This window comes from Elephas maximus, chromosome 1, assembly GCF_024166365.1.
Source record: "Elephas maximus indicus isolate mEleMax1 chromosome 1, mEleMax1 primary haplotype, whole genome shotgun sequence".
Taxonomy (NCBI): Eukaryota; Metazoa; Chordata; class Mammalia; order Proboscidea; family Elephantidae; genus Elephas; species Elephas maximus.
The window spans coordinates 154,527,350-154,599,438 of NC_064819.1; the positions used below are offsets into that span (position 1 = coordinate 154,527,350).

The following is a 72,089-nucleotide window of genomic DNA, read 5'->3' on the forward strand; positions in this document are numbered from 1 at the left end:
GAGACAAAGTCTCGCCATCCTCGCTTCTAAGGAGCATTCTGGCTGTACTTCTTTCAAGACAGATTTGTTAGTTCTCTGGTAGTCCATGGTATATTCAATATTCTTTGCTAATCCCCTAATTCAAAGGTGTCAGTTCTTCTTCAGTCTTCCTTATTCATTGTCCAGTTTTCATATGCATGTGAGACGATTGAAAATGCCATGGCTTGGGTCAGGTTCACCTTAGTCTTCAAGGTGACATCTTTGCTTTCCGACACTTTAGAGAGGTCTTTTATAGCAGTTTTTCTCAATGCAATGCATCTTTTGATTTCTTGACTGCTGCTTCCATGGGTGTTGATTGTAAAAAAAAAAAAAAAATCCAAGTAAAATGAAATCCTTGACAACTTCAATCTTTTCTGCATTTATCATGATGTTTTTTATTGGTCCAGTTTTGAGGATTTTTGTTTTATGTTGACGTGTAATCTGTACTGAAGGTTGTGGTCTTTGATCTTCGTCAGTACTGCATTGGCAAAAAATAAGGCTCCAGGAAATGTTGGAATACCAACTGAGATGTTTCAAGAAATGAATGCAGTGATGGAAGCACTCACTTATCTACGCTAAGAAATTTGCAAGACAGGTACCTGGCCAACTGACTTGAAGAGATCCATATTAGTGCCCATTCCCAAGATAGGTGATCCAACAGAACATGGAAATTATCAAACAATTATAGTTAATATCACACATAAGTAAAATTCTACTGAAGATAATTCAAGAATAGTTGCAGCAGTACATTGACAGGGAACTGCCAAAAATTCAAGCCAGATTTAGAAGAGCACGTGGAATTAGGGATATCATCGTTGATGTTGTATGGAGCTTAACTGAAAGCAGAAAATACCAGAAGGATGTTTACCTGTGTTTTATTGATTATGCAAAGGCATTTGACTGCGTGGATCATAACAAATTATGGATAACATTATGAAGAATGGAAATTTTAGAACACTTAATTGTGCTTATAGGGAACCTGTACATAGACTGAGAGGCAGTCGTTCTAATAGAACCGGGGGATACTTCATGGTTTAAAATGAGGAAAGGTGTGTGTCAGGGTTGCATCCTTTCATCATGCTTATTCAATCTGTATGCTGAGCAAATAATCTAAGAAGTTGGACTATATGAAGAAGAATGGGCATGAGGATTGGAGGAAAATTCATATCATGTATGTGATATGCAGATGACACAGCCATGCTTGCTGAAAAGAGAAGACTTGAAGTACTTACTGATAAGGAGAAAAAATAGCTTATTAAAAAGAACGACATTGTGACTGTTATGTAATCATTAAGACTAAAAAACAACTTTTACTCTCTATATCACATAATTAATCCCCACTGAAAAAAAAACCCGTTGTTGTTGAGTCAATTCTGACTCATAGCAACCCTATAGGACAGAATAGAACTGCCCCACAGAGTTTCCAAGGAGCACCTGGTGGATTCAAACTGCTGACCCTTTGGTTAGCAGCCGTAGCACTTAACCACTACGCCACCACGGTTTCCACTATGCCACCAGGGTTTCCTAATTAATCTCAAGTAGATTAAAATATGTCTTAGTTATCTAGTGCTGCTATAAGAGAAACACCACAAGTTAAAACAAACAGAAGTTTATTTTTACAGTTTAGGAGGCTAGAAGTGTGAATTCAGGGTTCTGGCTTTAGCGGAAGGCTTTCTCTCCCTTTAGGCTCTGGAAGAAAGTCTTTCTCTTCTGAGCTTCTGTTCCTGGGTGATCTCTGTGTGGTTTGGCATGCATCTTTCCCCATCTTTGCTTGTTAGTTTGTGTTTAATCTCTTTTATATCTCAAAAGAGGTTGCTTAAGATAGACCCTACACTAATTCTGTCTCATTAATATAACAAAGACTACTCATTCCCAAATAGGATTATACTTAGAGGCATCAAAAACAAACAAACAAACAAACAAACAAACAAACAAACAAACAAACAAACAAACAAACAAACCCATTGCAGTCTAGTCAATTTCAACTACAGGCATAGAGGTTAGGATTTATAACATATTTTTTTTGGACACTGTTCAATCCACAACATTTCACCCTTTAGCCCCCCCCCATTCAAGTCCTACCCACATGCAAAACACATTTACCTCATCACATAGTTTCAAAATCTTAAATCAACTCCAACTCTGAAATCTCATCTTTTGAATTATCTAAATCAAATAGCCTGACACTTAAGGCATATTCCATCCTGGAAAAAAATTCCTCTTTACCTGTGAACCTGTGAAATCTAAACTACAACTTATCTATTTCCAAAGTACAATGGTGGAACAGGCACAAGGTAGACATTTCCATTACAAATAGGAGAAATTAGGGGGAAAGAAGGAATAATGGACTCCAAGCTAGTCTAAAGCCCAGCAGAACAATTTACATTAGCCTACAAGGCTTGAAAATAGTCCTCTGTTCTCTGAGACCATCTGGGCAATGGTTCTGCCCTCCAGACTCTGGGTATTGGCTATGCTGTCTGGATTCTGGGTGGAGACCATTCAGCCCTGGGTTTCAGCTCCGCCTTCTATGCCCACTGGGATGGCAACTGTCCTCCCTTGGCATTGAACAGCCCCATTCTTCTAGTCCATTTGAGTGGTGACCCCACTCACTAGGCCCGTGCAGGCCCATTCTTCTGCCCGCTGGGCAGGGCAGCCCCACCCCCTCAGCTTTGGGCAGTGGTCTCAGTCTCTTGGACAATGGCAGCTCCACACTCCAGAACTGAGTTGGTGAAGATCTGACTCTTTGAAACCTAGGAGGCTTTGACACCCAGAAGGCTTTGACCCTACCCTTTGAGACAGAGGCAGCTCTGCTTCCTGTGCTCCTTCTAACAGTTCTGATTTCTGAGCTGCTCCAGGGATGGTCTTTTTCTTTTCTTGGAGGACAACAGATGTAGCTCCTTTGGTCTGTTTCCTGCCTGTAGAAATCCAAGAGGCAGACAGCATTCTCTGCATTTGTTCTTTCTCTGTCTTCTTCAGTCTAAGCTGATGGGTTTTCTGCTGTGGTCATTGGTTAGATCCATCAGTCACAGGCTTAATGTCTTTAACAAAAGATTGTGTGGTCACATCCTTGGTGAAAATTCTAGGACATGTGCCCTTAGCATCTTCCAAATCTTTAGTTTTGTTTTCATTTTGTGCAGTTCATTTTTAAGTCCATCTCTTTCTTTTTGCATTTTACTATAGTGGCAAGGAGAAACCACAAGTCCCCTTTAAGATCTTGCTTAGAAATCTCTTCAGCTAAATATCCAAGCTCATCACTTACAAGTTCTACCTTGCACCAAACATTTCAACATAATTCAGACAATTTCCTTGCCACTGCATAAAAAGCATAGCCTTTCTTCCATTCTCCAATCACATATTTGTCATTTTTTTTTAAAGCCTCACCCAAAGCACATCAACATCCACATTTCTAGCAAAATTCTGTTGCTAGTGCCATATGTATTCTCTAAAATGATAGAAACTTTCTCTGTAGCTCTCCTCACTTCCGTGCCCTCAGCAGAATTGCCTTTGATATCTGTCATGGATTGAATTGTGTCCCCCAAAATGTCTGTCAGCTTGCCTAGGCCATGATTCCCAGTGTTGTGTGGTTGTCTGCCATTTTGTCACCTGATGTGATTTTCCTGTGTGTTGTAAATCCTACCTCTATGATGTTAATGAGGCAGGATTAGAGGCAGCTATGTTAATGAGGCAATCTACGAGATTAGGTTTTATCTTGAGTCAATCGCTTTTGAGATATAAAAGAGAGAAGTGAGCAGACAGACAGAGGAACCCCCTACCATCAAGAATGAATTGGAGCTCTTCCTTTTAACCCAAAGTCCCTGTGCTGAGAAACTCCTAGACCCACCCAAGGGAAAATTGATGATGAGGGCATCCCCCCAGAGCCAACAGAGAGAGAAAGCCTTCCCCTGGAACTAGCACTCTGAATTTGGACTTCTAACCTCCAAAACTGTGAGAGAATAAACTTCCATTTGTTAAAGCCATCCCCTTGTGGTATTTCTGTTATAGCAGCACTAGATAACTAAGATAATGTCCATAATTCTCCAACAGTATCTTCAAGGCAATCTAGGCTTTTTACTATGAGGCACCTTAAAACTCTTCCAGCCTCTACTCGTTACCCATTTCCAAAGCCACTTCCACACTGTATGTATTTGTTAGAACAGCACCCCCACTTCTTGGTACCAAATTCTGTCTTAGTTATTTAGTGCTGGTATAACAGAAATACCACTAATGGGTGGCTTTAACTAACAGAAATTTATTTTCTCACAGTTTAGGAGGGTAGAAGTTAGAATTCAGGGTGCCGGCTCTAGGGGAAGGCTTTTTCTCTCTGTTGGCTCTGGATGAAGGTCCTTTTCTGTTCCAAGCCCCTGTTCCTGGGTGATCTTCATGTGGGTTGGCATGTGTCTTCCCCCATCTCTGGTTGCTAGCTCACATTTAATCTCTTTTATATCTTGAAAGAGATTGATTGAAGATATACCCTACACTAATCCTGTCTCTACTATAACAAATCCCGAACGGGATTATAACCACAGGCATAGAGGTTAAGATTTATAATACATATTTTTTGGGCACAGAGTTCAATCCATAACATATTAGAAAATGTAGTAAAAATGGATACTTACATATTCTTGCAATGGAGAAGGACTTTAAAAGTAACATGTCAAAGCCTTTAATGTAAAGACTGCTAAATGGTGTACATAAAATTTTAAAATTTCTGAATTTCAAATACACTCACCCCAACTCATAAATTAAAAGAGGGATTGTGATGCTTCGTGATTAAAAACACACTCTGGAGTCAGACAGGTCTGGGTTTTTATCCCTACTCTTCTTTCCTTTTATTAGCTCAGTGACTTTAGACAAATTTGTTAAACTCTTTGTGCCAAACTTTTCTCTTTGTAGTGTTGTTTTGGGCTCAGAGAGATAATGCCTGCAAAGTGGTATTTATAGTTTGTGGAAGATAATAACTGCTCAATAAGTGTTGCATACTGTTATGTTAAAGTCAATTGATAAACATATATTGTAGACTTGCTATGTAAAGAACTCACCCCTATATCTGTTTTATCTATGTCATAGCTTTTGCTTAATCCTGGTTTGTGCTTTCCCATATCTTTAATTTTCTAATGATTTTGGTTTGTTCTTCACCCCTCATAACTCATATTCAGAAAATTTTTCAGCTTCAGTTTCTACTGCTAGTTGCCTGATTTTTCTCCATTTATCCAAATAAAATTATTAGAGGAAGAGTCTGAATGGAGTTTTCTTTGTTTTTGGCAAGAATCTTACTGGATCTTTCTTTGTTTTTGATAAAGCTTTTCGTACCAGGTCATCTCAAAGCCCTCTGTTCAGCCTAGTTCTGGCAGTATTTCTGCCATTGACTAGCCCTAGTCCAACTTGGTTGTGGACTGGGTGGCAGGTCTCTGTGTGGAAAAAATAGGATCTTTACGTGCTGCCTCTACAGAAGGGGCTGTTTGCATTTTCTAAATTTTCTTTTTAAAAATCACCTTTAAAATGACCTGATTGTTGGATTTTTTTAGTTGAAGATTTGTTTAACTCCAACTTCATGTCTTACGTCTGCTTTTAATAGTTCGTCCCTGTGTCCATCACCTGTTCACAAGCTGCTAATGTGTTATCCAAACTTCAGACCGTAAATCAAAACAGGACAGAGGTGTAGTGGGAACAAAAGGTAATCAAATTGGTAAGCTTGATTTACAGAAGAGAATAAGTCAATGAGCTCTGCTTTGAGGGCACCTGTTTTCTTTTGGAGTAAAGCCCACGGTCTTGGCTCTGAGGCTTTTTGGATTACTTCAGGTGTGTGCTGGGTTCTGGAAAGATGAGGTAGGTATATAAGTCTAGCCATCAGATTCAGTGCAAATTTCTTGTACATTTGAACAGATGTGACACCTTTATTCACAGTATGTCATTTTCCTTTATATACTTGTGTTACTTTTTTCCCCACAGAGCGTTTCCTACGAAATGTTTCCCTTTCAGTAGAAAAATATGCTGAATTTTTTTGTTATCTTTTGGTTAAGGCAGAGGGTTCTATTTTCAGGAAAAACAATTAAAAGCAATATAAAACACTACAGTGTCAAAGTAAAATGATCTTTTTATGCAAATACTACCTTGCAGATTTTAACCATCTGTTCTTAATTGAGCCTGCAGGAGATGATCTGCATATTCTGAGAGACTCGCTGTGAATGCTTAGGCACATGCTGGAGAGCCCAAGAAAGTAAGGATCGACATCATGTATGTTAAAAGAAATTAGTCAAAGGAAAAACTTCACCTGTTTTCATGCATGAAAGATGGAACTGAATTGAAAAGGAGGAGATAAATTCCCAGTTTTAGTGGTGGAAACAGTCAAAGGAGATTCTGCTTGGGTACCTACATACATGCATGACATGTGGTAAGGCTTCCATAGCAATAAATTATTTCTGTTTCTTCTTGTTTATCATTAATTAGACTTTGCTGTTTTCTAGAACCGCCAGAGGATTTGAATATAAACTATGAAAAGGTGGATAAAGCATATTCTCTATCTCATCTCTACCTGGGGAAGTCAATATGTTTTTAATGTAAAAAGTTTGTTGTAGCTTGACGAGGAAGACACCATGGCTCCCAAAGGAAGAGACTCCCTAAAAAGTCTCAGAATGGGTTCTTGAATTGTGGAGTGCCAGCACAGGTGGGTAAGATGCTGGCACTACAGTTAGCCAATGATATTTCTTGAGCACACATGAAGTGCAGAATACTGTTTTGGTCATGTAACTTATGCTTAGACTGACAGATGTATAGACTGAAAGAAGTAAACATCATTAGGATTTCTGGTCTGACTGTGGGGAAGCAGCATAAATGAACATCTCTCCAAGTGGGATTTTGTCCTGCTGTTTTTTCTCTTTCTAACTCAGTAAAATCACATAGTGTAGAACTGGAAAGGATGTTGGAGATTCAGTGCTGGCATTTCAGAAATTAAAAAAAACTGAAGCTTAGGAAGGTTGAGTAAGTTGCCCTATGTAATACAGCTAGGGAGTGGCTGATCTAGGATGGGAAACCAGATCTTTTCATTTTAGTATACTGCAGAGAGCTTGCATCTTGTCGTGCTTGTTAAAATAGCAATTCATTTCACATTTCATCACTAAAATAACTTTCAAGTCACTGTTTCTTGAGGATCATGATGGTTCTTTGTTTTTTTAATTCCTAAAGTTGTTGTCTAAATTCAACAGTCAAGCAGTAAGATGTGAGTAAATCTATATATGTGTATAAAAGTAGAGGGTCAGTGAAAAAAAGGAAGACCCTCAAGAAGATGGATTGACACAGTGGCTACAACAATGGGCTCAAGCATAATAAGGCTTGTGAGGATGAGGCAGGATCAGGCAATGTCTCGTTCTGTTGTACATAGGGTCACTCAGAGTTGGAACTGACTCAATGGCACCTACAACAACAACAACATATGTATTACAACCACATTGAACTCCCTATTCTATTAATGGTAGCACTGGAACTCCCACACTTATCCGCCTTTGGATGTGTCATTTTTCCTGCCTACCATTTCTTCTATCACATTTTGGTCTGGCAAATTCCTACTGTCATGGATTGAACTGTGTCCTTCAAAAATGTGTCAGCTTGGCTGGGCCATGATTATGAGTGGTTTGGCAGTTATGATGTAGTTTGGCAGCTGTATGATTATGTGATCACTTCCCTGATGAGATTTGATATAATGTGATCACCTCCATGATATGATTTTCCTATATGTTGTAAATCCTACCTCTATGATGTTAATGAGGTGGGATTAGGGGCAGCTATGTTATTGAGGGGAAACCCTGGTGGTATAATGGTTAAGTGCTACAGCTGCTAACCAAAGGGTTGGCAGTTTGAATCCGCCAGGCGCTCCTTGGAAACTCTATGGGGCAGTTCTACTCTGTCCTATAGGGTCACCATGAGTTGGAATCGACTCGACGACAGTGGGTTTTTGGTTTGATGGTATTGAGGCAGTACTCAATCTGCAAGATTAGGTTATGTTTTAATCCAATCTCTTTTGAGATATAAAAGAGAAGCAAACAGAGTGGTAGGGGGACCTCATACCACCAAGAAAGTAGAGCTGGGAGCAGAGTGTGTCCTTTGAACCTGGAGTCACTGTGCTGAGAAGCTCCTAGACTAGGGGAGAATTGATGACAGGGACTTTCCTCTAGATCTGGCAAAGAGAGAAAGCCTTCCCCTGAAGCTGGCACCCTGAGTTTGGACTTCTAGCCTCTTAAACTGTGAGAGAATAAATTTCTCTTTGTTGAAGCCATCCACTTGTGGTATTTGTGTTATAGCAGCAGTAGATAACTAACATCTACTCAACCTTTAAGAACTAGCTCAAATGTGATCTGCTCCAGAAGCCTCCCATAACCATCTCAGATATCAGTAAAGCAGTATTTATTGATCATCTACTATGTGCAAAGCATCCTGTTAGGTAGCTGAGGATGATCACAGCTCCAGCTCTCATAGCTTAGTAAGGAAAACTGACATCAAGCAGATAACGATAAATAAATAATAATTACAAGAATGCAAAGTACTGTGAGGGAGAAACACTGAGTGCTCCTGGAGGGTATCCTGGGGAAACCAAACTCAGGAGAATTAATAGCTTTCTCCTATGGGTTCCCAAAGCACTTTATCGGATGTCTCTACCATAACAATGGTCCCATCTGTAAACAATCATGGGAATGGTACAGGGCTGGGCAGTATTTTGGTCCATTGTGCATGAGGTCATCATGAGTTAGAGGATGACTTGATGACAGGTAACAATAACAACAACCATGCTACTAATGACATTGGATTATTACCAGTATTACGAGTTTATATATCTATCTTTTCTTCTAGACCCATGTTGTCCATTGGACGGCAGAGATATAGAACATGTTGATCATCGCAGAAAGTTCTACTGAACCATGCTGCTCTAGACTGAGTTCCTCACTGTCAAATATTGTGTTTCATTGATCTTTGGTAACCCTAAAACCTGGTACAGCCTTATGTAGCAGAGGCTTAATATTGATTGGTTCATTGTTTGATTTACTTACCCAACTATTTGTGTATGTGTCTATTGTATGCCAGGCACAGCTCTAGGTCCTGGGAGCAAAGCAATAAATAGACAAAAGTTCCTGCCTTCATGGAGCTTACATTTTAGTGGGATTTAGGAAAATCAGAGAGACCCTGGGTGGTGCAAATGCTTAATGCTTTTGGCTGCTAACTGAAAGGCTGGTGGTTCAAATCAACCCAGATACCCAAGAAGAAAGGTCTGGTGATCTACTTCTAAAAAATCATCCATTGAAAACCCTATGGAGCACAGTTCTACTCTGGCACACATGTGGCCACCATGAGTCGAAGTTGAAGGCAACTGGTTTGTTTTTTTGGTGTAGAGTTGAAGATGTGTGTATACCCTACAAGTCAGCAATTTTATTTCTAAGTTATATATCTTGGTAGAACTCTTAAACAAGGAACAATCCTCAAAAATGTCAGTGCAGCATTGTTGCATTAGCAAAAATTGGAAGCAATATGATTGTTCAAGAATAGGAAAACTGATGTTAAATTCAATAGAATTTAATAGAATACTAAACATGAGGAATCTATTTGTATCAAAATGGATACACTGGAAAAATATAGTGTTGAGCAGATAAAAGCAAGTTACCAAAGGACGTGGTATGGAAGTGTTTAGATAAATTTATAATACACAAAAAAATAGTGTATAATGTTTGTGGATATATACATATGTAGTTAAAAATTAAAACTCTGGATACGAAGAGTATATAACTTCTGTGGTGATTTTTCTAGGGAGGGAAGAAAGGTATCTCTAACACTACTTATAAAGTATCTGCTGCATTTTATTTTTAAACTATCTGAAGCAAATATGGTCAAACATCAACGTTTGTTAAATTGGAGGGAGGAGTGCTTTGTGGTTTCCTATATCATTATCTGTAGTTTTCTATATGTTTAAATGGTTCGTAGTTAAAATTAAGATATTCATATAAGTCAAAAGACTAGCCAAAAATGACTTTAATGTAATCCCTATTGTTATCTATGGCAAGAAAATTGAGACAGTGGTTATGATTTTTGCATGGAGTCTTTGGTGTTGGAACTAAGAGAAGATAACTGACTAATGAAGGAGTTCTTAACCTTGGTTTAATTACTGCTGTCCTCTAATCAACTAATAAAACTGTCCAAAGGTGACAAAATTTATAAACAAATAAAAAGCATTGTTTGCTCAGTGAGTTTGGACATAGTCACACAATTAAATTAAGGAATAACTGATATTATTTGCAAAGCCTAGAGCAACAAGATGCTGTTAACATTGTTGAACAGTTTGACATGAAAAAATGTTGCATATTATAAATAGTTGGGCTATTAATGTCTTGGTACCAAATTAAATAGATTATTTTCTAAGATGCAATTTTTATTGAGAGAAAAATAGTAAGCAATGGTTTGTTTTTATTTAGGTTTTATAAAACAACTATGTCCATGGAGTTGAAATATAGTCTTGAATAAAATTTGGGGACTTTGAAAAGGGGACTGTCTTAGCTATCTAGAGCTGCTATAATATATAATATAATATAGTGTTGAAGGATTCTATGGGGGGAAATATTAATGATGCAGGAAGCATCAAAAGAAGATGGAAGGAATACATAGAGTCACTGCACCAAAAAGAATTGGTCGATGTTCAACCATTTCAGGACATAGCATATGATCAAGAACCGATGGTAATGGAGGAAGAAGTTCAAGCTGCACTGAAGGCACTGGTGAAAAACAAGTCTCCAGCAACTGATGGAATACCAATTGAGATGTTTTAACAAGTGGATGCAACACTGGAGGCACATATTCATCTATGCCAAGAAATTTAGAAGGCAGCTACCTGGCCAACTGACTGGAAGAGACCCATATTTTTGCCAGTTACAAAGAAAGGTGATCCAACAGAAGTGGAAGTTATTGACCAATGTTATTAATATCACACCCAAGTAAAATTGTACTGAAGATCATTTAAAAATGGTTGCAGCAGTGCATCAACAGGGAACTGCCAGAAATTCAAGCTAGATTCCGAAGAGGATGTGGAACCAGGGTTATCATTGTTGATGTCAGATGCATCTGGGCTTAAAGCAGAGAATACCAGAAAGATGTTTGCCTGTGTTTCATTGACCATGGAGAGGCATTCAACTGTGTGGGTCATAACAAACTATGGATAGCATTGCGAATGGGAATTACGGAACACTTAATTGTGCTCATGCAGAACCTGTGGGTAAACCAAGAGGCAGTCATTGGAACAGAACAAGGGGATACTGCTTCGTTTCAAATCAGAAAAGGGGTGCATCAGGGTTGTATCCTGGTGAACATGCTTATTCAGTCTGTACACTGAGCAAATAATCTGAGAAGCTGGACTCTGAAGAAGAATGGGGCATCGGATTGGAGGAAGACTCATATCATATCTTCATTATGCAGATTACACAACTTTGCTTGCTGAAAGCAAAGCGTTCTTGGAGCATTTACTGATGAAGATCAAAGACTACAGGTTGCAGTATGGATTACACCTCAGCACAAAGAAAACAAAAATCCTCACAACTGGACCAATAAGCAATATCATGATAAAAGGAGAAAATATTGAATTTGTCAAGTATTTCGCTTTACTCGGATCCACAATCAATGGCCATAGAAACAGCAGTGAAGAAATCAAACAAACGTATTGCATTGGGCAAATGTGCTGCAAAAGACCTCTTTAAAGTGTTAAAAAGCAAAGATGTCATCTTGAGGACTAAGATGCGCTTGATCCAAATCATGGTATTTTCAATCGCCTCATATGCATGCAAAATCTGGGCAATGAATAAGGAAAACAGAAGAAGAATTGATGCCTTTGAATTATGATGTCAAAGAATATTGACTATACCATGAACTGCCGGAAGAACGAACAAATTTGTCTTGGAAGAAGTACAGCCAGAATGCTCCTTAGAAGAGACGATGGCAAGGCTAAATCCACATACTTTGAACATGTTATCAGGAGGGACTAGATATCATGCTTGTACAAAAGAAGAAGATCCTCTACAAGATGGATTGACATAGTGGCTGCAACAACTGGCTCAAACAAAGCAATGATTTTGAGGATGATGCAGGACCAGGCAGTGTTTTGTTGTGTTGTATATAGTCTCGCTATAAGTTGGAACCAACTGGGTGCCTCTAACAACAACAACAACAATATGAGGGAGGGTAGGTGGAAAATGGAGGGAGTTGGATCCTCCTACTCAAATCCATGGATCTTCACAATTTCATTGTCGTTAAAGTTAAAATTTCAAAGTTTATTTTATGTAGTGGCTTTAAGGGAACTTTTGGTGACTAAGCTTGGTTAAATGTCACTCTTCAGTGGTTTAGGCCCTTCTGAAATACTTTCTGCAAGTATCCTTTGAAGCAGAAAGTATGATATTTAAAGAAATTTGTGTTGGGTTATTTTTAGTGTATGCAAACCCTTCTAATTCTCCCATCCCTATTCACAGACAGAAAGCATAAGGAAAGAAGGAAGAAAGAAGCAAGAGAGGTCTTTCCCTTTACAGAGCCAATTCTATGGTTCCTGACCCCATAGTTGAGGCTAGTTACATGAGTGGCCCGGGAATTCCCATATATCGGAACTGGAATCGTCATGGTTGCTGAAAATGTTTAGAGAAGTAAATTCCATTGTACTCAGATTTCATGTAATGGGAGCTCATGGTTGGGGTGCAATAACTCTAAACATATCTGACTGCATTAAACCATAGAATTATAGAATTGTATGTTATTAAAGCTGGAAGAAACCTTAGAAGTTTTCTAGTTTAACCTTTTCACTTTTCATTTATAGTAGGAATATTTAAAGCTGTGTTTAAAGGCACAATTGGCTCAACTTTTCTCTAATTCATCTTGACAGTCCTAAGAGCCAAACCAATTGTATGTAGAAAGAGACATAGAGAAAATTCAAGTGCGGTAGTAACCTTCTGATACATTATTTTAAATATCAGTCATTAAAAAGCCAAAATTTAGAAGCCCAGCTTATGGTTTAGCACTGGGGACTGGGGTGCGTATTTTAAATGCGGCATAGTTGAAATTTAAAAGCAAAATTATCTAGGTAAAACATGCTGCCAACTATGCCTGAAATAGACAAGAAGTAGGCTATTTATAACCTACAGAACATGAGGAAAAACCTCATTTTCCTAAGTGTAAAGTGTGGAGGTTGGGAGGAAATAGTGTTCCACTTGATTTGTAAGCTTAAAGTACTGAAAAAAGGCAGCCAAAACAAAGACCTAGCTTCTAATGTTTGACTTTATCTGACTGAGTAAACCGTCTCTTTGCATAAACTGCCTTTTACAGTTAGACCACTTTTTCAAAGGATTCTCAAGAATTGCCTCCCTCATAAGTGTGAGTAGTTCACAAGGTGGTGAAATTCAACAAGATGAATTTTTAAAAGTCCATGCAATTTTTTTTGGAGAAAAACGGAAAGAAACCTTCGGAGGCTGTACGATAGCATTAGATAGCTAGCTGTCCTCAAGTCATCTCTGACTCATGGAGACCTTATGTACAATATAACAAAACATTGTCTAGTCCTGCATCATCCTCATGATCACCGGCATGTTCAGTCATGACAGCCATTGTGCCAATCTACCTCATTAAGGGTCTCCTTTGCCATTGGTTACCCTCTACTTCACCAAACATGATGTCCTCCTCCAGCAATTGATCCTTGCTGATGACCTGTCCGAAGCATGCGAGTCAGGCTATGTTCTGTTGTGATCCATAAAATAAAGTTGTCATTGGTTAACTTTTGGAAGCAGATCTCCAGGCCTTTCTTCCTAGTCTGTCTTAGTCTGACAGCTCCACAAAAAGCTGTTCACCATGTGTGACCTTGCTGGTAATTTGAAATAGTAATGGCATAGCTTCCAGCATCACAGCAACACGCAAGCCACCACAGTACAACAAACTGACAGACGGGTGGTGGTAGAGGCTGTATATATGAGGAAAAATAGAGAACACAGAAATCCCTTTTACCTTCTAGCTTACTTGTTCAAAACCACTTATTATTGAGTTGATTCTGACTCCTGGTGACCATGTGTGTGTCAGAGTAGAACTGTGCTACATAGGATTTTCAATCGTTGATTTTTTGGAAGTAGATTACCTCAAGGTGAACTCAAACTTCCAACCCATTAGTTAGCAGCTGAGCACATTAACTGTCTGCACCACCAGGGACTCCTGGTCACTTGTACACCTTCACATTTCCTTCTGGCAGATGGCAAGGTGAGATTAAATATGCAGGGATTTTATTAAGGAAAAAGCTGTGAAAGAAAATAGAGAAAGAGCTGAGTAAGTCTGGGAGAATGGTCAAACCATGAGGCAAGCCTGTCTCTGAGAGAAGAGGATAGCAGGTTAGATAGAAACATTCCAGACTGCCAAGCAGTTTAAGGAAGGCTCATCAAAGGCTTTCAGGAGATCTTGAGCTAAAGTCAGACAAGAAAGGAGTCCCAAGTCTCCCAGGAATGGGTCTGCTTTAGTATCCCTGCTACCCTCAAACATTTGTTGGCAGCTGTTTGTGGAAGGTGTAGCGTTGGGGCAAAGGCTGAGATTGATTTTATGGAACAGCAGCAGAAGTCTTGGATAAATTTTGCTCCTTGTGATAGGAGCTTTGAAATGTGCATTATCATGGCTGCTACATTCAACATAGCAAAATTATGAAATAGGCAGTTTTCATCTGGTAGCCTCAGCCGTTTCTTGACTTCCAGCCACGTATAACTCTGTTGTCACATGACTGTCTTCCCTCTGTATGTCTCTCTGTGTTTCTCCTCCTCTTTTATAAGGACACTAATCTGCTTCAGGATGACTTCCTGTTAATTTAAATGATGACATCTTCAAAAACCCTATTTCCAAACAAGGTCACATTCACAGATACCAGGGGTTAGGACTTCAGCATATCTATTGGAGCGACAGAATTCATTCCATAACACCATTTACCCCATATGTCTCATAAAAGACCTACAGGGAGGTGGTAACATAGAGAGGACCAAAGCCTTAATTAAATTGGGTCTAGGGTGCTGGCAAGACTGGTGCTTCCTAGCTAGCCCCCACACAGCTGTTTGGGCACATTATGGGGCAATCACGGTTTGTTGAATATTGATTAATTAATATACAACTTAATCAATTCCTCTTCTTCTTAGATGACATTCTCTCTCAATTCTTGAACTCTGCTGGTATCTGAAGAAGTTTATTTGCTGCAAACTAGCTGTATGTCATCAAGTTTAGGCCCATTTTTTTCCCCTCAGGCAGAGAGGGTTGCACTTTGCACTAGCTGATATTATTTGTCCTCTGCTGTGACCCAGAGAAAAGTGAATTGTTTCTAATGTGCTCAGAGTGTTCCCAATTTCCACAAGGTGAGAGTCCACTTGCAACTTCCTAGTTGAATACAGGGAGAAACACAGTACTGACCATAGCAGAAATCTGAAATTTGAGGCAAATTCTGTATTTAAAACACAGAGAAGCCCCATGCAGAGAAGATGCATGCACTGTTTCTTCCCAGATGCCCGTATTCAAAATTTCAAGTTGTTTCTTGTTGCTCTTCTCTATCTACTGTGGTTTATACAGAATAAAATTCAGTCATTTTGGTTTCATCTGTAGCTCAAGGACATCTTGGCCTTTTCTTCCATTTTTGACAAATATAACATATTGCTATTACTAAGTTTATAAACTATGCTTTTGTTTGGGAAAATGATCTGATTTTTCAATAGAGTAGGATTCAGTGCCACTAATATACTTTAAAATAACATTTTTAAATTGTCTTTTCTCTCCTACTTAGACATTTAGTTGCTTTTCCAACATGCAATTTTTATGGATGAGGTTTCCATTTAACACCATGATTTAGATTAAATTACTGTCTTAAAATCACACTGCTCCCATAGTCTGCTTAGTTTTCTAATTCCCATATGCTCCACTATTGCCGAAGAAACTTCATATATATAATGTGACCGAAGAGGCAGCCTTCATTCACAACACAGCACAATCTGTTAAAGTGGTAAATACTACCCATTTCTATTATTAGAGCTGAAATGGAATTTTCCCATGCTGCATTTTCAAGATGTGACATAATTAGATAGCAAGCATGGAAAAGTCAGAAATAGTGGAAGCTAACAGTTGTCATCAGTACCAGGGAAGCTTAAATTTGGTCTGCCTTGCCTGGCTACTGACTTGATGTTCACACAACGCCCCCAGGCCATCTCATTCTGTTTGAATTATAGGGTGCTATGTGAGCTTTGCAGGTACTGGGGTAAAGAAGCGTGAAGCAAGGTTTCCAATTCTATATTGGTTTTCAGACTGAAGGGGAGTGGGGGAATTCTTGCTTGATGTTTCAATTCTGTTCAGCCTCCCATAGACACACCTTCCCAGCTCTCAGATGTAGCTGAGTAGTTCTTCACCTTCTGACTTCTTCTGTCTCAACTACAAACCAAAATTATTAAACAAAACAAAACAAAATTCTCCTTCTTGCAGATGTGCTATTGAAATCAGTGTAGTGTGCAATTCCTGGCAGAAATGAGCGAGGGGTGGGGAAAATGGAAATATGTGTGTGTATGTGTGTAGGTGTTGTGAAGTGAGTGAGGAAGGAACTGGGCTAACTGGAGAAAATCTCAAATAAGTAATTTTTTTTTTCAAAATTAAAAATGTTTTCTTCAAGAGGTTTATAGTTACAATCAGATTCATTGTGGACCTGTCTGTTAAAGGGCTATTAATGTCATAGGGTACCAGTTAATGCCTTCATTGAATGCAGTGGAATTCAACTCAGTTCTCCGTCCATTCAGAGCTGTGCATTAATTAATCACTGATAATGCGTAACCTGACTTGTCTCATTGCTTAGTTTCCTGCTCTTTTATGTTATCATGAGACATAGTATGTTGAGGATTCCAGACAAAGTTAATATGGTAGCACGACTTGATTAGTGTTAATAAACATTGGATAAAATTCGTGGTTTCAGTAGAGTGGTCTGATTTGCACCTCTCCATGGAAGCCTTCTTTTTGACTTGTGTGTTTGGAATTAGAAGAGATGCCAGCCTCTCCAGTCTTCCATGTGAATCATGTGTGGGCAGTGGAAAGAAGACTGGATGGAATATCAGGAACCATGACTTCCAATACCAGCTTTACCTGTAATGAGTCTTTTGACCTCAGGTTAATTACTTAACCTCTCTGGGGTCTGTTTCCTCATATGTAAAATTACAGGGTATAGACTTTAGGATCTCTTTTTATGTGTTAGGCATCCCTGAAAATCCACAAGATCTGAACAAAGAACGCTAGTGCTGTGTGTTTGGCATTATTCTCTGACTTCGTGAATGAATACTAAGGCCACCAAAGATTATTCATATCTCTGTCAACACTAAACAAACCATGTTGAGATTATGTCTCTTTGACAGATGGAAAATGATTTCGGTGGGATGAGTGATGACTGAATCAGTGCTTTTCTTGTTTGTTAAATGTCTGCAGCATGCTAGCTGAAAATAAAGGGTTTAGCCACACATGACAGTAATCTTTTTAAATTGTCTCTGCACCCCTTGGAGACTGACTGATTTCCATTGATGGATACGGTACAGGCTTCTGGAGCAACCATTAGTTAAGGGATTTGATGACTGCTTTCTAGATTCTGTGTTTAAAGGTACATATCCCCAGCTCTTTTCCAGAGTTTAGAGCAGTGACTGACTCACACATTTTTACGTACGGCTACAAGAATTCACCTATAAGGGTATCTGTGGATGCTTGTGTTGTTTCTATGTAAATGGTTCCCTGCTTTAAATCTGTCTCCTCACCACAGAAATGTTTTAGCTGAAAATTTTCATATCCTGGGCTTGATATAGATATAGTCCAAGACTATAATCTCAAGGATAAATAACTGATATAACAGATTCTTATAATTATTACATATTTATTGTGCGTCAGGCATTGTGCAGTAAGTACATTATCATTTATATGCATTATTTCATTTTAATGTATTTTTTTATAGCAACAATCTTATAATAGAGGGATTATTATGCCCATTTTGTAGATAACGTAATTGAGGCCAAGAAGGAGTAAGTGACTTCTCCAGCCTCAGTAACTAGGAAACAGAACTAGAACTCAAACCCATATCAGCTTGATCAGAAAGCTTTATTTTCACCAAACTAGTTGATTCTATCTCACCAAGCCATCTTTTTTCTGCCCAGATACAAAGTCCCTCAGTTCTATCAAATGGTGCCATAATTGGAAAGATGTGTTCCTACTCTATTAACTGAGTATTTTTAAAACTTTCCTTCCTGTGAAAAGCCACTAGAAAATACCTGGAAAGTCACACATTCCTATTTACATGAAGACATTGCCATTTCTTAAATTTGAGGAGGTTTCCCTAAATTTAAATGAACGTCTTTCTTCCTACTGAAAACAAAAGTGCCTCTCAGCCAAAAAATGAGCTGAATATCTCCCCAACAAGTCCTTTAATTTTCAGATGCTTGAAAATGAATGAAGATCAAAAGCTTTTTCACAGAGTGCTTTTCCCTCTGGGAGACACTTAAGCATGTTAGTAGTAAGCATCACTTAAAAAAGTAATAAAACAAGTCAAATTTTAAATATGTTTCAAAAAATAGATTTACACAAATGTCATGCAATTTTGAGCTGTTCAGTTCTTTTAGGCACCCAGTGAATAGCTCTTTCGTCCATCTAACCCATGTTATTTATACATATAGGCTTTTGTAGTGTGGAAAATTTTAATTTAACCAGAAAGATCATTACCATGCTACACATTTGTATACTGCAGAAAGCTCCACAAAAAGGTATCTGTGTCCTTGCAGATAAGGATGTTCCCATTTAGATTAACTAAAAGAAAAACAAGCCTAGCAATGGATGTTGCCTTTAAAGAATAAATAATCTGATTTTCAAATAATGTCCCAAAGCCACTGTGGGAACAGCTGTCATTCTGTCAAATAGAGTTGACCTAGTTTGCTGTGGATCATCTTAAATGACAAGGGCCAAATATGTGGTTCTGATTCCCAGTTGAGTTGTTTCTTTTGGAGACCTATGGACTGTTTGTGGGGCATTGATGGTCCAGTGCTAGTAGCATCCTTGCCTTCTATGCGGAAGACACAGTTCCATTCCAGATCAATGCACCTTATATGCAGCCACCGCTCTTTTGCCACTGGAGGCTTGCATATTGCCACGATGCTGAACAGGTTTCAGCAGAGCTTCTAGACTAAGATGAACTAGGAGGAAAGGCCTGGGAAACTACTCCTGAAAATCAACCATTGAAAGCCCTATAGCTCACAATGATTTGATCTGCAACCAGTCATGGGGATGTTACAGGACCAGGCAGTATTTCATTCTGTTGTACATGGGGTCGCTATGAGTCGGAGGCTGATTCTATGGCAGTCAACAACAACGTGGACTGTTTGTCCAGTATTTTTGTTAGGATTAGGGTTAGTATTTTTTGTCTGTATCATTGTAGTTACCTGCCTAGGGCCAGTCCTTAGTCAAACTATGATGGAGGTAATGGTCGTTTAAAATATTCCCTAAGCTTTCTTAGTGTGTCCCTCTGGGAGGTTAACTGTGCACCCCGCTTCTGGGTGGAAGTCCTGGCTTATTGCCTGTCGCTCTAGCTGCTGGCCCTAGTACGTTCTATTTAACCACCACCACGCACATCTCTGCTCTCCACACATGCTCTGGAACATCCCTTTCACCTTGCCTTTCATTACTGCTTACCCAACCAAGTTCCATTTTCCCAGGGTGACTGAGGCTAATGTGATAAACTAATGACTGATACTGGCTGAGCAAAACATTAGCATTTAAATAGAGATCTTCTGGAGGGGATGCATTTAACATGGAAGAGGTCTTCAGAGGGAGCAATTGCAGACATTATGACAGGACCAGGTCGAAGGTAATTTTGTCAGATGGGGCCTTGAGGTTGTGTGCAGGGTCGGCCCTAGTTTCTAGCCTTTCTCTCTGTCAGGATTTCAGACATTTATGGCAAGATCCTAACAGCTTTTACAGGACTTTTGACACAAGTATTTTGACCCAAAAACATTTCTCCATGCTCCTTGACAGGCTCCACCTTTCCTCCTTCAGAAGCTTATGCTGTTCTTGAAACAACTGAAAATGGGGAACACGATTAACAGTGCAGCAAACAGACATTTCAAAAGGTCCTAAATTCAAGGGTGCCACATCGAGCAGCTCCAGGGTTGCCATGCTCATAGAACCACTATGACTGGGTGCCTCCTGGAGACCTCAAACACCAAAGGTTCCACTGAATCTGGGTTTGTGCTAGGGGTTCCTCAACAAAGTGGGCTCCATTCAGCATATCGGACCTATGTGAAAGCTTTTAACCTTCTTTCTGTAGATACAACATGAGTATCCTGATGTAGGACACAGTCTTGACCATCAGTCTTCTCTTCCCTGAAATTCTGAGAAAATAAGAGATTGACATATGAAGAAAAGACTGCCGTTGGGTGTTTGGGAACACTGAACAAGTCTGTCGAAAGAATGTTGTTAGGTGCCGTTGAATCGGTTCCTATGCATAGTGACTCTATGTACAACAGAACAAAACACTGCCTAGTTTTGCGCCATCCTCACAATTGTTACGCTTGAGCCCATTGTTGTAGCTACTGTGTCAACCTATCTTGTTGAAAAGAGGATTTTCCTCTTTTCGCTGACGCTCTACTCTACCAAGCATGATGTCCTTCCCCAGGGACTGGTCTCCTGATAAGATGTCCAATGTATATGAGAAGAAGTCTCACCATCCTTGCTTCTAAGGAGCATTCCTGCTATACTTTTTCCGAGAAAGATTTGTTCATTCTTCTGGCAGCCCATGGCATATTCAATATTCTTTTCCAACACTGTAATTCAAAGGCATGAATTCTTCTTGGGTCTTCCTTATTCATCATCCAGCTTTCTCATGCATATGAGGCGATTGAAAATACCATGGCTTGAGTCAGGAGCACTCTAGTCCACAAGGTGACGTGTTTGCTTTTTGACACTTTTAAGTGTTAAAAAAAAAAGGTCTTTTGCTGCGGATTTGCCCAGTGCAATACATTGTTTGATTTCTTGACTGCTGCTTCCATGGGTTTTGATTGTGGATCTAAGTAAAATGAAATCCTTGACAACTTCAATATTTTATCCATTTATTATGATGTTTCTTATTGGTCCAGTTGTGAGGATTTTTGTTTTCTTTATGTTAAGGTGTAATTCATACTGAAGGTTGTAGTCTTTGATCTTCATCAGTAAGTGCTTTGAGTGTTGTTCACTTTCAGCAAGCAAGATTGTGTGATCTATATATCGCAAGTTGTTAATGAGTCTTCCTCCAATCCTGATGCCAAGTTCTTCTTCATGTAGTTCAGTTTCTTGGATTATTTGCTTAGTTTACAAATTGAGTAAGTTTGATGAAAGAATACAACCCTGAGCACACCTTTCTTAAAGAATATCTGTGTGAAAACAGCACTGACTTAAGGTTGGTTGCTTTATTATCTTTAGTAATATATTCAATGTCCCCTCCCTGGTTCTTTGGATAAAGATGATGGAGAGACATCTGTTCCAAAGCTGTTTCACTGAATGGTGATTTTGATGACTTAATGGCTTTTCAGATTTCTGCTGCCGCCACTGTTCTTTGGTTTTGATTTTAGGGCAGCTGAATGGAGTCTCTAAGCCTTCCATTATGCCTGGTTTTTCCTTTTCTTTCTTTCTTTTTTTTTTTTTAATTCTGAGGAAATAATTCAGAACACGTCAAGGACAAATGCTTGAGTTATAAAACTTTTTAAAATTACCATTATTATTACAAAGCAACCCAAAAGATCTTTTAATTTCTTTGATTAAAGGAGCTCTGTGGAAACATGACGTCTTAGATGTGGAGGGTTTATAATTGAGCACAAAAGTCTGAGCACCAAGACAATGCAGTTGGTTCCTGGGATTCCCAGGGACTCTGGAAAGCGAAAGGGGTCAGTAAAAGTTTATCGGAATTTGATAGCAGCCCTCATACAAGCATCCAGATAAAACTACTGCCAATTACTATGTAGGGCTTATTATGTCCTAAAAAAATTCTGTGGGGATTTAAATCTTTCATCCAGAATAAAAATTTGTAGCATAATGACCTGATTTAGCTATAGAGAAGAAATAAATCTGACAGCTGGGACCAGGAGTGGTATTAATCTCCAAAGTTCACATGAGACTTTGCTTCCCTCTTTTAGTTTTTATGCAACAGGAGCAAAGAAAAGAGTGAGCGATTCTGTTTGTATTTCAGCTCAAATTACATTGCTTGGGAGAAAAGGGCAGGGAAGTGGGTAGTGAATGTTAGATAGAATTGAAGTAAAGGTTTTTTCATTCTTTAGAGACAGAGCAACAGACAGGAAAGCTAAGAGATGGAGCTGCGCTGGTCCATCCCGCGGTCTGCCCCAGGCTTAGGAGCTAGGCCAGTAAACAGGGAGGGCATTCAGCAGGAGGAGCACCTGGGGCACTTCAGTATTTTTCCTGATCACTCTGGCAAAATTTAGTGGGACACTTCACGATGTGGAGTCAGGTAGTGAATGGGTATTTTTTCTGCCTTTCAGCTTCAGGATGACCCCTGGTACACACTGACCTCAGATGAAGATAGAGCTGACTCTGTAGTCCACCAAAGGATGGGCTCTGATTTAACCTGTCTGAAGCAGTCTCGCCTTCTGGATATGTGACCTCTTCAATTAGGCTTCTTTACGTTTCATGTGGATGGAGAACTTTTGGCTCATTTCCCCACTTCTGCCTTTTCTCAATAAGAAAACGCATTATAAAATATAATCGCTTGAGGGCGATTCTAACAGTTTTAACTGACTGGGTATTCTGTAGGAGAAAAAGAATACGTTTTTAAAGAACCTTAACTTTTGAAAGTGAGGCGAATATTGCATGCTGCAAAGGAGAATATTGATTTAATGGCCACACGTAATCCTGTAAAATTAGTCCTGAAACAGACATTAATTTTAAAAGATAGTGCTGCTATTAAAATATATCCCTGCACAGCTGTAGGACAAAAAGATTTGATTCCCCCAGGGGAAACTGAGAGGTCTGCACACTGTTTGCCAGTCTATGAACTCGCCGTGTGTGTTAGTGACAGTTTGAGTACTTCAGGCTATAGGGCTTGGATTCCTAGGCAAATTCTCTAGGCTCCCACAGAAGAAAGTGATAAAAATTGCCCTTCTGTGTTTTTAGTTAATTTCCTTTAGATCTCATTGAGCCAGGAGTCAAATCCGCCATGAGTAAATGTGTTGAGCATTGTCAGAGAGCTGTATTAATGAACAAAGGCCTACTTTAAAGGTCATAAAGTATTTCTTTCACAAGGGTGATGAATACCAGTTTGGAGTTTCCTTGGCTGTGTTGTATTGTGGGCTGAGGTGGTGGTAATATTCATCAGGGACAGCCTGTCTTGGCTCAGTGGACTCAATGGGGGACTAAGAATTGAATTTTCTGCCATGACAGAGTCTTAAAGACAAGTCAGGAAATTTTCCTTAATGAGGTTTGCAAGGGATCAGTTTTAAAATTAGAAGCTATAACTGATATTCAAAATAAGCTGAGCTTGAACCCAGTGAAACAGGAACAGTTTCATCAAAGACCTATATGACTGGAATGGAAAATCATACCCATAGGGCTGCCAGATATCCATAGAAAGGTAGGCAGAACTTTGAGTGGTAGGATTAGGATTTAAAATCACATTGGTCAACTGTAAAAGTAGAATAAAGCAGAATAAACTCTGGTAAAGACAAGATCATGGTATTAAACCTATGGAGAACATAAACTGTACAAAGACCAGACAGAGAATAACTGGTGTTGTACCTTTCCAGTAGAAAATATAATTTCCACACGTGTCTAATTATTTTTTGACCTATTGTTCCATCATTTTATAATTCAGCATCCTCTCTGGTTAAGCCCTCTTCTGGCAGAATTAGTCAGTAGGGAGCCCAGACTTTAAGGAATTTGATTATTTCCCCACATCTGTCTCAGAAGCACAGATAATTTTGAGGTAGGGCTGTGAGAGTCCAAATACCAAGAAATGACAGCTCACAGTCAGTGGAAGAGAAGGTTGAGGCTATGGAATCCTCCATTATGAAGCAACCCGAGCTATTTAGTATAGGGGCAAACAGTCTGCATATCTAGTAGTCATGAGGTTATTATTCTATTAAAGCGTAGTCCAATAACGGATTTTACAATGCTAACCCCGGTCATTGTGAAAATGTTAAATGATGTTCACTGGAAGTCTGGGCTCTTAAAAAGTAAATATACCTATGTGGATTTTCTTATTATCTAATGATATTGGATAAATCTACTGACTTGGCAATCTATTATTGCTATAATCTTTTCACAGATAGCACTAAGGCAAGGTTCAGTATAGCTCTTGTACAAATAATCATACAGTTTGAAGTAGTAGAAACTAAACTAACAGGTTTTTGAGGATATAATTTTGAAAGCAAAAGAGGTTAGATTGTTTTAGATATTTTAACTGTTTCCTACCTTCATTCACTTCTGTCTTTACATGGCATTTTTTCCAATAAAAATTTAAAGTATGAAGAGAAAATGAGAGAAGATAATTCTTCCTCTGTACTGTAGTATGATGGAGGAAAAATTGTTCCTATGTGGTTAAATGATTTCCACTTGTATCATCTTTTTCAAACGTAAGAATTTAATGTGTTTTCTGAAGCAAGGGTAAATAAACTTGGAACCTCATTTTAAAACAAGGACTGCACACAAAACAGAAGGAAAATAAAATAAAAAACTTCACACTAGCATAACTATTTTGAAGGTCTTGGCATGTATGATCTGCTGTTGAAAAGAGCCCCAATCAGTCACACACATCCATGAATAAGCTGCAGCACTGTGTTGAATATTACAAATGCCAGTGACTATTCACGGTGGTAGAACCAAATAGTTCTTAACAACTCTGGTGCTATCCATACAAATATGGTTTCTTAGGTTAGGACAAAGTGCCTTGATGACACAGGTCAAAGAGGACGGGGTGTGTATTCCAACAAGAAGAGAACCTCCTCTAGCCTGTTGCAGAGGAACCGTACTGTTTCCCCTCAACGTAAACTTTTCTTTGACAAAATAACCAAAAGAACATCACATCCCAACTAAGTCAACGTCAGACAAAAAACCTAAAAGCTGACCCCATATTTTGGCTATTTTCTTGATTCATTTTCATAGTGTGGGCTCTAGTTGTCAGAATGAGACTTTGTTCCAAACCAAGGACTTTTTGGAATCCTGTTCTGGATTGAAAATGTAAGCAACTTCCATCTGTGCCCTTTCATCCAGTTGAAAATTATTAATGGACAATCTCTAAATATTGAATGATTTTTTTCTAGTTTAGTGCAGTATGCATTTTCAAAGTGGTAGGTTGTAAAATACTGCTAATGGGGCCCTTACAAAATAAATATTGGAGTCACAGAGCTAGTTGTTTTTGCTTTATGTTCGCTTCAGGAACCAATTCTTTATGAGCATTCAATAAATATTAAATAATTAGGGTTAAAGCTATGGAATCACAGCCAAAAGCTAAGTGGCATTTCCAAGGTTATAAAATATGTTAGTAAGGAAATCTGGGATTGAAATTAAGAGTTCTTAGCCTCTTCCTGGGGCTTGAATCACTTTGTCCTTCTATTTCCTTAATCACATATAACCACTTGGTTCCTTAGCAACTCCTAATCCAGTGCTCAGTTAGGCAAAAATTGGAAACCTCCAGGCAATGACCCATTTTTCAATGGGAGAATATATTTACTTCCAGCTGGAACACATCAAGGCAAGCCATTTCCCTTACAGTCAGTCCCATTCTTGCCAAAAGACTGGAAAATAACTTATTAGTGAGTCTAATATCTCAAGAGCCACAACAACAGCTGCACTGAATATAGAACACACAGAATGACTGGACACTGTGAAACTGGGATGACTGAAACCAATGCAATGATAATTCCGGGTCTTACTTTGATCTTTTCAACTCGAGAGCGAGTCAGGGGGACACTTTAATGCCTGTATGATCCGTGCGACTTAGCTAGTGTATTCATTTATAAGTGGTCCTTGTAGCCCTTGTGTATGTGCTATTCGAGACCATATTTAAAGTAATGGTACAGATTTGTGATTGAATCTTAGTTTTAGAACATCTGTATAGTTCCCATTTCAGGATTCTTAATTAGGCCAAATGGCATATTGGGGGTAGAAACTTAGTCTAAAAATATATGCATTTAGCTATGAAATTCACATTCTCCCTAATAACAGAATTTATGTTCAAATAATATATTGTTTGTAATGTGAATTCTCATCATACTTCTGAATAGTGATTATTAATGAATTCAGTAATTTAGGAATTATATCATTACCGAATATATGAATTAACTGGTTTTTGAACAATAACGTTGTTTTTAAGTCAGCTGGCAACAACATTTATGGAAAATCTCCTGTGTTCTGGGCATACGTGTATGGAATGAAGAAAGGACAATTTCAATCCTTTAGTATTTATTTCTTTAAAAATATCATTCTTACTAGTTCAATAAAAAGATTTAAAGGTTGAAAGTAAGTCCTATCACCTAACTGTTTAAGCGCTGCTGAGATATTAGGCAAACTTTGACAGGTTAGTGTAGGAACATCTATTATCTTTTATGTAAAATTTTAATTCATTTCTGAGTTGGTCCAATTGTGGCAGTTGGTGTGCATCCTCTGAACAGTGATGCAGTTGTTTCACAGCCATATTTCAGTGAGTGTGTACACAATTTGAATGTTGAGCAGACATTTAAAAATATTTATTGAAATACAATGATTTATATTTGTATGGAATATAAATACTAGTCCTAGAGTTATACTATTACTGAACTAGTTGTTACATGAATAGATAAAGAGAAAATAAAATTCCAAAATAATTTCTGCTGTTCTAGTCATGGAACTGGGATTCGATTTCAAATTGTTATTGGAAAGCAAACAAAAAATAACTGAAGTAATAATCTTTCTTTCTCCCTGTCTGTCTCTCTCTCTCTGTCTCTCCAGCTGCCTTTGAGTCAACCACGACTCATGATAACCCCATGTATGTCAGAGTAGAACTGTGCTCCATAGGGTTTTCAATGGCTGATTTTTTTTCAAAAGTAGATTGCCAGTTCTTTCTTTCAAGGTGCCTCTGGGTCCTCTTGAACCTCCAGCCTTTCCGTTAGCAGCCAAGAAGTGTGTTAACCGTTTGTACCACCCAGGTACTCGTAAGTAATAATAATAATATATCTATTTTTATTATTATTTGTTTTACTTTATACACATTGTTTCATTGAATCCTTACAGTATCCCAGTCAGGTAAAGACTACTCTAATGATTTATAGGTGAGGAAACTGAGTCCCAGAGAGAGTAAGATCACATAGCTAGAAACTGGCAGAGCCAAGCTTTGAACACAATCTGATATAACTCTAAAATCTTTATGTGCTCTTCTGCATTAAATGTTTAAAGATGTTCCTGAGATGTATTTGAGCCTGTATTAATATAAAAATAATCACTACAAGTGTACTTACTTAGATTGGAATAGAAGTTATTTGCCTACTCATATACCTGAAGTATGAGTACAAGGAAGGGGATGTACAGAATCAATATATAAGTAAGCCTGTGTATCTCCAAAAAGTGTTTTGATTTTTAGATTGACAGTAAACAAATAAACTGATTTTGTTATACCCTGCACAATATTGGGAGAACTTGTAGGAGAAATGCAAAACCCTGCATAAAAAAACCAAAAACCAAACGTGTTGTCATCAAATCGATTCTGTGTCATACTGACCCTATAGGACAAAACTTCCCCATAGGGTTTCCAAAGAGCGCCTGGTGGATTCGAACTGCTGACCTATTGGTTAGCAGCTGTAGCTCTTAACCACTATACCACTAGAGTTTCGAAAACCCTGGATAGGAACACTTAATAGTAATTATGCTTATTTTACCAACCAAGAGAAGCATGGCATTGGCATTGCTTTCTGTGTAAGCCTTTCTATTTAGATAAAAATGTTTGAAAAATCCTTTGGCACGATAGAGCATTACAAGGATAGCAAATGGGCTTCAACCCTATTACCAGCTCCAACTGACAGATAGTTGCTGCCTGGAGTTGTTTCAGGAAGGACTTTGGGGCTACGTCTGAGCTCAGGAAACAAGGCTGTGATCTATTAGCACTACTTCCCATAGGTGAGATGTGTGGGCATGGTCACACATGTGTCATCCATTGCTTAGCCTGATGAATGTTTTTGTCCCCACTAACTTACGATGTTCTCCTTAGTTACGAGATAGCTGAAGACAGAATCAATGACTACTTTATTTTATAGGGTGACCACCTGTTCTGGATTGCCTGGGTCTGAGGAATTTCCCAGGACATGGAAACTTCAGTGCTAAAACGTAGAGTCCTGGAAAGTTGGTCACCTTATTTATTTTAACTTTTTACTTTGGAATAATTATAGACTCAGAGGAAGTTGGAAAAAGAATGCCAAGGATCCCATGTATCTGTCCTCCAGTTTCTTCCAATATATGGTATAGCTGTAGTACAATAGTCACCCAATTTTTTTTTTTTTTTGGTCCCCCAGCAGTGTCAGGCACCTACGTAGACACTCAGCAAAGTTGAATGATTGGATACATGAATGAGCGAATAGTGATGTCAAGTGAGATGTGTCCTATGAAGGCTTTCACAAGCATTTTCCCTCCTTTCCTGTAAAGAAACAGGGTTGTTTCCAACACTTTAAAACTGTACAAAGACCACATGAGGAGTACTTTAGTTAAGCCCAGGAAAAGCATAAAACCCCCTTTTAATTAGTGGCACACAAAGGAGGTTGAGATTATAAAATGAACATTGAATTGTGACCTTTAAAGTTAAGATCAAGCACAATGGTTCAAATTACAGTACAATAATGCCAAAATACAGGCTTTCTTCAATTTCGAGGCAGCTGAAAAGATAAATTCCAGTAGGATTTAGAAGTGTACTCAGAATGCTCTAGCACATTATTTAATGAAGAACATATAGACAGAGAGAAGTTGGCATCGGTGAGTGAGCTGGTGAATCATCAAGGTTTAGTGTGGGAGGACCAAGCAGAAGTTTTCATATCTCGGTAGGAGACAACTAAGCTAAAAGTGATTTGGAGTGCTCTTTGTGGAGTGCAGCCATAGGTTTCTTTTTGTTTTTGGAAAAATGTTCAGTTTAGAAATGATTCAATTAGCAATAGCTTGATTCAATGATTCAAACTTGTGGGAAAATTAGGATTTTGTTTCTCCTAAACCATCATGGATACAAAAACACACATACACCCACACCCACACCCCCACACACCATCCAACAGATGTAAATACTACAAAGTTTACTTAAAATTTAGAACACAGCATTTTAATCACTTTTATTTTTCTGTTCATATTTAATCTTGATCTCTTTTTCATCTAGCCTCCAAGTTAGTTCTGGATCTAATTCAAAGCCAAACTTTAGGTACTATAGATCTTGAAACTTATTTTTTCTTGACTTTGACCTTATTCTCACCTTTTACCTCCAGTGCTATTCATCTTCACCTTGACTGTTCCCTTTAATTCGTTCCCTTGCTTTTTTGTCTTTTCTCTTTATTTCTCCATAGTTACTGCAGGGAGAAGCCATGTATATCACTTTATTACAAGCCTTTCTCTTCACTGTGTGATTAAACCTCTCTTTGAAGTCTCTGAAATTGGACACTAAATGACCTGTAAGAAATTAAAGGGAGCTGTATTTCATTATACTATTGCCCCAAAGATATACCTTTAACTGATTAGGGAAAATTTTGACTTCCATCATTAGATCGAAATCAAAGCTTTCTGTATTTTCTCATGGATAGATTAGCATAAAGTTGTTCTTAGAATTTTACTTATGTCATATTTTTCTTTCTTTTTTTTTTTATACTTGGAGCACGGTGGAGAGTGGAGGAAGACAAAAGAGGGGGATCAACCCCCTCCCCATCAGCCTAGCTACTGGTTTTACCTGCTGGACATCTTGCTTTGGAAAAGGTAGAAGCCCCAGCCCTTCCCGAAGCTGGTACAGTTCTCCAGTGAGGAAGCAAAGCTGCTGTAAAGGGGAAACTCCATGTTTGCTCATATTGTGTCTACACACGCACCAGTGTGGTTGAAGTTAAAGGCAAAGTCAAATGGAGAGTAGAACACATGCTTTGGTACCAAAAGACTGTTTGGGCTCAAGTGTTTACTTCTGTGGTTCTGTGCTCCGTTCTGGCTAGTTGTGCCACAGAAGTTCAGGTAGCTGTGATTTTTAGCTTGGTATTTTCCTCCCCTCCCAAGATCCTGCTTGCATAATGGTCCTTGGTGATGGATGGGACTCCACACCCTGTGTCTGGAGGGTGGCCCACCTGCAGGGGGTTCCTGGGTTGGGGCACACACAAGCGGCTTGTCTGCCTTTGCATTCCTAGGAGGGTCCAGGCCTCTAACTTCCTTTGTATGAAGTGAAAGAATAGAGCTGATTTATAGGGTAAATAAAATATCAGAGGAAGTAGAGGTTAGCTGTTACTTACGGCTAAGAGAGATTTATGAGATTATATAGTAACTGAATCTACACTTTAAGCTGCAGTCATTATGGTCTACATAGTTCCATACCTCATTAGAGGGAAAAAAAATGTGGAGAATAGAGAACACTAAGTCCTTCTTCTGCTAAAAAAATGTTTCTGGTCTTGGTACAGATGTGATCCATAATCAAAAGAACACTACTTTTTTTTTTTTTTTTTATAGCATCTTTCCACAGTGCGTTTCACTAGAGACTGTAGATCTTATTCTAACAGAATTGAGTAGAAAATCCTTCTATTTTATGTTTGGAGAAACTGAGGCTCAGATGCCGTCAGCACTTTAAGATACACACAGGAACCAAATGGCTCAGGCAAGAGCACTTGGAAATTTTATTTTAGTTCTAGTCTGTTTTTACATTTCCAAAACAAAACAAAACAAAAACAAATTCAGTGAATTACAAAAGAGGGAGGGAGAGAGAGAGAAAAAAAAAAAAAAGAAAGCCCTTACTAGATTCATTGATATGCCAGGCAGCACCCCATATTCAATTCCATTTCAAAAGCTTTTCCCCCCTACAGCAGTGATGGATTCTACACATCTTGGAGCAAGTTAAGGGACTGAAGTGTGCTTGTGGGTACATTGAGCTATTTTGAGTATGCTTTTTGACAACTGAAATTACTGGAGTAAAATCTATAAAGGCTCAATCTTATATTTTTATACCATGGGAAAGGGTCATGTAAATCCAGGGGTATGTGGCTCAAGAAGAGGACAAAGTTAGACGGCATCTTATGTACATCCAACACTGTCTTGGATGCTAAATCCTTACTACTCAAAGTGTGGTCCCTGGACCAGCAGCATCAGCATCACTTAGGAGCTTGTTAGAAACACAGAGACTCAGACTCTTTCTCACACCTACTGAATCAGAATCTGCATTTTAACAAGATCCTTGGGGATTTGTATGCTCATTAAAAATTTGGGAAGCCTCGTGCTAAATGGGAGCCCTGGTGGTGCAGTGGTTAAGAGCTTGGTTGCTATCTAAAGGGTCAGCAGCTGGAATCCACCAGCCACTCCTTGGAAACCCTGTGGGGCAGTTTTACTCTGTCCTATAGGGTTGCTATGAATTGGAACTGACTCAACGGCAATGGGTTTGATTTGCGTGTGTGTGTGTGTGTGTGTGTGTGTGTGCGCCAAATTACACCAGAAAGGAGTCAGACCTGGGGCTGGAACATGTAAGATCCCAGTGCCAAGCCAGTAATTTGAATGTAGATTTGGGATGGTATGGTGGAGAGAACTGAAGCTTAAGCAAGATGATCAAGGTGGATACTGGTGTGTGTTCATAAAGTCAAGGTATGGAAAGGGAAGGTAAGAAGAGTCAGCCAGGGAGGCCCACAACTCACTGCTGTGGAGTCAATTCCGACTCATAACAACCCTATAGGACAAAGTAGAGCTGCCCCATAGGGTTTCCAAGGAGTGACCAGCAGATTCAAACTGCTGACCTTTGGTTAGCAGCCGTAGCTCTTAACCACTATGCCACCAGGGTTTCTACTACACCCCCAAACCCAAAAAAAAAACCAAACCCAGTGCCGTCAAGTCAATTCTGACTCATAGCGACCCTATAGGACAGAGCAGAACTGCCCTATAGAGTTTCCAAGGAGCGCCTGGCGGATTTGAACTGCTGACCCTTTGGTTAGCAGCTGTAGCACTTAACCACTACGCCACCAGGGTTTCTACTACACCCCCAGGGGCATGGAAATAGACATGTTTGAGACCTCCTTCATGGAGTGAGCCAGTTGGAATTGGGGGGCTGAGGAAGAGACAGGTGAGGGGAAGGCCAGGGAAGGTAAAAGGGGAAATGCACGTTCCAGAAGACAGCAAAGAGAAATGGTGACTGTTGTTTGAAAGAAAGCCATGCTTGGACTAGAACAGCTGAGAACATTGAGAAGGGGTGCCAAAGTTAGGATCTCTCCTGGGGAGGTGGGTTTATTGATTTTAAACCTCTCTAGGGAGGCAGCTAGACAGGCAGCTCAGACCCTTCTACAGGGGGTGGTCCCAGCTGTATTTAGAAGGCATTTTCTCCAAGGCAGATGGATCCTTGGTTCGGCCTCTAACACTGGGCATTTTTAAGTAACGTCAACTTCTTTGTTTCCATTTTATTTAACTCAGAAATGAAGTTAATAATAATTTTCTTGGGCGTACTGCTACTGGGTTTAATGAAAATTAATGTTTTATATGATCACTGGAAAATACTGCATGAATTAGTAGGAAAATACCTGAATTAGTTGGAAGTTTTTTTAAAGTGCAATATTAAAGGTCAAAATATAGACTGGCTCCTGACATTGTGGCTATAAAAATTACAGATGTTTATAAAAAAAATTTTATTTCAGAAGCGAATTAAAAATTTGGCCCTATGCATGCCCAAATCCTACCCTCCTCCTATCCCTAGAACAGAATCACTCACTTTTGCAATTATTGACTGAAAATTTAATCCTAACCCTACAATGGAAATTCATTTCATATGATTGCACTCAGTTTTGGAGAGAGAAATGTATGTGTTGAGTCTAATCTCATTTTTACACAACATTTTATAAGCTTTCTTTTCCTGGAAAAAAAGACCAATTTAGTGCCTGGGAGTGTTAGTTACGAGCCAGGCTGAGGCACCAGGTCTGTCTTAGTAGGGTGAGAAACCACATTTTGTTTCTTTAGAGGCTGGATTCTTTTAATGAGATAAGTACAGGGAAATGTTTTTGTTTGGAACTAAGTTGTTTATGGAGAAATAAAGTGTTTGAATTCTGCACATGAGCCCCAGGCTAGAAAACACAGAAACATAGCATTGTGTTCTGTGCTCTCTGGCCCCCAAGCAGCAGTATTTTTAGATGAAGAAGGGCTCAACCTTTTGTAAGAATGATCATGATTAAGACATATCATAAAGATCCATTAAGGGTTTCAGTAGTACTACACCTCATTTGCTAAAAGGAACTTGCAAGTGATGTACTGAGCGGGAGTTTACAGAGCCAGTGTAGCTGCTGCTGGAGATTGATGGTGCCTCTGCGAGTTGTTCAAGCTTGCATGGAATAGTTCTTGGCAAATACAAGTGCTAATTAAGCATCTCCTGCCAATGAAAGGATGGGTGTATCTTGGGGGTGCAGGTGGGATGGGGAAGGAGCAGAAAGTTTCTATTAGGATGAAGTCCTTAACCTGTACTTAAATCACACTTTCTGGGTTCACCTCTGGGTTTTGGGGAGTGAGGGGTAAAGAAGAGAGAAGATGGGGATGGACATACTGCAAATCCTAGGCTTCCCACAAAGTAGGAGGGTCACTTTAGAAGCAACCTTTACCTGCTCAAAAATTCATCTCACGTTAGCAGCAAGGATTTGGGCATCACCCTGAATTGGTATTTTCTTTACTCATAAACTGAAGACTTTTGTTATTAGAAGAGTCAATCACATCCATAAGCCACTGCTTTTCGCTTATCAGTGGTTAGAGTTAGTTTATACCTGTAGACATCTTTCAATTATCTAACTAACTACTTTCCCACTTTTTATTTTCAGTTCAGTAAAGAAGATGGACAGTTGCAGAAGGTGTAGGGAGAACTAATGAAACTTTATTTAATAAAGAGAATCTCTTTATTCACTATGATTCAACTGTTGTTTGGCTATGGTGTAACCTAATCACTCTTTCCCTAGCCCCTTTTAGAAAAGGTGCCAATGCCTAAACATTTGTATTTACTGTGTAACAATTGCTACCATTTAATGAAAACTTAACGTGTGCCAGGCACTATACTAAGAACTTTAAATGCGTGTAATCCTCACAACCTTACATCACTGGCCTCATTACTGTATCACCCTCATTTTACAGATTAGAAAACTGAGTTTTAACAGTATGTAAGTGGTTAAGCGTTTGGCTGCTAACCAAAATGGTCAGCAGTTCGAATCTACAAGCCACTTCTTGGAAACCCTATGGGGCAGTTCTCTGTTCTATGGGGCTGCTATGAGTTGGAATTAACTTGATAGCAAAAGGCTTGATTCTTTGCTTTTTTTTTTTTTTTTTAACTTTCCTGAGGTCAAACAATTTGTAAGTGGCAGAGCTAGAACTCATACTCAGGTTTGTTTTGGTCCAGAGGCCATATTCCGAATGCCTATGCTATTTTTCATACCAAAGAAGAAAGGCTTTCAGTTGAAACATGCGATGGAAGATAAGAATGATTACACTGCCCAGTATAATCCAGTTATCTCCCATTGACCTTCGTCTACCATTTAAAGTGTTTCCCTTCATCTGGTGGGCTTCCCCAGTACTATAGCTCTCCTCACATTCCCTTGTGATCTCTAAATATTCTTTTCCATAGACTCTTCACAGTAAAGCAATCCTCTCCTGAGTACTTTAAACTTCTTTTATTCTTTCTATTTCTGCTTCCCTTCATTTTCCCACATCAAACTAGACACTACGTGAGAGCATAAATGTGAAAGCATTTTGAAAAGTTAGAAGCAAATCAGATGTAAAGTATTATGATTATGTCTGAAACAGCCTTCTACATCTGCTCAATGAAACTACCCCTTGTTCCAATCAAGACACTCAGCAAAATTCTTTCTGGAAATTCCAGAAGACAGAAAGGCTATGAATCAGGCGCAGGAGCTGCCAAGTCAGTTAAAAGTGTTGTGCATGTAAATACACTTCAAATTCAATGAAGGCCAGTTTTCAGGTAAAGATCATGGAGAAATTTTGGAGGAGAGTATGTATTGTATAGCTTGAAAGCTGTTGATGGCCAAGAGGTTAAAATAGCCTACTCTTGCCAAGAAAAATAAGTAGACTGAATAAAACGGCGTATAAAAAAAAAAAAAAAAAACGAGGTGAATGAGGGAATAAAAAAGCGACACAAAAAGGAGAAAAAGGATCACAAACTCTGTTTCAAGAAGAAGCAATATGCTGTTTTTAAGAAAAATTGATTGCTAAAATTAAGGCTTTCCCTTAATTTGTATACCTTATACTACAACTAAGGAGCCCTGGTGGCACAGTGGTTAAAAAACTTGGCTGCAAACCGAAAGGTTGGTGATTGGAATCCACGAGGTGCTCTGTAGGAGGAAGATGTGTCAGTCTGCTTCCATAAAGATTACAGCCTTGGAATCCCTATGGGGCAGTTCTACCCTGTCCTGTTGGGTGGCTATGAGTTGGAATCAACTCGATGGCAATGGGTTTTTTTTCTTCTTTTTTTGTTTACTGTGTACCAGGCAAGGAGCCCTGGTGGTGCAGTGGTCGAGAGCTTGGCTGCTAACCAAAAGGTCGGCAGTTTGAATCCACCAACTACTCCTTGGAAACCCCATGGGGAAACCCTACTCTATCCTATAGGATCTCTGTGAGTTGGAATTGACTCAACAGTAACTTTTTTGTTGTTGTTGTTGTTAAATACTGCAGCTAATTTGAGAATCATACAGGAATTATAAATGAGTGAAGATTAAGTAAATGCTCACAGTGAGTGGCTATAATGAGTATAAAAAGCTCAAATTGGATGCAATTTACGATTTTTCTTCTCAAAAAAATGTCTGCCCTCATGGATGTTTTGTGAGTCTTGTGAATGAATCACCATCTACATATTCTCAGATTTCTTCTGTGGCCTCTAGTCATGACCATAAGTTATCATTTATGGGGCTTAACATTTGGTTCTATTCACATAATGATTTATGCACTGAGTGGCAACAAAAATATTTAATGACTGTTTCTAGCACAAGTGTCTCCCCCAAGAGGCTCTCTCGCTTTTAGAAATGCACTTTTGTCCTCTGCTCTGCTCTTCATTTCAGCTGGTGGAGACCTACAAGACCCTGGCCAATGAAGCATTCCAAGTGGCAATGAGGCCACAACAAAGCAATTAGTTTTTATAAATCTCTTATTTTGTAATGAACGGGTTTTAAAAACAATTTGCAGAAGCCTCTCAGAAAGCTAGCTGTTGGGAGTAAAGAAAGGATTTCATGAAACTTACTCATTGTTTTGCAAATGTAGGTAACATATGAAGCATGTGTTTTTGCTTATCATATCCTCCCATCTCATCTTTCTGCATCCTATTCCTCTTCTCTGAGGCCTCAGCTTTCCAGGATTTCTCTGTTGGCCACAGGAGCTCCTTACCCAGGCGTAGATACTGCCTTGGCCTTGGTCTTCTCACTAGTTGCTTTGTCATGATGCTATCATTTTTTACCCGAAAATTTATTTTTGGATTGGGAGTACCCACAGACAGCCTGAAGAAAGGGATGTTCTAGAATAATTATGTTTTAGATACACTAATGTTCTGGGAAGGGAGCTCAGGTGGTACAGTCGTTAAAGCACTCAACTGCTAACCAAAAGGATGGTGGTTCGAACCCACCAGCCGCTCCACAAGAGAAAGATGTGACACTCTACTCCTGTAAAGATTATGGCATCGGAAATCCTGTGGGGCAGTTCCACTGTGTCCTATGTGGTCACTTGGTCACTATGAGTTGGAATCAACTCCACAGCAACTCTTTTTTTTTTTTTTTTTTAATGTTCTGGGAAAATATTTTTTTAGAAGAGATACTGATCCAGAGAAGAGTGTCTGAACAGAGCTCCTGGGAACTATGTGACTGTCTTAACCCAGGTTTCCTGGAAAACAGAACATCTGAGGCAAAACTGCTAATGCTTTTGATGGGGAGTGGTATAATCCTAAGGCAGTAAGAGTGAGGAAAGAAAGGAAAGCAAGGCAAGGATTAAGGCATTACTGAACTTCACGAGCAACACAGCTTCGTCATGCTGTGTCTCTAAAAGCCCTATGGAACCAGTGCAGCTCAGGAGAGTCTTGGAGGAAGGAAGGATGAGGAATATATCTATTGAGACTTCCTGTCCCCTGCTCTTACTGGTTCAAGTTTATTCCAGAGGGCATTAACTCACCTGCTTTTCTGGGCTGTGTTACCAGTGAAGTTGCTATAGATGACTAGGCTATTCCTTCAGCAAGTGGCTGAAGGCCTGGGGCATAGGGAGGGAGAAAAGTCACGTATGGCTCAGTGAATCTGGAGGGACATGTAAGCCAGGTTTTGTGGATGACCCAGATGGTGACTGATCATGCTGACTGCCACAGATAGAAATGGGTAGTGGTAAAGGAACAAAACCACATAAGTAATCACAAATAATATGAAAATTATCCCAAAACAGAAAAGATGGAAGTGTTAAGTGTAAGTTGAATAGTTGTAGAAAGAATTTTCGGGGGAGCTAGGCATGATGCTGGATGTCCGGAAGAGAGAAGAGACCTGAGTTCAGGGACATAGAGGATGCTGCTGCTCTATGGTTCCAGTGGTGACAGCCCTATACACTGTGACTAGATTTGAAGACTCTTGAGGACAGGCTGTGCCATTTTCAATTGTGTAACCTTGGAACCTAGTATATGGCCTATCCAAGCTGTAGGTACTCCATAAGAATTTATTGAATTAGTGATCAAATGCTTTAATTTGACCTATGTTCATCTCTTTGTTTACAAATAAGTTTTGCCTCGATACATCATCTTAAGGCTTTTGTGTATGGATGCTAGGGCTATGCAGAGAATATAGCCATACTGAGTACAGAGAAGAAGCCAGATTGCTTTGGAGATGGTATAATGTTAGAATCAGAAAAATTTGGCCTTGAATCCTTGCAATTGACCTTTGGCAAGTTACTTAATGTCTCAAAGCCTCATTTTTTCTCATCTGTAAAATAGGTATTATAATAGTACATACATGTAGGGTTGCTACTACAGGACTTGGTGGTTGTCTTAGTTATCTAGTGCTGGTATAACAGAAATACCACAAGTGAATGGCTTTAACAAACAGAAATTTATTCCTTCACATTCTAGGAGGCTAGAAGTCCGAATTCAGGATGCCAGCTCCCAGGGAAGCCTTTCTCTTTCTGTCAGTTCTAGGGAAAGGTCCTTGTCATTAATCTTCCTCTGGTCTAGGAGCTTCTCAGTGCAGGCACACCAGGTCCAACGGACACCCTCTGCTCCCGGCACTTCTTTCTTGGTATCATGAGGTCCCTCTCTTCTCTGCTTGCTTCTCCCTTTTATATCTGAAAAGAGATTGAAGATACAACTTTATCCTGTAGATTGAATCCTGCCTGATTAGCGTAACTGCTTTTAATCCTGCCTCATTAACATCAGAGAAGTTAGGATTGATAACACAAAGGATAATCACATCAGATTACAAAGTGGTGGACAGCCACACAATACTGGGAATCATAGCCTAGCCACATTGATACACATCTTCGGGGGACACAATTCAATCCATAATAGCGCTGTATACAAAACAGGCACTTATTATTAGCTACTATTGCCATTGCTTTTGAATGATCTTTATATGATGGGAACTTACCAAAGATAGATTAAACATTGTCTGGCAAAAAATTAAATAAAATTTTTTCTCAATACTTACACCCATTTTTACAGGAAAGTGAAGTAGTAAAGAATCATTTTGTTGGTATATCCTGTGTAATTATTTTTAAAAGTGTTTCAAGTTTTATGAAATAAATTCTAATGAGTTAGATGGTTTCTTTTTAGAAGATAACTATGCTGTATCTGTGACTTATTTATGTTAAATGGAAAGAAAACTTAAGTGGTTTTATTGTCTCATCCTATGAATGTGAACATAATTTGAATGGGAATTTTCTATTTTCTACCTTCTTGGATATGGCTATTCTCCATTAATAAACAAACAAAGAAGTACTGTCCACAAAATATTACTTTAGTCACATCTTTGGTGGCTTTTGTAGATGTATATTTGGTATACAGATGATGATAAAAGTTACTTTTTTTAATTAACAACAGTTTTAGCACTAATTTTTAATTTGTTGTTGTTGTTAGGTGCCGTCAAGTTAGTTCAGATTCATAGCAACCCTATCTACAACAGAACAAAACACTGCCTGGTCCTATGCCATCCTCACAATCGTTGTCATGGTTGAGCCCATTGTTGCAGCCACCGTGTCAATCCATCTCGTTGAGGGTCTTCCTCTTTTTCACTGACGCTCTACTTTACCAATCATGATGTCCTTCTCCAGGGACTGATCCCTCCTGACAACATGTGTGAAGTATTTGAGACGTAGTCTAGCCATCCTTGCTTCTAAGGAGCATTCTGGTTGTACTTCATCTAAGACAGATTTGTTCGATCTTTTGGCAGTCCATGGTATATGCAGTATTCTTCTCCAACACCACAATTCAAAGGCATCAACTCTTCTTCGGTCTTTTTTATTCATCGTCCAGCTTTCACATGTGTAGGAGGTGATTGAAAACACCATCGCCTGGGTCATGTGTACCTTAGTCTTCAAGGTGACGTCTTTGCTTTTTAACACTTTAAAGGGTCTTTTGCAGCAGATTTACCGATGCAATGAACCTTCTGATTTCTTGACTGCTGCTTCCATGGATGTTGATTGTATATCCAGGTAAAATGAAATTCTTGACAACTTCAATCTTTTCTCTGTTTATCTTGATGTTGCTTATTGGTCCACTTGTGAGGATTTTTGTTTTCTTTATGTTGACGTGTAATTCATACTGAAGGCTGTAGTCTTTGATCTTCATCAGTAAATGCTTCAAGTCCTCTTCACTTTCATCAAGCAAGGTTGTGTCATCTGCATGTCGCTGGTTGTTAATGAGTCTTCCTCCAATCCCGATGCTGCATTCTTCTTCGTACAGACTGAATAACTATGGTGAAAGGATACAACCCTGACTCACACCTTTCCTGACTTTAAACCACGAAGTATACCTTTGTTCTGTTTGAGCAACTGCCTCTTGGTCTATGTACAGGTTCCTAGAGAGCACAATTAAGTGTTCTGTAGTTCCCATTCTTCAAAATGTTATCCGTAATTTATTATGATCCACACAACAGAATGCCTTTGCCTAGTCAATAAAACACGGGTAAATATTTTTCTGGTATTTAACTGCTTTCAGCCAGGATCTATTTGACATCTTTTTAATGACATCCCTCGTTCTAAGTTCTCTTTTGAATCTGGCCTGAATTTCTGGCAGTTCCCTGTTGATGTCCTGCTGCAACTGCTTTCCAATGCTCTTCAGCAAAATTTTACTTGTGTGTAATATTAATGATATTGTGAGGTAATTTCTGCATTCTGTTAGATCACTTTTCTTTGGAATAGACATAAACATGGATCTTTTCCAGTCAATTTGCCAGAGAGCTATCTTTCAAATTTCTTGGCATAGATGAGTGAGCACTCCCAGGGCTGCATCTGTTTGTTGAAACATCTCAATTGGTATTCCCTCAATGCCTGAAGCCTTGTTTTTCATCAGTGTTTTCAATGCAGCTTGGACCTCTTCAGTGCCATCGGTTCTTGTTTGTATGCTACCTTCTGAAATGGTTGAATGTCGACAAATTCTTCTTGGTACAGTGACTCTCTGCATTCCTTCCATCTTCTTTTGATTCTTCCTGTGTCATTTAATCCTTGTAGAATCCTTCAATACTGCAACTCGAGGCTTGAATTTTTTCTTAAGTTCTTTCAGCTAGAGAAATGCTGCGGGTGTTCTTCCCCTTTGGTTTTGTAACTCCAGGTCTTTGCACATTTCATTATACTACTTTACTTTTTTCTTCTTGAGCTGCCTTTTGAAATCTTCTGTTCAGCTCTTTTACTTCTTCATTTTTCCTTTCGCTTTATCTACTCAACGTTCAAGAGCAAGTTTCAGAGTCTCTTCTGACATCTATTTTGGTCTTTTCTTTCTTTCCTGTCTTTTTAATGACCTCTGGCTTTCTTCATGTATGGTGTCCTTGATGTCATTCCACAACTTGTCTGGTCTTTGGTAACTAGTGCTCAATGCATCAAATCTATTCTTGAGATGGTTTCCAAATTCTGGTGGCATATACTCAGTATTGTACTTTGACTCTGGTAAACTAGTTTTAATTGTCTTTGGTAACTAGTGCTCAATGCATCAAATCTATTCTTGAGATGGTTTCCAAATTCTGGTGGCATATACTCAGTGTTGTACTTTGACTCTGGTGAACTAGTTTTAATTGTCTTCAGCTTCAACTTGAACTTGCATGTGAGCAATTGGTAGTCTGTTCCACAGTTGGCCCCTGGCCTTGTTCCGACTGATGATATTAAGTTTTTCCATTGTCCCTTTCCACGGATGTAGTCGATTTGATTCCTGTGTTCCTTCAGGTGAGGTCCACGTGTATAGTCACGATTTATATTGTTGAAAAAAGGTATTTGCAGCAAAGAAGTCATTGGTCTTGCAAAATTCTGTCATGTGATCTCCAGCATTTTTTCTTTCACCAAGGCCATTTTTTCCAACTCCTGACCCTTTTTTGTTTCCAACTTTTGCATTCCAATCACCAGTAATTATCAGTGCATCTTGATGGCATATATGATCAATTTCAGACTGCAGGAGTTGGTAAAAATCTTCAATTTCTTCATCTTTGGCCTTAGTGGTTGGTACATAAATTTGAATAATAGTCGTATTAACTGGTCTTCCTTGTGGGTGTATGGATATTATCCTATCACTGACAGCATTGTATTTCAGGATAGATCTTGAAATGTTCTTTTTGTCAATAAATGTAACACCATTCCTCTTTAATTTGTCATTCCTGGCTTAGTAGACCATGTTTGTCTAATTTAAAATGGCCAATACCAGTCCATTTCAGTTTACTAATGCCTAGGATATTAATGTTTATGTGTTCCATTTCATTTTTGATGATTTCCAATTTCCTAGATTCACGCTTTGTACATTCCGTGTTCCTATTTTGAATAGATACCTATGGTTGTTTCTTCTCATTTTGAGTCATGCCACATCAGCAAATGAAGGTCCCAAAAGCTTGACTCCATTTATGTCGTTAAGGTCAACTCTACTTTGAGGAGTTAGCTCTTCCCTAGTCATATTTCAAGTGTCTTACAACCTGAGGGGCTCGTCTTCTGGTACTATATCAGACAATATTTTGCTGCTGTTTGTAAAGTTTTCACTGGCTAATTTTTTTTCCAGAAATAGACTATTAGGTCTTTCTAGTCTGTTTTAGCCTGGAAGCTCAGCTGAAACCTGTCCACCATGGGTGACCTTGCTGGTAGTTGAATACTAGTGGCATAGCTTCCAGCATCATAGCAACATGCAAGCCACCACAGTACAACAAACTGATAGATGCATGGGGAATTTTTAATTCAGTAGGTCAAAATGTCACACTATAACCATTCCAAAGAGAGGCAGATATGTGAATCTCTACAAAAGTGTTTGAATATTGCTAAAAACTCAGCCCCAACAACACCCACATAAGGCAAAAAAGTAAGTAAGCAAACTATTAGTTTGCTTTGCTGTTCACTATTCCTCTTGAAGCAAAAAAAAAAAAAAAAAAAAAAAAATTTTCCATTTAATTAATATCGTGTGCTAATCAGAAATGTAACCACAAAGAAATACTTCCTGGTTCTGGCTTTTGACTACAAACTAGGAACTTCATGAAAGCAAAATTTGAGAGGAAGGGAAAGCAAATCAAAAGAAAACATAACAAACTTTAATCTAGTTGGGATTTATAAGCAGGGAATATGCTCTTCCTTAAATCAACAAACATTATAATTTTGGAAATAAAATTGTAAACAGAATCATAGTTCATAAATCCGCTCCATGAGGTAGTGTAATTTACTGGATTCTGACTATAGCACTTATCACTAGGTTAACTGGAACTAGTTAACCAAACTCTAAGAACTAAAGTAATAATAATTAAAAGTGGAAACACTAATAATTACTTCACAATGTTTTTCTGGGGCTTTGAATTAATGATCATAATGTACAGAGTGCAGTATTTGTCAGACAATAGGAATTTAATAAATACAAGCTATTATGTCCTTATCTGCAGTGAATAGTTATCATTCAAATTACCTCATCTAAGAGAAACCGCTGCCCTCATTGTGTTTATTCACTGAGACAGACTGCATATGTATTTTTTTTAATCAGGCGTAGAGTTTATTATTAATAGCATTTGATTGAGGGGCGTGTGGAAAGATCTAGATAATCTCTTATCCTGACTCTTTCATCTATGATCCTCAGTATTGCCTGGGGACTTGCTTCTGATGTAAATTTCTAGGAAAAATGTATCATTAAGAGAAGTTTTATTCAGACTATTGAACCAGAGAAATTAAAGTAAAAAGATTACACAACTGGGATTTTCTTTTCTGTTGATTAGTAATTTATACTTAGCAGTAAAGTAAAGGAAAAGTGATCTAGTTTGAGGCTTCAACTCAGGAGATTTAATAGCAGAGGAAAACTCTCAGCTCCATTATGTTGCTGGCCTTCTGAAATTAGAAATAAAGAAGTTTTGAGATTTGAAATATATAGCAGAGATTGCATTATAACAGCCTGATAAATAACTACAAAAAAAGTTTATTAGCCCACTTATTAAAAAAATGACTTCCCTCTACCATGTACATTACACTGGTGATAAAATGAACAAAATCAGGGCCTGTTTTTACTCTCTTGAATAAATTGTTTCTCATCTTGGATGAAAAGGTGAGTAGTTATTTCTACTGCTGTCTTACAATGTGGTTATTTTATATTTTTAGGCTTTTGGAATTCCAATCATCACAAATTTTTATCATGTGGCAACTTTATAATAATAATAAAAAAGCCCACCTATTGGCTGTTAACTATTTACTTGAAACGGATTCATTTAGTACCAGGAAAGATAGGCTTTATATTTCTGAGCTTTCTACTTGTGTACACAAATTCTGTTCGAGCTGAAAGTATCCAGTCACAAAATTGACTTGTTGAAAAATGGAGAATAAATCAGCAGACTTTAGAGATCGTAAACTGGAGCTGAGAGACCATTCCCAACTGCCCCTATCTGACAACTGGGAATCGTATCAAATCACTAGAGTTTTTTTTCAAATACACTCCAACTCCTCATATATTCTGTTATGCTTAACCCGTATCCTGGTAGGTGGCAGTACCCTTTGAAAACCACACTCTACTAAGTGATGTGAGTATGTTATATCTTTCTCCTGCTTTGGGGTGGAAAGTTTTTGAAAATTTCTGGTCCTGATGGAATTTTATGAAGTCATTGAATGTTTACTTGGGTAGCATGAGACAGAGCCTCTGTTGCTTCAAAAATGAATGAACAAACAAAATTCCTCAATTCAATAAAAAATGAAATATTCTTCATATCAATACATTTATTCATCGAGTATTTAGAGTAAGGGTTTGAGATCAAAGTGTCTGAGGTGTTTATGTATCAAGCTGGATGATATTTCCAAGGTAAGTCTTGGAGACATGAATATGTCCTGGATAGAGTTTTAGACTTTGTATTTTCTAGAATGGTGCCCTAGAGAACACTGATCTTGCAAAACGTACTAGAGAAGACATGGGAAAATGTTGGATGGGTCCCATTTTCCATGGCCATATTAATTGGGAAATCCTGTGCCACCATCCAGAAAGCTTCTGAGGGGTCTTGCAATCACAACATCAATCACACACATAAAACAAATGAAAGTGCATGCAGCTCTCTTCCTTCAGTTAACCCTTGAGCTTATCTTGGCAGTTCAAAACATGAGGGTGGAGTTGGATGTATCTGCAGCACTATTGTTAACTAGGTGGTAAGCAACAGAAATCGTCTGCAAAGTTCTGTGGAAATTTTTTGTTGAATGTTCATCTTGTTCCGTCATGTTTTAAAGAAATGACAATAATATATCATTTGTTTTCAAGTAAAATTTTATTTTACTTTGGTTTGATAATTCTAAACACTTTTGATCTACCTTTATATGTTTCTACCACAAATGAATATGTTGAAGGACATTACAAGAAAATGCAGTAAACTTTTTTAAGTAATAAAATTAATAAAAAATGGAAGTTAATTTTCCTTTCGATGTTTTTCTACTTCCCGTGTGCGAACTGCTTTTGGCAGCTCAGAGACAATAATAACTGAAAGGTAAAATTTTTATAAAACAAAATATGTTTATTGCAACTATGAAAATGTGCTTTTTATGAATAAGAATTACTGGATTCAACTTTTAAAACTTACATGCCATAAGATAATCCTTGCATTTTCATGCATGATTCAATTAGCGGCAAAAAGTTGAAAATCTAAGGCTCTGGGACTCACTTGGAAACCTCTAACCTGTGTCCTAGATCAAAACTTGTTTTTCAAAGGCCTTCCATGACCAGCAGACAATGTTAAGCAGAAAAAAGAGCAAACAACTTCCACCCAAAGTACAGGGCTTAGTGATGCCATTTTTGTGAATTCTGTGACTGCTTATTCACTGGATCCTGCTTACTTGTTTGTGTCTGTTGACTGCTGTTAGCCTCTATAGCTTCACTGTTGGAGCTGAGGCCTCAAGGATGTACCTGACATAATGCATTAATTATCTGAGGTAAAAAAAAAAAACAACAACAAAAAAAACACTTCTATAATGTCTTAAAAGTAACATGTGCTTTTTGATTATAAAATAAATACAAGTGTAGTGGTCTAAATGCTTTATATGCATAGTTATTTAACCTGCATGAGATATGAGCTGTTATATTAACTACTTTAAATATGAAGAACTGCAATCAGAGGACACATAGCTAGTCAATAATGGAAGCAGGGCTGAATTTGGTCATCTGGCTCCAGAGACCATGCTCGTAACCACTGTGAGAGGCTGTCTTCTATATCGCTGAAACAGATGAGTCAAGATGTGAAAAATAAACCCACTCAGATTCATATAACCATTGAAATAGTAGAAGAGATGTCAAAAGACAGTATGATTAATTATCAAATGGATTGTATAAGTCATACATGTTATTGGAGTGTAATAAGAAAAGGAATTAGTTCAGGTTGGAAATGTATTATCAGGCCATAACTTCCTTGGAATGTGTGATTTTAGCTTAGGCAACACCAGAAAGCATGGCATCTTGGTAATAATGTGGATCTTGGTCTTACCAACAACTAGGCAGGCTAGTCCATGAGAAGGTGTCCTAGGCCTGAAATTAGAGGTGGCATAGTTGTTAAGAGCTATGGCTGCTAAGCAGAGGTTGGCAGTTCAAATCTACCAGCTTCTCCTTGGAAACGCTATGGGGCAGTTCTACCCTGTCCTATAGGGTTGCTATGAGCTGAATCTACTCAATGGCAATGGGTTTGATTTTTTGGTTTTATCGGGGCAGGCTGAGTGGTGCAAGCAGTTAAGTGATCAACTACAAGCTGAAATGTTAGCAGTTTGAACTCGCCCAGAGGTGGCTTGGAAGAAAGGCCTAGTGATCTGCTTCCAAAAGTTCCCAGCCTTGAAACCCCTACGGAGAGCAGTTTCACTGTGTAACACATGGAGATGCCATGAGTTGGAATCGACTCAATGGCAACTGGCTTGATTTTGGGTTTTTACCAGGGCAGGAATTGGCAGCTGACTCGGGTGTAGGTGATGACATGCTGTTCAATTCGACAACCACAGAGATGTTTTCAAGGGACAGAATTATTATAGGTAAACAGCTGACTTTGGAAGAATGGTGATGAAGTAGCTAAGTGCCCCAAAAGATAGGTGAAACACAATCATGTAGGTATCCAGGAAGGACTTGTAACAGAACTCCATATTCTGGGAGGTAAGGTAGGAGTGTGTATGGCGTGGGGGGCGGAGTGGGGAGGGGACACTGGAGAAACTTGGAAACAGGATACAAACAAAGGCCCATTTATAAGAACTGGGCATACCAATTCGGGATTGGGTTGAGGAATGAGGTGGAGGCCCAGGGATTGCATCATGAGTGAGCACCATTCTGTTTGAAGAAGCAGCAAGGGAATTTGAGGGTGGACTCCAGAATGTGGGAGACAGGGGAGATTGGGTGAAAACACTTCTGTCTTAGGTCATAGTTGGATCAGGGGACAGGGAGGTACAACTGAGCATGAAAGTGGGAGCTAATTTGCTCAAGCTCTGCGATAGAAGTGGTGGTAAGATAATGGATTACAGTATGTTTGAGAGGAGATAGGAGTAGAGTGTTTTAGGCTGGAAGGCTAATAAAGAATTGTGAAGGTATATGCAGGACAGTTAAGAAACCACTGTGATTGGAGTGGAATAGCAGGAAATAGGACTCAAAAGTAGCATTGAAGTTAGATTATCGAGAGCCTTGAATTCCAGCCTAAAGTGATTACCTTTCATCTTATTGGCAATTGGGAGACTTTGAACACTTTTGAGCAGAGTGCTTGATATCATCAAGGCTATAGTGTAAAAGTATGATTTAACAACAGTGTGCAGGTAGATTGGGGTAGATGGAGTAGGAGATCAGTTAGAAGGATTCTACAATAGCTTAGTGAAAAGCAATAGGAACTTGAAATAGGTTGGTGGCAATGGGGCTCAGAATTGAGGGGAAAGATGCAAGATAGATTGTAAAATGATACTCAGTAGAACTTGGTGACTGCTGGGGATGGGTGATTGAAGACCAGAAAGGAGTCAAAGATGATGTCATTGCCTGAGTGATTCAAAACTTTTAAGAGAAAATGGCAAGTCAAAAATGGAAGCCAGTCTCAGAAAATGAAGTTTTTGTTGACCTTTTCACTGTTTAGTCTGAAACAATAAGGAAATACTCAAGAGGAGATGTCTAATAGGTCATAGGAAATGAGGTACTGGACCTGGGAGAGAGGTAAGAGCTGGTGATGCATATCTGTGAATCTTCTACCAAGAGATGCTTTTGAGACAATGAAAGTCAATAAGATATAGGAGGGTGGCAGATGAACATAATATAGAATACAGAGCCATAGTAACCAAGTTGCCTGGCAAATGGGTAGGTAGTTAAAGTTTTAAATGCTACGTAGAAGTCAAGGAGAACAAGAACTAAAAACAGAACCATTGATTACCGTTAGTCATTACTTATATTTAATAATTTTTTTTAATGTAATGGTTAGGGTATGGAATCTAGATTTTTTTGGTGTGTGTGTGGTTTGAAAAGTAAATATCTTCTTAAAAGTGTAGCTCAGATATGGCTGAAGAGTGTTTGCATCAAGGTCCTCAATAGTATTTGCCTGAGAAACCATTCCCTTTCTCACTTAGTCCCCTAAATTGACTGAGTGGTTCTGGGTGTGTTTATATTCTTTGCCTACTCCACCTCACATTTCCATTTCCTTTGGTGGAAATGTGGCCGGGTGAAAACCCCAGGTTTTGCTCGGTGTGACTTGTTACAGCAAATAAACAAGAGGCTGAGGTGTGAGATCAGAAAGACGCCTTTATTTTGTTGCACAAGGAAAGGGGCAGTCGGGGCTGCTGCCTCCAAGACTGCTCGCAGGCAGATTGGAGAGGTGGGCTTTTACAGAGAGCAGACAAGGAAATGCAAATTAATCATGAATATTCAGGATTGACCTTCATGCAGGCACTCAGAGCTTGGGAAAGACTTTGCGATTTCTTTAGACAAGGGTTCAGTCTCCCAGGATGGAGGAAGGGGTGGATTTTTCTTCTTTTAGGATGTTAAGTCTCCACCTAGAGGTGGGCTGAGGCCATCTATGGCCCATTTTGTGGCTTTCTTGTCAAGGACAACTTCAGAAGAAAAGGCAGCTTAATTTGCTTGTTATAGGAGGGTGAGTCAGAGCAGGTGTCTCTCAGAAGGGTGGGGACGCTGAGAGACCAATTTCCACAATCATGTGGAAATATTTCATCTCAGTTACTGTAGGACAGAGTTTATCAATCTCAGCATTATTGACGTTTTGGGCTGGATAGCTCTTTGTTATAGGGGGCTGTCCTGTGCATTGTAGGATGTTTAGTAGCTCCCTGGCTTCTACCTACTACACTCTCAGTTTTGACATTCAAAAATGTCTCCAAATGGATGAATGGATAAATAAATTATGGTATATTCACACAATGAAATATTACACATCGATAAAGAACAGTGAGGAATCTGTGAAACATTTCATAACATGGAGGTACCTGGAAGGCATTATGCTGAGTGAAATTAGTCAGTTGCAAAAGTACAAATATTGTATAAGACCAATATTATAAGAATTTGAGAAATAGTTTAAACTGAGAAGAAAACATTCTTTTGTGGTTATGAGAGAGGGGAGGGAGAGTGGGAGAGGGGTATTTGCTAACTAGACAGTAGATAAGAACTACTTTAGGTGAAGGGAAAGACAACACACAGTACAGGGGAGCTCAGCACAACTGGACTAAACCAAAAGCAAAGAAGTTTCCTGAATAAACTGAGTGCTTTGAAGGCCAGTGTAGCAGGGGCAGGGGTTTGGGGACCATGGTTTCAGGGGACATCTAAGTAAATTGGCATAATAAAATCTATTAAGAAAACACTCTGCATCCCACCTTGAAGAGTGGCATCTGGAGTCTTAAACGCTAGCACGCAGCCATCTAAGATGTATCATTTGGTCTCAACCCTCTTGGATCAAAGGAGAATGAAGGACACAAGGTAATTATGAGGCCAAGAGACAGAAGGGGCCACATGAACCAGAGATTACATCATCCTGAGACCAGAAGTACTAGATGGTGCCCGGCTACAACCGATGACTGTCCTGACAGGGAACACAACAGAGAACCCCTGAGGGAGGAGGAGAGCAGTGGGATGCAGACCCCAAATTCTCATAAAAAGACCAGACTTAATGGTCTGACTGAGACTACAAGGACCCCAGTGGTCATGGCCCTCAGACCTTCTGCTGGCCCAGGACAGGAACCATTCCTGAAGCCAACTCTTCCTACATGGATTGGACTGGACAATGGGTTGGAGAAGGATGCTGGTGAAGAGTGAGCTTCTTGGATCAGGTGCACACTTGAGCCTATGTTGGCATCTCCTGCCTGGAGGGGAGATGAGAGGGTAGAGGAGATTAGAAGCTGGTGAAATGGACATGAAAAGAGAGAGTGGAGGGAGAGAGTGGGTTGTCTCATTAGGGGAAGAGTAATTGGGGGTATGTAGCAAGGTGTATCTTAAGTTTTTGTGTGAGAGACTGACTTGATTTGTAAACTTCCACTTAAAGCACAATAAAAATTATAAAAAGAAAAAAAAAAAGTGTCTCCAGATATTGTCATGTGCCTCCTGAGGGGCAAAATAGCTCTCAGTTAAAAACCACTGCTATAGGAGGATATCTGTGACTTTTGCCTTCCAGAATTGAGTTGCCATTCTGTCCTTCTGGTAATAATTCTCAAATTTCCTTGGGGGAACAACATTCTCATATACTCTGTATCTACTCGCTTCTGGTGGATTTACCACAAGTGGACACAGAACACAACTCTGACCATTTCCCTGCCTAAGTTATTCATTTAAGGATGGGCATATGACCCAAATCAAGCCAATTAGCTTGAATTAAAGCTAATCTCAGTATTTTTATAAAAAACCAGTTATGGAGCTGCCCAAAATATGTGGGTTCTTTTCCATTAGACTTGAATCTTGGTGGATGTAGGTCTGAAATTGTTGGCTACCATTCTTTTTTTTAATTGTACTTTAGATGAAGGGTTGCAGAACAAACTAGTTTCTCATCAAACAGTTAGTACACACATTGTTCTATGACATTGGTTAACAACCCCACAGCATGTCAACATTCTCCCTTCTCAACCCTGGGTTCCCTATTACCAGCTTTCCTGTTCCCTCCTGGCTTCCAGTCTCTATCCCAGGGGCTGGTGCACCCCTTTAATCTTGTTTTATTCCATGGGTTCTTTGGCTGAAGGGTGAACCTCAGGAGTGGCCTGACAGTCTCTGTCAGGTCAGCAAGCCTGATCTTTCTTTTTGAATTAGAATTTTGTTCTAGATTTTTCTCCAGCTCTCTCTGAGACCCTCTATTGTGATCCTTGTCAGAGCAGTGAGTGGTGGTATTACCAGAATCAAATAAGGTTCTTGCCTGTCACTGGTCAAGAATGAGCAGGTAAAGCACGCAGAATTTTCCACACGAGCAAAGCTTTATTGAAGAGGCTTGCAAGCGGAGACGAGGAAGGCCTAAGGACCGTATGCCCCCATCTCACAGAACAAAGGACTTGCCTGGATTTTTAAAAGTTCTTGGGTGGGAAAAGATTCATGTTTATTCATAGGCATAGGCAGGGGTATGTTAACTAAACTGCGTGTGTAGCAGCTTTCTAAGATGGTTCCAGTCCCAGAGGCGTCTGGGATTCATAGCAGGACTTATTATGGGGTGTCACGCCTGTGCAGTCTCTTGCTCCCCAAGTATGATTCCCTGCCTGTGACTGCAGCCCCTCACTGCCCCTGGTGGAAGGTCACACAGCAGTTACAAGTGGATGTTTTGCGCACGTCCCTGGGGCTGGTTTTATCCAGCTGCTTCTGAAAGACAACTTTAAAGAAGTTTGCCAGCTATTTTCTGATACTCTGCCCCGTTGTTCTGAGGAATGGCTTTGTTTCTGTGCCCTGGCCCATTTCCTGTACTTTGCAGATTGGGGGGAGTGGGCGTCTGTTAACTGTCTTAGTGGTAGCCAGACACCATCTAGTTGTGCTGTAATCAGTCTGTTAGATGCCATGGTAGATGTGGTTCATTAGTCCTTTGGACTAATCTTTCCCTTATGTCTTTAATTTTCTTCATTCTTCCTTGCTCCCGAAGGGGTGAGACCAGTGGAGTATCCTAGGTGGCTGCTCACAGGCTTTTAAGAACCCAGATGCTACTCACCAAATTAGAAAGTAGAACATATTCCATATAAACTATGTTATGTGTTGGCCACCATTTTGATACAACTGAGTTCATCCATGTATTCAAGCTAGTTAAACATGGATTTTTTAGTTATATAAGCCAGTAAAATTTTATTTTTTTGTTCATTTGTTTGCTTAAATTACATTTTCTCTCACTTGCAACATAAAAATTTTTATATAGAAATAAATTCTAGAACTTGGGGTTTCAAATAAATGATCCTACCATGTAGAAATGGCTGATTTAGAGTTGAAAGGAAGAGAGTGAAGACCCTTCCATCACACTTTAAAAAAAATTACGTACTTAAGTATGATTTCAGGCTATAGGAATGCAAAACTATGTTATGAAATAGTGAGGCAGATAATTAAAGTTCTACCTTTGGTGCCTTGGTGCTCAGGCCAAGCGCCTACTGAGGCTGGGGCATTAATTAAAGAGGATGTTAGAAAAGTAGCCAGATGCTATATTTTGAAGCCTTCATAATGCTCCATCAAAAAGAGACAAGCTTAGGTAGAAGCTGTCCTCTCTGAAGGCAGAGAGGGTAGAAAATATGTCTGGTAGGTGAGGTCTTTTGGGCTCACAGCCTAGAATCTAAGATGGTTTGAGTCTGGTTTTCCAGGTTTGGAAAAGCCTAATATTCTGCCCCAAGTTAAAGATATTTAAGCCAAGTCTGGACGGTGTTCTCAGACAAGTCTGAAACATAGTGGGAGGTAAGATTGGGGTTTGGGGAAAGCCTGATTCCCAGGTCTCTTTCATGGAAATTATATTATGCATCCCTGATGAAAAAGAGGTCAGTTGCCCCGTAATAGCTGGGAGGCTGCTTGTGGCACAGGGCAATTAGCACCCTGGTGACAAATTGCTCCTAGGCAGAGGCTTAGAAGGATGCCATTAGAATGATCCCAGGGAGGATGGGTTGAGATCCCAGCCCTGTTGCTAAAAGACAAAATTCCCAGGCTGGGTTCTAGATTTGAAAACTATGACCTGACTAGGTTCATGGGAATTGATTACTAAATCATTGAATTGACTGGGAATCAAAAGATCAAAAACCTACAAATATTTAAGAGAATTATATTGCCAAGAGATGCCAAGTCTGTCAAACAGGTTAATACTGGTTATCTCAAACCTCCATCCTCCAACAAGTATACAAAGGAAGTATTCTGAACCAGTATCTCTTCATTCACTCGACAGATATTTAATGGGTACCAAGGGTCAGACATTGTGCTTGAAGTGCCTCCCCCCCACACATTTGTTATTGTTAGCTGCCGTTGGGTAGGCTCCTGGTGAACCCATGCACACACGTGCATAGAGCTTGAACATCAATGAAGCCAGCTAGACAATAAACAAGTAAACAAATAATGAATAAATGAAGTCAGATTGTATTAGTGCTATGAGAATAAAGAGAAAGAGTTATAATAAAGATTGGGATTTATGAAAAAATGGAAAACTATCTCTTTTCTCCTACAAAATATTAACAGGCTATTTTGTCCTTCTACTAAAAAGCACAGAAGTAGTAAATTAGCCTTGGCACTGACACTGTATTTATCTCTGTGAAGGGTCCAGTTCTTTAATATTACTCAATTACATTTCCAATACAAAGTTAGGCAGTAGCGGTGGACTTAATCATTGGGACATTTAAGCAGATTTGTTGAAGGCCTTCTTTGTGGTGCAGTGACAGTAACCTGAATGAAGACTTGATGGCATTTTACCAACCACCTAATGAATTTGCTCCCTCCCAACTGGGATCTCAGGCGCATTTACTCATCTTCAACCCGTGTAATTAAAGATGAAAAGTATAACACTGATGTATCCTTCTCTGGGGAGGGAGTTGTTTTAATTGTAGACCCATCAGTGGAAAATGAACTATGCTGGAGAAAGATCAGCCTTAATTACACACCTGTTGGTGGTATCAAGTGAAGCTGTTGCACTCTGCTGAAATAAGGAAACTACCTAGGAAAACCTCACAATTTGACAAAGCACAAAATATCACCTTATTAGAGCTTACAGTTTCTGCCTTTTTCAATCCTTGAATCATCAAATTTTAGGTGAAAGGGCCTCCAGGTTGTTTAATCTAATTCATATAATTTGCAGATGAGAAAACTGAAGTCTGGAGTAGTTAACTGACTTGTCTAAATTCACACAAATAATTTGAGAGGCGTTTATCAAGCTTCCTCATTGACTGCCCATGTCTTCTCAATGCTGTCTACTCAGATTTGTAAATGAATGGTAGAAGCCAGAACCTTCACTCAGGACCTCTGAATCAATTTTTTAAAACAAAGCCAGACCATAACAAAGTTTATTAAGAAAATGTTCTGCATCCCACTTGGGTGAGTGGCCAGCAAGCGGCTATCTAAGATGCATCAATGGGTCCCAACCCACCTGGGGCAAAGGAGAATGAAGAACACCAAAGACATAAGGAAAATATGAGCCCAAGAGACAGAAAGGGCCACATAAACCAGAGACTTCATTGGCCTGAGATGGGAAGAACTAGATGGTGCCGGGCTACCACCAATGACCGCCCTGACAGGGAACACAAGGGAGAGTCCCTGATGGAGCAGGAGAAAAGTGGGGTGCAGAACTCATATTCTAGTAAGAAGAGCAGGCTCGATGGTCTGGCTGAGACTGGAGGGACCCCAGAAAACATGGCTCCCATGTAAGGGGGAGGGGGAGAGCTTGCACTCGGGAAGAGGAAGAGGCAGGGGGTGGTGACATTCTTCAGTAAGACAGTCCCTACAAAGGAAGAGATGGGGGTGGTGACATTCCTCAATAAGATGGTCCCTGCAGAAACTTTAAGTGAAGGAAATGATCCTTATAGGGATCCTTAATTTGATAAAGTCCTTAACTTGATAAAGTCCCTAACTTGGTAATTAAACATTAAGCCAAGGAAATAGTCTCCATAGGGGATCCTGTCCTGGCTGTTAAATGTTAACAGAAAGAGATAAGAGGCAAGAAGGGTATAAAACCCTAAGAAAATGACTATCAGGGCACTCAGATTCTTCCTCTACCTGAGTAGCCTGCTTGATGCTTCCTCATCAAGTGTACTTTTACTGCTAACCCTCTGCTTGCTAATAAGCCTCTGCTTGCTTGGCATTATTTGTCTCAGTGTTTGAATTCTTTCCTACACCGAAGACAAGAACGGAGGCCATTCTACTGTAACACCTGGACTCTTTGTTAGCCCAGAACTAAAACCATTCCCGAAGCCAACTCCTCAGACAAAGATCAGACAGGGCTGTAGGACATAAAATGATACTGGTGAAGAGTGTGCTTCTTGGCTCATGTAGATACATGAGACTAAATGGGCAGCTCCTGTCCGGAGGCGAGCTGAGAAGGCAGAAGGGGACAGGAGCTGGGTGAATGGACACGGGAAATACAGGGTGGAGAGGAGGAGTGTGCTGTCACATTATAGGGAGAGCATCTAGGGTCACATAAAAATGTGTGTATAAGTTTTTGTATGAGAAACTGACTTGAACTGTAAACTTTCACTTAAAGTACAATAAAACAAAAACAAAGTTTTATTTGTAGACAGCTTTTCTCAAATGTAGGCGCATATCATTAGCAGGAGAGAAATGGCTATGATCCTAGATCCTCTGAGGGGCTGCCCACTTTTTTCTTGGTGACTGTTCTGAGTTGTGTATCTTCTCCAAAATCTTCCCCTCACATGACTTAAGCCTAGACTCACGTAGATCTGAGTAGCCTGTTCCATTCCTCATTTTCCCTGGGTCACTTCCTGTGATCCGCATGATTTTCCTAAGGCAGTCTTCTGAAGGAAGCAGTACATCTAGGTCCAATATTGTGAGAAAAATAAGGTGCAAGAAAAAATGTGTGTATGTGTGTGTGTGAGAGAGGGATATTAATTTATTAATTCAATAACTTTTTATTGAGAACATATTGTGTGCTGGACACTGATTGGATTGGGTCTAGGAATAGAAATATAAACCAAACAGTACATGGTTCTTGTGGGATTTATGGTTATTTTAGGAGCTAGAGCACACTTCTGGCATTATTGACATTGTTGTGGGGAATTGTCCTATGCACTGTAGGATGTTTAGCAGCACCTCTGGCCTCTTACCCTGGGTGGTGCAAACAGTTAACTCAGCTGATAACCTAAAGGTTAGAGGTTTGAGTCCACCCAAAAATGCCTTGGAAGAAATATCTGGTGACCTACTTCTGAAAACCAGCCATTGAAAACCCTGTGGACCACAGTCTACTCTGACACATGTGGGGTTGCCATGAATCATATGGACTGGATGGCAACTAGTACTGGTAAATGCTTTAAATGATTAAGCTTTACCAAATGTGCTCATCTCTCTGTACTTCCTTTATCTCTGGAATCTAGGCCTTTCAATTTCTCGCTACCTTAGTTGTCTAATGTCTTCAAACAGGTTAAAAAAAGGTTTTTGTCCAGTTTTTTTAGTTTTCCTTGGCAAGGGCATTATAATGTAAACTTCTCTGCCATGAAGGTAGAAATAACTTGCTATGTTTTCTTATTTTTTCGTATTTACATTTTTAGTGGGTAGAGACAATTTTTCTTTCTAAAGTTCTCTTTGCAAGCTTTCAGTGTTTTTCTTTTGTTCTCTTACATTTTTAAATTTTGTTATAATCTGCCTAGGCAGGGGCTTTCTTCATCCTGGTGAGCATTATGGACCATTTCTCAAACTTCTTGGAACTATATCAGTATTATTCTTGGAATATATTTCCTTTCTTTCACAAGAGGCAGAATATTGTAGTGGATAAGATCACAAGTTTTGGCATTAGATTTGAATTCTATACTCAAACCCTTTGTGCCTTAGTTTCCTCATTTGTGAAGTGAGGATAATAATGTTGCCTTCTTAGGGTTCTCATAAAACTAAATGACTTTATGCTTATAAAGAGCTTAGAACAATGAGTGGCTCAGAATAAGCACTAACCAATTGTCCTTCAGTCGTTTCTGGCTCATGATGGCCCCATGTGTGTCAGAGTAGAGCTGTGCTTATAGGGTTGTCAGTGGCTGACTTTTTTTATCGGAAGTAGATCATCAGACCTTTCTTCCGAGGTGCCTCTAAGTGGACCCAAGCTGTCAATCAACCTTGTTCAGCAGCCAAACATTTAACCGTTTGTGCCACCCAGGGGTGTCTCGAATAAGCATTTCACACTGGTAAAAAACGGTTGCCATGGAGTCGATTCTGACTCATGGCAGCTGCACGTTTGTCAGAATAGAACTGCACTCCATAGGGTTTTCAATGGCTGATTTTTTGGAAGTAGGTTTTTCCAAGGAGCCTTTGGGTGAACTCAGACCTCCAAGCTTTCAGTTCTCAGCCGAGCACACTAACCATTTGCACCACCCAGGGCTTTCAAGCATTATTACATAATCGTTAAATTAAACATTTTTTTTTTCTTCTCTTCTGGACTTTCTATATTCCAAAAGAAGACTCTTCTATACTCAATAACCCATCTTTTGTTGTTGTTGTAATATTTTCAGTCTAATTTTGCTTTCCTGTCACCTCTGGCAGAGCTCCTCATCTGATCTTTCAGTTCACTCGTTTGTTCTTCGGTTATAATCGTATGCTTTTTATCTTATCTATTCTGTGCTTTTTAATTTCGACCATTTTATTGTTGATCTCTAATCTCTCTTCTTAGCCATTTTTATGATTTCTTGTTCCTGCTTCAAATTACTAGTAGTCTCCATGGTCATCTTTTTCAATTTTAATCTTGAAACTGCATTCATTTAATATGCTATTTCAATGGGAAGAGTAAAATTAAGTGTATTACCTGAATGATAGAGTTCTATCTGTCAAAAAGTTAGAAAACCTGGAATGATAATTCTGTCTGAAACTTTTCAAAAGAGTTGGGGCAGAGTAGTGGATGCATCTGGGTAGTGGATGGGGATATAGATGAACAAAATTGGCCATGAGTTGATAATTATTTAAGCTAAGTGATTAGCTACAGGGACTTATACTGTTCTGTTTACTTCTATATGTATTTGGGATATTCCATAATAAAATGTTAAAAAAAAAAGTATAGGAAATAAGTCAGAAAAATATAACTCAGGAAATAGGGAATGATTTTGGGTCATAGGTTCTGATAATCAAGGCTCTTTCTATAGCTATAAACAATCTCCACTTGATTATTACTTTCAGGAATCAATCTGTGTAAAATTGAGTCATTTATTAAAACATCAAATAATTATTTCCACACTCATGCCAAGAAATTATGTTTTCCTATAACAAGGTTTTACCTAGACATTTAAACCTCAAGCACTTTTCTGAAACATTGGAAATTTCTCCAAGAAAATAATTTCAATCAATACTAAAAGATGACTATATTCCTAAATGGATGCTCAAAAACTACCCTTCACTGGAGAGATATATACAGGGGTTAATCATGTTTTCTGTAACTGGTGACATTATGGGTAATTTGCATATTCCTTTGTATATCTTCTTGATACACTTTCATAACAGAAAAGTTGTCTCCTTATGGGTGAGAAGAAAAAAGTCTACACTACAATTAATTTAGATTCTGCATAGACAATGCTGGGAGGGAGGCCAGGGAGTTACATTGAACCTACATAGATTTTTTTATTTTTTCAAAAATGGGATTAGCTTTATAATTTTCTCCAATCTCAAAAGAAACACGCTTATTGTAAAATATTTTAGGCCATCTATACAAAGTATGAATAAAAATCCACTGTTCCTTTCAGAGTTTTTACGTCAACCCACACATTTCTTTTTAATGGAATAAAAAATATAGATCCAGTGATTATGACATTTCCCAAGCCCTCTGCAACAAACTATCTTTATTTTTCTTCCGTTAACTTTTTTCTGGAGCCTTGGTGGTGTAGTTGTTAAGAGCTTGGCAGCTAACCAAAAGGACCCAAACCCAGTGCCGTCGAGGCAAAGGAGGGCAGTTCAAATCCATCAGCGCAACTTGGAAACCCTATGGGACTGTTCTACTCTGTCCTATAGGGTCACTATAGTTGGAATTGACTCCAAGGCACCTAACAACAACTTTATTTCTATCCCAAGCCTTTATTGCTCCTAATGTTGAAACCTATAGAGTTACTTCCAGGTAGATTCAGCCACTTGAAGTAATTTCTTTGTCTATTTACCCCTCTACCTTCTCCTCAGGATAACTTCTCAGTTTCAGGTGGTATTATGCTGTGTTTAGGTAATAGGGGGAGGAGGGGGAGATGGCCAGAGAGAATCCTCAGGCATCCACTGAGGTATACCTCACTCATGTGTCTTTGATAGTTGATCTCTGCTTAGCTGAATCTGCTGATACGCCAGTCTGCCCTGGCTGCCAGCTATGTCCATGCAGAACAATTTGTGTTCTTAGTCCTAGCTGTAAGGCTCCACCTGTCCTATTTTGCACTCCTTTTGGGGATACAAGGGAAACTTGGGCTCTTTCAAGTATAATCAGTCTCTTCACCTACTATCATTCCCATCTGTTACTTATGGCATAAACTTTAAGCCCAGTAAACCCATTTTGCTTCAGTGAGTTCCATAATACCCAGTTCCAGAAATCAACAGGCTTGGTTTTCACCAAAACCTTTTCCTCTGTTAGGGACTTCCACAGCCTATTTGGAAACCCAAAGCCAGGAATTTTCCATCTCTGTCTTTCTCTTTGAAGTCCTCCAGTCAATGAATGAATGGCCTTGCTTTGGTATTTTTAATTGGTAATTTATATTTGGTATTTTGGTGTTGAGTTGATGGGGTTCTCAAGGAGGTGAACAACAACAACAAAAATGCAGAAGAAAAATCCACAGGTAAAATATATCCAAATGCAACCCTGCCACATGATCTACCTCATTTTTTCTCTAAGATGGGAGAAAGTTTTAAATTTTCTTTTGCCATATCAAGATGACTCAATTTTTCCAGTCAAATGTGCCACTCTAGGTCCCTTTCCCAGATCACTGATAATATTCTGTGGATTCACCCTGTCTACATCTCTTACAAGGAGCGCTGGCGACTTTTGTGGCTAAAGTGCTCAGCTGTTAAGTGAAAAGTTGGTGGTTCCAACCCACCAGCTGCTCTGAGGGAGAAAAATGTGACAGTCTGCTTCCATAAAAATTTACAGCCTTGGAAATCCTGTGGGGCAGTTCTATTCTGTCTTGTAGGGTCGCTACGAGTTGGAATCTACTCCATGGCAATGCATACACATCTTATAATCATTGACATCTTTTTACCCTCCTCCTGGGGAGGGCAAGGGGAGGAGATTGCTGTTGCATCGACTCGGACTCATGGCGACCTCATGAGTTTCAGTGTAGAACAGCGGTCCACAGGGTTTTCAATGACTGATTTTTCGGGAGTAGGTTGCCAGGCTTTTCTTCTGAGGCATCTCTGGGTGGATTCAGACCTCCAAATTTTGGTTAGCAGCCAGGTGCAGGTGTTAACTTTTTGTGCTGCCCAAGGACTTCATTATAGAATATGCCATAATTTATTTATCCATCTTACAGTTGATGGACATTTGGGCTATTTCTAGCACATTGTTATTACAAAAAGTGCTGCTGTAAACCTTCTTGTACATATTTCCTGATGTAATTCTGAATTCCCCAGCCAGACACTTTCCTAGGAAAAATCCTAGGTCACAGAGTCATATGTAATCAACACTTGGTTGTCACTTTTTCATTTTGTCAATTTGGGGAGTGTAAATCATAGCTTATTTTGGTTTTAATTTGTCTTTTTCTGAATACTAACAAAGTTGAATGTCTTTCAATGTTTTATTGGCCATTTATATTTTTTCACATATAATGTGCCTGTTCAGGTGTTTGTCTGCTGGTGTCTTTATTTTTTTGTTCTTTATTTGTAGGAGTTTTAACATGTTTTTTTGATGCAAATTATTTGTTAGTTATGTGGGCTGCAAATATCCCAGTTTGACTTGTATACTAAGACACATTTGGGCAATTAGACTGTTTTCATTGTTTTGTTATTGTAACACACCACTGAATATTTTGTAGCATTTAAAAAACATACTGAGTAGGCTAAATCCCAAGGGTCAAATTACTGGGCCAAAGGGTATGAATATCTTCATGGCTTCCAAATAAATACTGCCAAATTGCTTGCCCCAAAGGCTGTACCAATTTGTAATGCCAGAAACAGTCAATGATGTAACAATTTCCCTCTAATCAACCTTAGGTTTTGTCATTAAATATTTTTGGGTAGTCTAACGTGCAAGATGTTTCTCAACATTGCTTTAATTTGCATCTCTTGATTACTGGCATAGATGAATATTTTTCAGTGTTTGTTTACTAATAGTATTTTCACTTATGTAAATCGTGTATTTTTACCTCCAGGGTCTTTATTTTATATCAAGCTAAGAATAATAAATACTGTTTTTGCAAACCAGAAGTTGAAAGTGATTTTCTGCTTTCAAAATGATTAAGGAAGCTTTAAAAAATCTGAGTGCCTTACGTATAACTACTTATGATGATTTTAACAAATATTTTTTAAAATCATCTATGTGTCTGGCGCTGAGAACAGAAAGGTAACACACTTGGTCTTTGTTTTCAGGCTAACGCAGAGAATTATGAGAGAGGAGCTCTGTGTATAGGAGGGCGCTCTAACTCAGATGGAGGCTCTAGAAGGCTTTCCAGAGGTGCTCTGGGAGAATGAGTGAGTGTTAAGCAGCGGGAGGGGGTGCTTTAGACTGAGTAAACTGTATATGCAAAGGAACAGGGCTGTGGAAGAGCACTGCCCTTCCTTATGACCGACCAGGGCTGGCACTGGGCGGTGGGCTGGAGTCCAACAGGAGTCAAGATAAGAAGTTTGAAGTCTTTTCAAAAAGTGCTGAAGAGGTTCTGAGGACCTAGACAAATCTGGAAAACCTCTCACAATGACAGAATAGGGTGGAGGACAGCAGGGAGATGGCGAGAACCGTGTAGTGATATTTCGAAGTGATCTAGGGAGAAAAGACAGGACAGTAGTGAGAGAAACAGAGAAAAGGTAGTAGATTTGAGAACTACCTGTCAGTATATCAGTAACTTTAGGGAAATCCTAAGACTTTAGTCAAATTTTCTATGAGGAAAGAAGATAAGATGAGGAAAGTATACTACACTACCAAGGACAGGGGTGGCAATCTCATGGTTTGCCCTGGAGACAAAGGCACAGAGCCTGGTGGACAATGTCAGTGAGAGGAAAAGGGAGACCTGTCCCATTTCTCTTCCCACCCTCAGCTCCATCCTTCACCTTGAACAGCCTCTCCTGCAAGAATGTGAACACCCCACACTCTTGTGTCCAAGTCTCCCCAAAACAAGCAGTTATCTCTGGGGCCAGAGGGCGTGCATAGTGGCTCAGACTACCCGTGGGAGGAAAGACTCAGGGGAAAAGGCCTGTGCAGACCCTTAAAGCGGGCTTGGACCTGTTGGATCAGGGACCCCCAGATTCCTGGGTGTCCAGAGTATACTTTAGCAAAGGGTGACTGAGCTACAGGTAGTCATGTACACTTGGCCTCATAGACTCCTTGGTCTAAGGGTTGGGGCATGGCTGGAAAAGATGAGAGGAGCTCCCTTTGCCTGGACTGAGGGCAGTGCCCATGAAAGGTCCTACCTTGGCAGTTGGGATCTCTGGGCAGGCACCCAGCAGAGAGGCTAGAGGCTGAGCCTGTGTCATGTGGATTCTGTGGCAGCAGTGGTTGGTGCTGTGCTCCCATCTGAGCTTTAAGTGGCTGGAATAATCTCTTAGCTACACGGAAGCTAAAAAATCCTTGCAAACTTGGTGGTGATCACATTTTTTGGAGACACCCACAGAAAATGACATTTATTCACTTGTACCCAATTTTAGCTTCAGGTTGGGTTGCCTGAGGAAATGTCTGCTCTATAAAATTAATATTTATGCTAATAATAAAAATCTCCTTTCAAAGTATTAATATTTCTTTTGGTTTTGAATGGTCACAAATAACTTTTCTGTACTTCTTGGATATCCATGTTTTCATTCCTCGTAATGGCAGCCTATTTACAAATTATTGTCATTAGTTGCTGATGAGTTGGCTCCAAATCATAGTGACCTTGTGTATAACAGACCAAAACGTTGCCTGGTTCTGTGCCATCTTCATCATTATTGTATGTTTGAATCCATTGTTGTGGCTATTGTGTCAATCTACGTCGCTGATGGATTTCCTTGTTTTTGATGACCCTCCACGTTACCAAACATGTTGTCCTTTTTAAGTGATTGGTCTTTCCTGATAAGGTGTCCAAAATAAGTGAGCTGAAGTCTCACCACCTTTGCTTCTAAGGAGCATTCTGATTGTATTTCTTCTAAGTCTGATTTATTTGTTCTTCTGGCAGTTCACAGTACATTCAATATTCTTTGCCAACATCACAATTTGAACACATCAATTCTTCTGTCTTCTTTCCATTACAGAACTTTTGCATGCATATGAGGCGACTGAAAAGACCATAGCTTGGGTCAGGTGCACTTTAATTATGATGTTTAGTCCTTGTGGTGCAACGGTTAAGCACTTGGCTGCTAACTGAAGAGTTGGCAGTTTGAACCTACCAGTGGCTCCATGGGATCTGCTCCCATAAATATTGTTGTTGTTCTTAGATGCCGTTGAGTTGATTCTGACTCACAGCAGCCCAGTGTGACAGAATGGAACTGGGGTTTCCTAGGCTGTAATCTTTATGGGAGCAGATCTCCAGGCCTTGTCTCCCCAGGAGCTGCTGGGTGGGTTGGAACTGCCATCCTTTTGGTTAGCAGCTGAGAACTTAACCATTATACCACCAGGGCTCCTTCCCATAATGATTACAGCCTAGGAAACCCTATGGGGGTAGTTCTATGGTTCTATAGGGTTGCTGTGAGTCAGAATTGACTGCATGGCACACAATAACAACAATACAACTATGTATATGGTTGGGGATAGAGTGGTTAATAAGAGAAAAACATCTGCCTTCTGGAGCTTAGATTCTAGTGGGGGATAGAAAATAAAATGTAAACAAGAGAGTAAATAAAATAATTTGAGAGAGTGATAAATGCTATTAGAAAAATGAAGCCAGTAATACTTTAATGCATGACAGGGGAAAGAGGACTGGACTTTCACCATGTGCTTTACTTAGGTTTAAGTTCTGCTGAGAAACTGAAAATATGTAATTTTAGCCACAATGGTGGTTTCCTTAGGAAAGTCATCTCTGATCTTCCTGACCAATGTACTACTCTTTATAGCACTGATAATGTTCACATTTCACATTCATTTGGGTGATTAATTAATGCTCCTCTCACCCAGGGACCATGTTCTATGAGGAAAAGTTCAAGGCCAGTCTTTGCCCTCCACTCCGTCCAGGCACCAGCAATGAGCTTGTGTGTTGTAGGTGCTCAGTAAACATACATATTTTTTGGAATGAATGAATGACTAGCAGTTCTGAAATGCTTAACATCTCAGGAATGGTGTGTATTTTTCTGATACGCTTCAAGGTCAGATTGTGCTTTACAAAGCAGACATATGGCAAGTGTCTCTTTGTAGAAAATAAATTCTTTTGGACCTGAATAAGTTGACTAGGATAAATAATATGTGGCCTAGTTTGAACTCACAAATTGGATCATTCCCACCCAGGAACAGTGGTAGCAATATAGGCAAAAGAGAAGGGAAGCCCTTTTTGAAATGGAAATTGTTTCTTAGATGACAGAATAGTCTCCCCATGTGAGAAGAGGAAATGCAGTAAAGTAGTGGCTGGGAAGACAGCAATTTAAACAGACTTTATACAGAACTAGGAATAAATGTGGATTACTGTGTCACCAGGACCCAGATTTATGCATTGTTTTTATATATTTTTTTAAATTGGAACTTAGTAAAGGAGGAAATGATTTTAGAACAAATAGTATGAAAAAAAAGATATAAATCCTAAAATTTACCTTTGCCAAATTTTCCTTTTGGGGGATATTAGGACTGGAAGGGAAAAGAAATAGGGGACTATTAGGCCTGAACCAGAAAAATGAACTTATGGGACAAAAGGGAAAACACATTTGGTGGTGGTGGTGGGGAGGAGTTTTCTGCTTTGGAAAAAAGATCAGTCTTGGCTGTTTATCCAACACAGACAAGTTCAAGGCTGTAATAGAAAATTTCCGATAAGCTAACTTTTGTGATAAGCTCTGTGATTTTGCAAATGTAATAAATGGATCAGAAGGAAAGGATTGTGTAAGAAGATGCAACCACCTCTAACTTCTTCCTTCCAGATCCAGAAGGCTTTCAGTGATGGAGAATTCATTCCTTTCCAAGGTGGTTCAATTAGAAAGTTCTTGCTTGGTCTGGGGTAGGGTCTGAACATCAGGATTTCTCCATGTTGAGATTAAATCTGTCTTCCTATAGCTTCTGTCCATCTGTCCATTGTTCTTAGTTCTAACCATTTAATACCTTCAGAATAAATCTAATTCCTATTCCTCACAAACCTGTTGCCATTGAGTCGATTCCAACTTGACCCTATAGGACAGCGTAGAGCTGCCCCACAGGGTTTCCAAGGAGTGCCTGGTAGATTCCAACTGCCGACCTTTTGGTTAGCAGCCGTAGCACTTAACCACTACACCACCAGGGTTTCTGTTCCACACAAGAGCTCTTAAATTATTTGTAGACAGTGTTATATCTCTGTTTCTCCCCTCTCCCCTATGTCTTCTTCTTCAAATCACCTCCTTTATTTCTCTCTGCAAATAGGCAGTCTCACTTACCTATGTCCTTATTTATCTGTGATGTCCCTAATTTCAGCAGGGAGTGGAGTGACTACCTCCTTTAGGCTAAATATTATATAGCCTTAAATGGAAAACAATACTTTTTGTAGCCACATGATTCTGTTGACACCTATGGAGCTCCATGCCAGATAAAAACACTTAAATCTTTTTCAAATTATCCTGCTGCTGTATCACCCCCATTCTGCCTTTATGAAGTCACTTGTTTGGCATGGTTGTTGCCCCAGGGTTCTAGCTTGGTGAATATTTTTAGATTCTAATTCTGCCATTCAAACTATTTGCTATTCATTTTCTTATGCAATAGAAAAATTGTTAAGCATGCCTCTCTATCTATATCCGGTCACTGATAAATCTTGGTTAGGAAAGGATCCAGATCACACCCTGTAGTTTCCATTAGAAAGAACCTCCTCAGAAGCTGGCATCAATCTGTTAATCTGTATCCTTTTTGGTGTGGTTGTTCAATTTATCATGAATCTACCTTACCATGCTGTCATCAGGCCCAGTGGCTTTCAAATTTTGCTGCACATTAGAGCCAGCTGGAAAACTTTTAGAAATCCCACCCCAGACCAATTAAGTCAGAATCTCTGGGGGTAAGTGCCAAACATTTTTTTAAAGATCCCCTAGTGATTCCAGTGTGCTGCCAAAGTTGCAAACAACTGATGTAACCCGGTATTCCCCAAACTTCTCTGATGACGAAAAGCATCTGGGGTATCAGCTGTAAGTACAAATTCCTGGTTCTATCCCCTACCCACTGAGTCAGAATCTCCAGAGAAGCCTGAGAAACATGAGAACATTGACAGTTTATGCTTAGACTTTTTTTTTTTTTTTTGCCTCCAAAAAAGATATGGCCAGAGGAGTAGTAAAATCCATGTTGAAATCCAGATTTACTGTTTCAACCCTGTTACTCTATAAAAGAATGAAAAGAGTCAGTGTGACTTACATACATATGATAAATTGTATTTTTTATACTAAGATACCATTTTCTTTATGGTAGTCCCTTAGATGAAGTCCAATTTGTATTTATAACTGTGTGTGTATGAATCTTCAAGGACATTTATTCATTCAACGAAAATGTACTGAGTGACTCTTCTGGACAAGGCTGAATACCAGGCAGAAGGGTACTACTGTGAGAATGAGCTAGGCATGATCTTTGCCCACTTTTGTGCACAACTGGAAGTGGGATGAGGGAGACGCAGTCATAAAACAAGTGCACTGAATAAGTACGAACGATGATAAAAGCAATGAAAGAAAGAGAATATTGAGATAGGAAATGATGGGGATGGTGGTGGGGACGGGGTGAATTTGCAGGGAGGGCATCCTCTATGAAGTGCTGAAGTGGCCTTTAAGCTGATAAATGAAACCTGAGAAGAAGGGACCCTGTAAGAGGAACAGAGAGGAGAGCACTTCCAGGCAGGAGAACAGCATATGAATGGCTCTAGGGTAAGAAAGAGCTGGACATGCTTGAGGGACAGGAATAAATCCAAGCAGTGAGTGTGAGTGGGTAATAAGGTAGGAGAGAATGCAGGGACAGATTTTACATTACACTAATGGATTTGGATTTTATTCTAAATGCAATGGGGAACCACTGAATATTTCTAACTTGGAGCAGGATGATGTGCTTGTGTAGGGAAATCATTGAATGGGGCCTGAAGGGAGAATGGAAGAAGGGAGAACAGGTGGGAGTGTCCAGGGTTTGCAGTGGTCCAGGTAAGAGATGACAAGGGCATGGACTAGGATGGGGAAAGTGGAGAGGGTGAAAAGCAGATGGATTCTGGAGATAAACCGAAAAGCACTTGGGCCTGAGGAGTAAGGGAAAGGGAGAAATGGGGGATGAATGTTTGCTATGAAAATGTTACTGGGCAGCTAAGTCTTGTCTACCTGTGTCATATACATGGGTAACATTTTGTTCAGATGGGAAATGTCTGAGATAGATAAATAACTATAATCAAAGAATCAGTTAACGAATGTCTACTGCGTACAGGCCTTGGGCTGGTAGCTCACTGTATACATCTGATTTACATGAATCTAAGCTCCAAGGAGGAGTCAGGGCAATTGGGCACCAAGCTCAGTTCTGTTACTAGTTATTTCATTGCCAGTTTTTGGCTAGTGACATAATTAATATAGAGCTAATAATCCCATTACCTGGAAGAGTAAAATAAAATAGTAATGAAGTTTGGATGCCCATCATAGGTATATGATCTGTCCACTGGGTTCATTTTCCTTTTCTCTATTTGAGGGCGTTAGAGTGGATAATCTCTCTACTGTCTTCTAGCCATGACATCTTGTATTTTCTGCCACCAATCTGGAGAGACAAGGCATACTTATCACGTACAGTGCAGTTCAGAACATTCTAAAATAGATGCCAGATGGGTCACATGGGGCTTTCTTGGGAAATTCTGGGAAGGGAGTAGGGCGATCAAGTGAAAGTTTGCTCTAAGGAGTGTGCCCAAATCAGTTTCTGTAGAGCTAGACATTGCAGTCAGTTAGGGAACAGCAGCAGGTAGGCTTGCAAAGATGTGTTCAGATGGAAATGTGGAGACTCTTGGATGCCCAGCTAAGAGGTTTTAGACTTTATCCTCAGGTGAGCTGTGAGCAAGAAAACCAAAATTTATGGCTTTGCCTTTCCAAATCAATTTTATGTTACACAGTGTAGCGGGGGGTAAGCCAGGGCGTCACCAAGACCAGTGTTCCCTGTGCGAAGCGCTCGTCTTATCACCCTGGGCCTTTCATTTGCTCCCCTCTTCACCTCAGAAGAAAAAGTGTCATTGGGATGTGGTCAGGTAGATATAGATATGGGTACACCTGTGTTTGACTCCTCACTTTGCCACTTTCAAGCTCTGAAACCTTGGCCAGACTGTTAACCATTCCGCATCTTAGTTTCATGATCTCTTCAGTCGGGCCAATAACACCTTCCTTAGGGGGTTATTGTGAGGATTTAACATGTGACTTTTAAAGCCTTGTGAAAATTGAAGTTTGCATTTACTCCCAACAGGTGTGTGTGTATGGAGGAGACATCAATGATGGGGATGCTCAAACTAAGTAAACTGCTGGATGATTAGAGGTAAGAAGAGGGCGTACTCTGGCCTGAGAGAAGGACAGGGGCTTGCCACATCTCACACTTAGCTCACTGCCTTTTTTCAACAGAGTCATCTGACTGAAGCTCTCTTTTAGCAAGCATTGTACCATTTCATTGAGCCTTACAGGCTTATAATAAAAAACTTGATTAATCAGGTCATTTTACCGCAAAGCTTTACAGCAGTGCTTCTCAATTGATGGTAATGATGACAGAATAGAAACAAATACTGAGGAGGGAGGCAACCTGGGATTTTGACACATTGCTTAGGTCTGTGTCCTCCTACCTCACCTGTGTGAAAACCGTCAGTGAAATGATTCCATTATTTATATTGACACATTGTGTCGAGGTGGTGGGCTGCGGAAGCAGAAAAGTTGAAATCCACTGCTGTGGAAGAATAACTAGTAGTGTCCTATAAACTTCATCAGCAAGATCCAGGAAGTAACCTAAACCCATGTCTTCATGGTGGTTTTCTACTATTTTGGAAACAGTGAGTCACTGTGGATTAAGAAATACTCAGATGGCCAACGTTATGACTACCAAAAGTCAAATAAGTTGCTTCAGTTGAGGGACTGGTACAAGTCTTGGCCCTTGTACTTGAATTCTTCCATCTACTGTTTCATTCCACCTCTTTGAGCTACTGCACTCAAGTCTTAGCCTCTGGTCTTTCATCATGATTTTGGTCAGATATAGTGACAGTTTGTAGTGATTACAGATTTATTTTTAAAAGACAACCTACTGACCTTTTTATGAATAGCAGCTTTAAAAAGAAGACTAGAAAAAGCTTCTAAGCTGAGCATATATGCTAGGTATTAGGTTTAAATCTGGAAGTGATACAATGAGTAAGGCTAACCCCATTCTCCATGTGTTTTTAGTTATTATACTGTTTAGTACAGGGTAATTTATATAAGCTTAATCAAATTTATTATCTTTGAAAAAAGGAAAATGCTTGGAATATTAAGTTGTTTTTTTATAGATGAAGAACATAATTAATTTTTCCAAACTTGTCTAGAAAATACTTAGTGGTCAGCTCTGCCATTTAGATTTATTTAAACATATGTAAATTTGGCATTTTGAGCAGCAATTAATAAAGTTGCTTTAATTTTAATCTTGGATTTTCTCTTCTTCTCTGGCTTTTTGAAAAGGTACTAGGCTAAGCAATTAAATTACTATTCCAGTTTTCAAAGATTTTGGCTAGTGCTTTCTGGTACAAGAGTAGGGTGTGTGAAATAGTTTCATTATGGATTTTTTAAAGATACATAAACTTGTAACCCATTGCTGTCAAGTCGATTCTAATTCATAGTGACCCTATAGGACAGAGTGGAACTGCTCCATAGGGTTTCCAAGGAGCAGCTGGTAGATTCAAACTGCCAGCCTTTTGGTTAGTAGGTGAGCTCTTAATCACTGTGCCACCAGGGCTCCTAAATATACATGGTCTCATTAAAAATAGCATTTACTTGAATTTATTTGAAGCGTAAGTGTAAACCAGAGACTCCTCTAGCCTGAGACCAGAAGAACTAGATGGTGCTTGGCTACCACTAACGACCACTCTGAGAAGGATCACAACAGAGAGTCCCAGACAGCGAGAGAAAAATGTAGAACAGAATTCAGATTCACAAAAAAAAGACCAGACTTACTGGTCTGATAGAGATGGGAGGAACCCCTGAAACTATGGCCCCTGGACAGTTTGTTAACCCAGAACTGAAATCATTCCTGAAGCCCACTTTTCAGAGCAAGATTAGACAGGCCTATAAAACAAAAAATAGCTTGCGTGAGGAATGTGCTTCTTAGTTCAATCAAATATATGAGAACAAATTGGCAATTCCTATCCAAAAGCAAGACAAGAAGGAAGGAAGGGACAGGAACTAGACAAATGGACACAGGGAACCGGGGTGGAAAGGGGAAGCATGCTGTCACATTGTGGGGATTGCAAACAATGTCACAAAACAATATATGTATAAAATTTTGAATGGGAAATTAACTTGAGCTGTAAACTTTCACCTAAAGCACGATAAAAAAGAAAAAAAGTATTAATCTAATCATTATGAAATTAAGCTTTTCAAAATTGGAAATGATAATTAGGTTGCTATGAGTTGGAATCGACTCAGGAGCAATAGGTTTGGTTTTTAATCCCCACATATCCCTTATCGTATCAGTTGCCATCTATTCTGACTCCTGATGACACCATATGTCAGAGTAGAACTATACTCTATACGGTTTTCAGTGACTGATTTTTCAGAAGTAGATGGCCGGGCCTTTCTTCAGAGGCACCTCTGGGTAGGCTCTAATTTCTGAACTTTAGGTTAGCAGCTGAGCACATTAACTGTTTGCACCATCCAGGGAATCCATTACTTACCATTGTGCTCCTTAAATTTCTGGACTTATTCCTTTTCTGACATTTATCTATTCTATAATATTCATTCACGGCAAATACGTTCTATTTTTGAGCAATCATTAAGCAACTACCTAAGTCTGAGTGATTTTGGACAAGCCACTTTAAATCTTTTCAGGCCTTGTCCTCCTCACCTTTAAAATGAAGGTGTTAAATTCCAAAGTGTCTAAAATTCATTCCGGCTTTAGAGTTTTTATTCAAAGATTTCTCACCTTTGAACATACATGGAAATGCTGTTTGATTTATTTATGTAGGCATCTTATGTATTTTCTAAGCTTCAAGGAGGTAGAAAACAAAAACAAACAAGCAAACAAAAACAACAAACCCATTGCCCTCAATTCTGATACATAGCAACCCTATAAGGCAGAGTAGAACCGCCCCGTAGGGCTTCCACGGAGCGGCTGGTGGATTCCAACTACCGACATTTTGGTTAGCAGCCAAGGTCTTAAGCACTGAACCACCAGAGAGTGTCAGCAAAAAAAAAGGAAGATCCTCCATGAGATGGATTGACACAGTGGTTATAACAATGGACTTAAGAATAACAATTGTGAGGATGGTTCAGGACCAGGCAGTGTTGCATTCTGTTGTATTTAGGGTCTTTTTGAGTCGGAACCAACTTGACAGCACCTAACAGCAAGGAAATAGATGTCCAATTTCTCCATTTTTTTTTTTTTTTTGAATTTCTGTTAGCATTTAGAAGTTCCACGCAAATAGAAACTCAATATATCTGTGTCAAATGGATCAATGAGTTTTCTTCCAAGGTAGTTCATTTCAATATAAAGGATTGTAAAATTACTCAAGTTTTCACTTTTGTTTGTATGGGAAGCTCTTAAATCTTGAATATTGAATTTGTTAACTTTTTAGACCATAAGTTAATGTAACATACTATATATATTTAAAAAAGTTGATGAAAATAAAAAAGTTTTGTGGAAAGCATCACTTATATTCACCAAGATTCTAGTTATAGTTGGTTTTAAAAAGGTGTACACTGC

The 72,089-nt window shown here is 39.3% G+C and overlaps 1 non-coding gene across 1 annotated transcript; it reads right to left on the reverse strand.

Moving 5' to 3' along the window:
• Positions 1 to 33,760: 33,760 nt before the first annotated feature.
• On the reverse strand, positions 33,761 to 33,908 carry LOC126058032 (U12 minor spliceosomal RNA). The gene has a single exon (XR_007513059.1). It is a non-coding gene; the product is annotated as a U12 minor spliceosomal RNA (small nuclear RNA).
• Between the last annotated feature and the right edge of the window lie 38,181 nt (positions 33,909 to 72,089).